Here is a 69,794-nt window from a genome sequence, read left to right as displayed (position 1 = left end):
CAGGCAGGTGCTTCGGAAGGATAACGCAGGAGCAGAGAATGTGCCCGACGTTTGGTTTTCAGGCGTGCCGGTCGGTCTGATCAGAGTTCGCGCGAAGGCACCCGCTGCGCTCAGTCCAGGAAAGGTTCCAGCCGGAGACCGGAGTCACCGGAGCCTGTTCTGCCTGTTCTGTGTCGGAGCTGGGTTTTGCCTCTTACAATCTAAAGAGTCCTTAGGTTTCTAAAGGCGGAACCTGGTGTGCAAAGGAATGCTCAGTGAGGGTCTGTCGTCCGACCGACCGAGAGCTTTCAAATGTGTGGTCTGCTGGGTCAAGGTTTCCCAGCCCTGGCGTGTTGGCTTTGGGGGCCGGGGCTTCTGGGTAGGGGCTGCTCTGTGCCCTGGAGGATATCCCTGGGCTTCACTGACCCCATGCCAGTAGCCAACGTCCCTCCCCCACAAACCTGTGGCAATCAAAAGTCCAGACGCTGCCAGGTGTCCCCCAGGGAAGCAAATCTCTGCCAACTGAGAACCACCGTGGCAGGCACACCTGGAATACCTCGTTCTGAAGAATTCTAAAAAAAGTATCCCATGGATTGGGCGAGAACACCAAACGGTAAAATAAGATTAGGTGAAATGAAACGAAAAAACACGTTACTTAAGTGTTCGAAGAGGCTCGGAGTCTCCAAATGCAGGTGCTGAAGCCCACTCAAGCCATTTACATTCCGGAAGGTTCTGGGAGATAAATCGGTGTCTCTCGCCCGAGGCAGCTTGTCACCACTGCTTACCCACTGGTCTGTTGGGGACTCATTTAATTTCTTGCTGAACACTCCCTGTCTTGCTCAAATGTACACCCTGTCTCTGTCTTTCTCTCTCTTCATAATGAAGGGGTTTCAAGTGGGTAGAAGTTTGCTTATCATCCTAATCACGATTATTTATTTACAATGTCAGATTCCCCTCGAGATGACAAATTTGCTTTCTGTCAAAGTTACACAGCTGAATGTTTATAGCGGAGCCTGTAATTAATGGGGTTCTGTCACTAGAATGCATGTTTCTTTTTCCTTTGGTTTGCAGGTGTGAAAAGTCTCCAGAATGGTCCTGTAAGGTGAGGCTTTGGCGCGCATCAGCCTGAGGGGACCGGGCCTGTGGGCAGGCCCCATGGCCTCCCAGCTGCTAACTTCGGGCGTCCTGATGATGCCGTCTTCTCCTCTGTTGCATCTGGACCGCTTTGAACTTCCATTATGCCACAGAATTGGTCCCAGCTTATTTCGGAATTATTCTTTTCCAAAGCTTATTTAGACAACCTTTGGCCTCCCGTTTGGTTTATGTAAAAGTATTTTCTCCAGAGACCCATCCATGGCCTGCTTCCCTGGGTGACTTGGGCTCCTTCTAACGGGCTCCTTCTAACCATGAAATCTCATTCACGACTCTATTGTGATGCAGAACAAAGGCCCGGAGTCTAGGAGACCTCATCAGAGGTAAGAGGCCGCCATCAGTGGACCTCTCCCTGTTTCCCAGAAAAAGTGTCAAACTTCCTAACTCTGTTGTGGAAATGCACCCACGGCAAAAACCAATTCAAGGAATCTTTTTAAAAGATTTTTTATTTATTCATTTGACAGAGATCACAAGTAGGCAGAGAGGCAGGCAGAGAGAGAGGGTCGGGGGAGGGAAGCAGGCTCCCTGCTGAGCCGAGAGCCTGATGCGGGGCTCAAGCCCAGGACCCTGAGATCATGACCTGAGCAGAAGGCAGAGGCTTAACCCACTGAGCCACCCAGGCGCCCCCAGTTCAAGGAATCTTGGAGCGGATGGCGATCTGCCTCGGTTTTGCCTGTAATTTCAGGACCCCTGCTTTGCTGATTGATTTTTTTCCCCCTTAATCCCCTGAAACAAATTTCCAGGGATCCTCCCACTGCTCTCCATCCCCAAACACACGGACTTTGGGACAGGAGGACAGCGGTGGTCGAGGTGGTCACTGTGTCAGGCAGTAAGAGGAGACAACTGTATAGCCCTCACTGACACAGAAGAAGGTTGAATTCAAATCAGTTTAATTAGCCAATGCAGGAAAACAAAAAACCAAGCAAGACCAATTGTCCAATAAAATATGCTAGGTTTTTAAACTGATTTGATCAAATCGATGGATGATTCCGAGGTCCTGCCTGGATGAAGCCGTGTAAACACGGATCTAAAGACTGATTTTTTAAAGAAAATCTAAGAGACTGATACAGAATAAATATTGAAGGCAAACAAACAAGCAAACAAACAAAAAAACCTTTGCAAGCAAATAATCTTGTTTCCTGTCACTGACAACCCTTGTAGAGCAATTTACTCTTTATTCTGTCTGAACATCACAGGAATCCTTTAATTTGAAATATTTTCCAAAATGTCATTAAATAATGCATTTCTTTCCAAACAAAGCCCAGGCTAAATGGAAGCCTTCATTTTTCTGACTATTGGGATCTGACATCAAAACTCCCTCGGCAGGGAAACTGGTCCAAAACAGCCCGATCCTCTTCAAAGACCGGGAGGATCACAATTGTAGCTCTCGTGACCCCAGACACAAAGGGGAGAGTCTCCATCCCAAACTGGCGCAGACGCTTCTCTTCTCAAGGCTGGGGGGCAACGGGAGTGCTCCCTCGTCCCACTGCGAAGAGACCCCTCCTCCCAGGGAAGCAGCCTCCGAGCTTCACCCAGCTGTGATCCAGGCTTTCCACGCTCCGCCCAGAGGAAGGAAGAGTTTACGGAAAAACTGTGTCGTTCAGACTGTCTGGGCCTCCGACCCCATTTCTGGAGCACCAGTGCTAGCTGTCTGGTCCTGGATCCGAACGCAGCCTGCGGCCTCCCTGGGGCTCATGCCTGCCCATGACATTGTCGCCTGACCGCCCTTCCCGGTTCTTTCTCCCAGGATTTGTTGTAAGGGCTTCAGAGCATCTCTTTCCTGCAAAGCCTCCATTCTCTCGAAGCCCCTAACTCTGACCTCCCTGAAGGGGCCTCGGAAGAACCTGCCGCCAGCCAGGCGCATCCGTCACACAAGGGTTACGGTCCCCTTCCAAGTGTCCCACCCTGCGCTGGGCACCTTGTGGCCAGATCACAGTGGCGGCGGGCTGTGGATCGCGTTTCGGAGCCCTCCCGGTCCCACACTGGGCTTCACTGCCCTTTCAGGGTGGGTGGGAGCAGGACTTTGAGTAGGTCACTGCAGACCAGCTAAGCTTTGTAGAAGGACTGGGAGAAGAGGAAATGATGGGCCTTAACTCCTTTGTTCAAAGACTCCCAGGAGTTCCCGCTTGGCCCTTCTGGTCTAGACTACAGGGTTCCCACACCGTACTCGGGCACTACTGACAGCAGGCACTGGTTTGGGGGAAGGAAGGGAGCTTTTTTTCCTCCTCTGTTTAAAAAACAAAACAAAACAACAAACCTATTTCTTTAAACTGGTGAACGCGGCAGAACGTAAACTCTATCATTTTTAAACATCCCGGTCGGTGGTATTAAGTACGCGGACATCGCTGCGTGAGCATCCCCACCAGCCGTCTCTGGAACTGCTTCCTCCTGCAAAACTGAAGCTCTGTCCCTTTTAAACCCTAACTCGCCTCACCCTGGCATCCCGGCCCCCAACTCCCCCCGACCAAGCACCCACCACTCCACTCTTGTCTCCAGGAGTTTGACGAATCCAAGGTATTCAGGAGAATAGAATCGTATGGTGTTTGCCCTTATGTGAGCAGCTCGTTTCCCTCAGAGCAGTGTCCTCAGAGTTCATCCTGTTGCAAAGAGCTGAGGACCCCCGCCCCCGCTTCAGGATGAGAAACCTTCCTTTGTCTGTGTAGACCACATTTCGGTTATCCGTTTATCCGTTCAGCCGTCCGTGAACGCTAGAGCTGCCTCCGTCGCTTGGCTCTCCTCTTGTGAAGAGTGTCGCGGTGAACGTGGGCGTGCAAATACCTGTGTGCTCCCGGCTTCCAGTCCTCCTCTCCTGGTTTTTCTGACCGTGACCATCCTGATGGGCATGAGTCGATACTCCGTGAGTTCGGTTTGTGTTTCCCTAATGATTCATGACGCTGAGCGTCTTGGCACGCGCCTGTGGACCGTGTGTATGTTTTCTTTGCAGAAACGTCTCTTTGAGTCCTTTGCCTCTTTTTGAATCTGTGTGCTTTTTTGTTGTCGAGTTGAGGATTCTCTGCACATTTTGGATATTTGTCTCTTATCAGAGACGCGAGACTTGTGGATCTCTCCTCCCTTTTCTCTGTGTTGTGTGTTCTGTGTGTCGCCTTTGCGCTCTGTTGGTGGTGTTCTCTGACGCACAAATGTTTTTTTATTGTGATGAAGTTCAAATTGTCTGCTTTTTCTTTGTTGCCTGAGCCTTTGGTGTCATATCCAAGAGATCATTGCCAAACCCAATGCTATGGAGCTTTTCCCTCATATTTTCTTCTAAGAATTTTACAGTTTTAGCTCTTCCCTGTTTGGGTCTTCGGGCCATCTTGAGTTCGTTTTTGTACGTGGTGTTACATAAACATTCCAACTGTATTCCCTTGCATCCAGTTTTTCCAGCATTGTTGAAAACACTCTTTTGCCCATTACATGGTCTTAGCACCCTTGCCAAAAATCATTTGAGTATATGTTGGAGGTTATTTCCCCTGGGCTTGTCGTTAGTAACTTTTACCACATTTATGTATGATTTGAATTTGCCTTGTTTTCACAGCTTCTAAGTGATTTTGGTTTTTATTTAGCTCTTCCACTAGATTAGAAACTTCTCCAGAACAGTGCCCAGATTTTCTTACTGTTTTGTGTCTTGGTGTTGCCTGGTGGCCTCTTGTTTTGTTTATTAGGATTCTCTGACCTGTGTAGTCAGGTGTGGGTATACCTGAGTGACGTGGTGGGTGGATCTACTTGATCCCTACTGAAACCGGCTGCTCTTGGTCATGTTGAAGGCCGGCTTTGCAGTACCCTAATGGCCTGGTACAGCCAGCCTCCTTCTCCAGCCTGTAGGCTCCTTGGCGGTGCCCTGCCCACCGTTTGCTTCTCAAATGTTGAGCAGACAGGTGAGCCAGGGGATAAATGGTGTTGGGAATATGGGAGTGACCACTGGTCTCTGGACCCTCTCCCCATTATCAGTGGGGCTCTGTGGCCTGGTGGGGATCACAGTTGGGCTCGGGCTCTGTTTTCAGTCCCTTCTTCTGAATCTCCTTCCTCTTTCCAGCTCTAAGCTCTGGATCACCTCACATCTCAGTCTCCAGGTGCCTTCTTGATCCACATTCATTTCCAAGGTGAACTTATCCCCAAAGCTATAAATGCAGCTCCTCTGCGGACAGCTCCCAGGTTCAAATCCCCAGAACCAACCATCCCTCTTGCAAGACCGTGGTTAAGTCTCTGAGCCTTTTTTTTTTTTTTTAAGATTTTATTTATTTATTAGAGAGAGAGGGAGCGAGAGCGAGCACAGGCAGACAGAATGGCAGGCAAAGGCAGAGGGAGAAGCAGGCTCCCTGCCAAGCAAGGAGCCCGATGTGGGACTCGATCCCAAGACTTTGGGATCATGACCTGAGCCGAAGGCAGCTGCTTAACCAACTGAGCCACCCAGGCGTCCCTCTCTGAGCCTTTTTGAGCCTCAGTTTGCTCATCTGTAAAATGGAGATAAAGCGACATTCCGTACTGCTATGAATTATAGATTCTGCATGTCAGTATTTGGCACCCAGTAGGTGTCCAAGAAGTGGGAAGTTTATCTTATGAAGGTTCTGCTTTTGGACACTCCTGAGATCACTTATACATCAGACATCCCTAATAAGGAACACTGGGGATGAACATGGGAATGAAAGTGAGAACTAAACTGTGGTAGATCCCAGCCTCTCCTGGCTGTTCTGCGTGCAGGGAAGGCAGCTCAGAGCCTCCCCTGGCCTCCTGGAAGTGTGAAGGATGGGTACTGTTTGTATTTTTTCTTGTTAATCTATTTTTCCAAAGGTTTTCATCTGTCATTTTCATTTATCTTCAACCAGTTCAGAGCTGGGATGTGTTTTTGTTTTTACAGATTTTTATTTATTTATTTGACAGAGAGAAAGAGCACAAGCAGGCAGAGAGGCAGGCAGAGAGGGAGGGGGCAGCAGGCTCTTTGCTGAGCAGAGAGCCCGATGCGGGACTCGATCCCAGGACCGTGAGATCATGACCTGAGCGGAAGGCAGAGGCTTAACCCACTGAGCCACGCAGGCCCCCCAAAGCTGGGATGTTAACAGACTCCAGGATTGTTCTGAGCTGTTAACGACCAAGGTGTTGTTGAGAGACGGTGCTGGTGAGAACGAGGGGTCATGGAGACAATGGCTGGGACCTGTGGGTGCGGGGGTTTCCGGAGGCGGCATAGCGGTCCAGCCATTGCAGTGCCTCCCCCAGAGGGTAGGAGCAGGCAGAGCTGGAGGGAGGCCCTCCCAGGACTTGGGGTTACCTCAAGCCTTCAAGAAGAACTTTTCTCTCTTTCATCCCCAGGACTCTTGTCTGGGAAACCTGAGTTTGAAGCCGAGTTGATGGGTGGAATAAGAGAGGACGTGGTTGAGCCACAAGAAAAGGCCTTCTAGTCTGAGAGTCCAGGGGCGGCCCACCCTCCAGGTCCCGCTGTGGACTGGGCGGGCGACGTCCCCTTCACTCAGACCAACCTCCCTGCGCCTCCAGCCCTCCCACCCCGTCCCCTCGGACTGAGCTTCAAGCCCAAATCCTGAAAGGTGTTTCGTGATCTCTCCACCGTGCTTCTGCCTCCCTCTCCAGTCCAGAGCAGCAGATTCCGTGTCCGAGGTCTCGCTTGTCATGGGGCCGATGAGCCGTGGGCGACCCCCTGTGTGGTGGCAGGCTTGTGCTGTGTCACAGGCTCATCATGGAGGCAGGTCCTCCTCTCACATCCTCGTAAGAAGAGGGGAAAAATGCACAGGATGATGGTGATGATGATGATGATGATGATGAGAGAGAGAGAGACGGAGGTCACACGTCCCTAACTGCCATTCCCGTGTGGTGGTGTTATTGGTCCATTTCCTTACTGACGCTGTTCGTTTGTCTCTTACCAGCCTGGTTCATAAGCTCCACTTCATCGGGGGTAGGTATGTATGGGGAAAAGCATGGGTAGGATTCGGTGGTATCTGAGGTTTCAGGCATCCAGCGGGGGTGTTGGAACATATCCTCCACAGATGGGGGAGGGTGTTCCTGTATCACAAAATCCAGTTGGCTCTGCCCCCAAAACAGTTTCTGGATCTGATCGCCATTCTTTATTCCTGCACCATGATCCCCATTAAAGATCCGCATCTAAACAAGCCCCCCAACTGATCTGCCTGCTTGATCTTGTCCCTACATTCTCCACATGCTGCTAGAGGGCCCGGGGTTGGGGGTCAGAGCCCAGATCCCCAGAGGGTAACTTTTAGGCCTTGAAATCTAATGGTGTTGGCACTGCTGGGTTTCTAACCTGCATGGAGTCAGCGACCCCGTCCTTCTCACCATCTCTCCCTTGTGAAGAGGCGATGTCCACGTCATTCCTGTCCCACCATTATATTCAGGGAGTGGGTAGCCGATTTCCTGGGGCGCCATCCACAGGTGGAAAGTAATTTTGCCCCAGGATGGATCACACCCAGTGGCTCACCCATCCCTGATTTAGATGATGTAGATCGTGAGATCGGGGACTTAATTTATGGGGTTTGAACATAGCGTTGATGCTGTCATGGGCTGAGACTTTGGGGGATTTGGGTTGGGGTGAGTGTGCTTTGCATGTAGGGTGGATGTGCATTTGGGGAGCCGGGGGTCACACTGCAGTCGGTTCCATGGTGACCTTCCTCTAAACATAGGTCCACCTCAAACCTGCGGATGTGACCTTATCTGGAAAAAGGATCTTTGCAGATACAGTTAAGAAGGGAGGAGATCATTCTAGATTAGGATGGGCCCTAAATCCCACACCACGTGTCCTCCTAAGAGGAGCAGCGGATGGGGAGAGAAGGGCAGAGCGAGGGCCCAGCCAGTGGGAGCTGCACTGCCCCTTCCTGGAGCTGCCGGAATCTGGGGGGCAGCAGAAGGAGCCTCCCTCAGAGCCTTCCAGGCTCCATGTCAGATTCCTGTGAGAGAATAGATTCCTGTTGTTTTATGCCACTAATTGTGTGGTAATTGGGTGCAGCAGCTACGGAAACCTAGTGTGCTCTCCTTCCTCCTTCTGTCCTTCCTTCTGTTAGCCAAATGCCAAGCTCAATTCCACCCCTCTGGGAGCTTTGCGCTGGCTCCTTTCTTTCCTGGATCACCCTTCCCCCAGATCTGTAAATATCTGCCTCCCCCTGGCCCCCATCTCGGGGTCCACTCCAAAATCTGCTAGCTACCAAGAGTGGCCTTTGCCAGCACCGATGTGAATGATCTCCCTAGCTACTCAGCATCGCCTTTACAGTCCCCGCCCCCCCCCGAGTTTATTCCACGGTCCAGTTATGTTCTTCCGGCTGCTTGTCTCTTTGTTCCCTGTCTTCCCCCAACAGAACTGTAAGTGCCTTGAGGGCCGGGACTTCGTACCTTAGCTCCAAAGACGGTCCCCATGTCCTGCATGGTCTGTAGTAGGTTTGTTGAATGGATGGATGGATGGATAAAAGGCAGAGAAGGCCCCTGGTCTTGTAGACCTCATATTTTCTCACCTTGTGAAAAGAGGAGAAAATGGGGGGCTCCAGGCCACCAGCAAGCCTACGATAGTGCTCATAGTGCACCCCGTGAGACTCTGGGCCCTGGCAAGACCTCTGCCCTTCACTTTTCTGTTCTTTCTTCTTCCGGCAAGAGACTCTTTTTCAGGGCTCAGGGGTTTCCGTCTTGCTTGGTCTCTGGCTGTCCTGTGCCTCCGCCACCGACTAGTGCCCGGATGCCAGTGGCTGGGCCCGGTGAGCTCATGCTTCTTCGGTCTGCTCCTTGCCCCATCCTGGCCTCTGCCCTTCCCTTTGCTGTTTTCCCTTCTTTCCAGTCCAGAGCATCTTGCTTAATAAGCCCACAGTGATCAAGGAGCATTCTCTCCCAGGCAGTGCAGCTCCAAAGTGGGTTTGCCACGGTTAGGCACCTGTGCTGAACACACACATGAGCGTTAGATGAGCCAACAGGCCCACTAACCCCAGTGGATAATAACATAGCTGTTTGCAAGGAATATGTGCATGCCTTTTCAGTTATTTGAAGTTGTGACTCACGCACCTTCTATCTCCTGGAGAGACCCCAGTCTGGGGAAGTGGTTGAGGGACCCTCGGGCTTACCTAGAGACCAGGGGCATCTCAGCTTTCCCCATTGGCTCCCAGCCTTGCAGCTGCCCCCTGGATGGCCTGCCTTGCTTCTGAGCAAATAAGGGAATTGAGGAGGACGTGGCAGGTGGAAATCCCTCAGAAGGTCTGGTGGCCTCGCCAGAGGGTCCTGTTGATCCCACCTGGCATGTTCCCAGCCTCTGCCCCCAAGACGGTGAACATGGCAAGTCAGCTCCTGACTTGCACGGGCACACAGGTCCCCAAAGCCAGGGGATTGCTGCCTTCTCCTCTAGAGAGGGGGCTGGGTCCACTTCCCTTGAACATAAGCCCTCGCTATTAGAGCGCGTTCCCAAACTAGCCACCCCTGGCCCCCATGTCAGTGGGTGTCAACTCAGTACAGCAATCTCATTTGAAGAGTTTTTGCCAGATGCCAGCACCAGCCAGGTGCTGAGAGAGACTCGGGTTATGAAGGTGATGTTGACATGGAACCCATGGTCTCATCTTCAAAGCCCCCTCCCGTCTGTCACAGAGGACACACTAGGGCAAGGACGTGCTACCACAGACAAGGAAGCATGGGAAGGATGGGGAACCTGGACGTGGTGTCAAACCTCAGTTCTGGCCCAGGACTTCCATTCGTTTTGAGCCTTAGGCCCTGAGGCCAGTTACTTTATCTCTCTGTGCCTCAGTTTCCCAGATGGTAAAAAGGGATCATAAGGATACCTACTCCATGGTTGACAGGATGATTAACGAGATGCGGGAAGAGCTTAGTGTGGTGCCTGCACACAGCAGAGACAAGAAATGATAGCTTTTAATTGTAACAAATGATCTCTATAGAACTCTGTAGACACCATGCACCTGGGTTCGTATCCGGCCTGGTGGAGGTAAACTGTATCCCCTCCCGTGTCTGCATCACAGGTACTTTTGTGGTGGAACGCTGCTCCAAATTGCATTGGGGGACCCAAAGTAGAAGTCTTGGTTTTGAGCTAGACTGTCTTCCGGAGTTGTCTCCAGACTGTCTCCTGCAGTGGCCCCAAGTGTCCTTGAAGCAGATACGATACATCAAAGTTTTTACATTTTCAGTGATTCCTATACTTGGCAAAAGGAGTGACTTGGGGAACATTTTATGGTCCGTGTCTGGGAGTGCCTGACCTCAGGTTTTGTTGCTTTGCGGCAGTGAGGAGCCCGTGTAGGGGAAGCAAGTTTTGCTGGGTGAGCGGAATGGAGGGAGCACCTCTCCCCTGCAGCGGCAGGGTGACACCCACGCAGCCCTTTGGAATGAACAGGCTGCAGACGGGTCCGCCACACCCTCACCGATGACCCGCCTGCGCTGGGAGGCCCTCCGGCCTTTGCCCAGAGGGCGGCTGGGTGGAAATCCCCAGAACTGAGGGCGGGACCTGGCTGGCAGGTGCAGGCCGCTGCTCTCGCATTGGCTGCCCGGACCTGCTCATTTGCATGCATCCCTCCTCCCTGCTCTCCCCTCCCCAGCACCAGGGACCTTCTCCGATTCCCAGGCATGGGTGGACAGCCCCGTCCCAACACCTTGAGCTCAGCCGTGCCGCCATTGTCACAGCATCACCTTACTTTCATTGGGCTCATACTGTGTCCCCTGCTAAAGGATAAGCAAGCTGGGGCCCCTTCACTCAAGGGGCTCCAAGGCCACTGTTGTCATCGGCCACACTGCAGCAAAAATACCACCAGGGTAGAGCTGTTGTTAAGATGTGCGTATCACTGCGTATGTGGCTCACTTAGAATCCTCCTAGCAGCACTGTGAGCCAGCGGGGCGTCCCTGCTGTCACCGTTTTTCCAAGGAGGACAGAGGTTTGGAGAGCTGAGTGGGTGCCCACAACCAGTGCGCGAGCGGCACCTGAACCTGAGCTGGGAGGCGGGTGGCCTTGCGCACAGCTCCCCAGGGGCACACTCCAGGGTGGCACAGGAGACCATCCAGGTGGCATAGGGCCAGGAGCTGGTGCTGGGTCACTGACACCAATCCCATCAGGATAAGGCCATGCCCCAGTCCTGCCCGGATCCCGTTTGCCTCCAGGACAGTCTCTCCGCAGACCACATACCTTGAGCACCTCCTTAATGATGACTCACTTTTTTTTTTTTCTTTCTTTTGCATAAAGAGAGGGAAAGCCAAGAGCTGTGAGAGCCTTTGGCACACAATCGTATCTGGTTAGATGTTTGATGAAGGTGTTTTGCACTTTCCTGTACTTAAATTTATAGTGACTTTCTCTTTACAGCATGTGACACTGGTTTCCATTTGTGGAACTGACAGCATCTCTTTCTAAAGTAAGAATTTTGAGAAGTGTTGTGGGGTAGAAGATACTAAGAGAGTACTGGTGGAGGAGTGCAGGGCTCCGGCTGGAGCATGCGTGTGATGCGTCTGCTGCATGGTCCGTGGGCCGCGCAGACTTGGCCTCGCCTCTTGTGAATGCCCGTCGCCCTACAGACCACAGGACAGCCCCAGCCCTTCATCGCTCCTCCCTGGCTTTGTGCTCCGGCGGTTCCCTGCCTCTTCCTTCGTCTCCTCGGCAAGTGTCAGGCTTCTAAAGGGCAAAGACTGTTGTATTTCTGCATATCTCCGGGCACCCAGCACATGGCTCCCTGGTTGCTGGTGATGGATGCTTCACTACTATAGCAGGACAGTACCTGGTTTGGCATTTGGCATGAATTGACCACTTCTCATACATTTGAGAAAAAGGCCAACAAGGCCAACACAACTCAGAATTTTCCTATTATAAGCATCTCTTGGCATCTCATTCCTTCTGGGGCTGTGGTGGCCACAGCAGGGAGTGAGTACAGCTGCTCTACCCTGGGGCACTTTGGGCTGCTAAGGTTCAGGAATATGGGACGGGATACAAGCAGTAGTGACCTTTCTAGAAAAAATGAAGCATAACTAGCTCGGGCAAAATGTGTACATATCTATGTCTTGGTTTCTTCCTCGAAACAATGACCCAGGAGTGATAGTGATGACCAATTAGAAAATGTTGATGTTGTTAGTGAAAGACACAGACTGGTGCTCTTTGGAACATAAAGACTTGGCTGTCCAGATGCAAGTCTCATTCAGGTGGGGCTTGATCCACCACCTCAGATGATGTCACTGTGGACCCGATTCTCTCAGTCTCTCTCCATTCTGTCTTTCGTGGCATTGCCTTCAACCTTAGCCTCCACAGTGGGGAACGATGGCTTTTCTTTCCAGAAGCCAAGGCAAATGTTGCCAGGCACATCACTGGCTCCTTCCTGAACAAATGAGAGTCCAACAGGCTAGAATTAAAGTTCTGAACTTCCCCATCCCAGCTTTGTGACCTTTGGCAAGTCATTTCCCCTCCCTGGGTCTCATCTGTGCGATGGAGATAATGACGTAACCCACTGGGTAGGGGTGTTGTGAGATTTAAATGACAGATGGGAGGGAAGGCTTGAGTATGCCCCTGGGGCATCTACTAGTTGTCAGGTACTGGGGCACAGCAGCAGGCAGGGAGACCTGGTCAGTGCCGTCCAGCAACGTCATGGTTGTGGGGGTTAGGCACTCACTGGATCATCCCAGATATAGGCATTTTGTCACAATTCTGAAGAACACTAAAGGATCAGCCCTCGGTCTTCCCAGTCTGAGAGGCCGGGTCTGGGGCCTAAGGGAGGTCAGAGGACTCTGGGAAGAGTAACCAATAGGCTGGCCTTGTCGCCATCCCTGGGCCGAGCCACGTTCATCCCGCTCGCGGTTCCCTCTGTCAGGGACACTCCATCATCTTTGCGGGGTTCGGCCTCCTCCAGCTCCTGGGGCCTCGGCTAGCCTCCCTCTGCACCCCCTTCAAAATGGGGCCCCTGCTCTGTCACTCTCTAGCTCTCCCTTTGTGCGCTCTTCCTCATGGCGCTTGTCCCAACCCCCAGTCACACGAGTTAATTATTTGTGTCTTTACTGCTTATTGTCTTGCCCGCCCGTGGTGTGTGGGCATCGCAGAGGCACGCCCCTTGCTCACGGTGCCAGCAGCAGCGTCTGGGGTGAGAGTCTGGTTCCTCCTGATGGGGCTCACCGGAAAGTGGTTGCGCGAATAAAGGCACAAGCCGAGAACCCTTTTAAACGTGCTCTCTCGGCGCTACCAGCCGACCTCCGAAACGAAGAGTTGAATCCCAAGGTTAAAGAAAAGTGCCCTGACTTCCTCCTTCCCGTCCACCGCGCACTGGGGCCGAGAGCGGCTGCTCTCTGGCTCCGGGAAGGTCTCGGGTCAAACCCCGCCCTCCGTGCGTTTCTGAACTTGGGTTATGAATTCCAGACCCTCACAGCATCGCTCTTTTGTCTAACTGGTGTCCTGCGGAGGGACTTCTCCCGTCTTTCAGAAAGAGATCTTGCCTCCACGGGAAAATGTGGAGCTCATTAAAAACCCGGATTATGAAACGTCTTTCACAAGGAAATGCATCAGAGTTACAACCCAGGAGGTTTTTGAGGAATCCCCTCCTTGTTCTAACTTCTGGAAAGTTCTGGAATCGGGGAATCCCAAACAGGATCCTGTCCTGCCCTTCCCTAACCCCCGACCGTCACCCCTACTTCCCACATGGGCGTTCACTTCTCTCGCGCACTTGGTGTCTGTTCTTCTCCCTCGAGACCGGATGGTCCTCAGGTGTGAGGGAGACCAAGATGGGGAGGAACGGGGAGGGCACGCCACGGAAGGTAGGCAAACCCCGCAGATATTTTTTCTCTGACCCTGGGAACGAAAACTTAAGTATTTCCATGTAAGGGAACAAAGTGAGCTGCGTGAGGGAAACCCGTGCAAACCTCAGTGAGAATGAACCGCCTACACCCTGCAAATTCCCGTTTCCGAGGGCCACCGATTCTGACATTTTGCCACTTAACTTTGGGGCCCCAGTTCCTGTTCAAGTCAGCCAAGGGTTGTAGAATCTTCGGGGTCAAGGCGCCATTTCACGCATGTTGTAGGATTTCAGCCCTGGCCTGGGGCAGGTTTTAACGGGCTCGGTTCTTTACCGCTCCCTGACATACCCTCCACGCTGTAAACTTGCTGCCCCCCCACCCCCCGCCCCACCAAGGCCCAAGAGCCTGACTGCAGGAGTTGCTTTGGCCAAGAGGGGTGTTCTCAGATGCGGTGTGGACAGAGGCCCGAGAGCGGTCTGTGTGCTGGGTGTTCTCACCCCACTGGGCTGACCTGCTGCAGGATGAGAAACGGAGCAAAGCTAGTCATTTCTTGGTCCCCAAAGTCAGCCTGGACGGCCAGCAAGCCTAGCCAGATCTCAGAGCCGCTCAGCCAGCAAATGGCCTCGTTCACTGTTGCTGTGGTTTGGGGAGCGTTTGTGCCGCGTGCTATTTTGGCAGTAGATAAAAAACACCCCTTCCTACCCCCACCCCCAAGACTTCTGATCAGGAGAGAAAAGTATGTGTACAATTATAACCACAACCGCTACTATAGCTGGGTAACATTATTCAATGTTTATTCAATTAATTCAATGCTTACTGACTGTGTCAGGCCCTACAGTCAATACTATGCCTGTGTTTTCTCATTTAATCATACAGCAACCCTACTAGGTAGTAACTCCCATTATCCCCATTTAAGATGTATTTTAATTTTAAAATTAAAATACATTTAAAAAATGTAAGGCTCAGAGAGGCTAGGTGACTTGGCCAAGGTCACACAGCTAGCAAGGGTGGGGTGGTCACACTTTCCATCCAGGTCTGTTGGACTTTCAAGTCTGTGAGTGTTACCGTTCTGCTCTACTCCAAGTCTGTAGGGGCTATAAGCGGCCATGAGAGGGCCAGAAGGTATTTCGCTTAAAAAGCAAATCAGGTAGAACTTTCTGGCAGGGGCCGCATTTGGGTTTTGAAGTGGCTTTGGATAGGATTCGTGCAGTGGGGGAGGGAATGGAGAAGTGCCTTTGTGATTATTCTGCAAACAGATCAAACTGAAATTCGGTAGCTGCTGGAACCAAGTGTCCCAAACCCAGCGACTGGTCGCATCTGGTGGACACAGGAACTCACTGTGTCAGGAGCTCTGGAAGGACACCGCTCGTGAAAAATTCCTCTGATAAGAGTCAAGGCTACTTCACGGTAGGTAAAACAGGCAGGTGTGTTGTGGCGTGTTGACTTAACTTGCTCAAAAGCATCTCTCCCAAGAATCTGCTAGGATGCCTGACATTCCCATCTCAGGGAGGCGTGGAAGGAGCCCGCTGAGCGCACACATGTTGGAGGTAAGTGGAATGGGTGTGGATGTGGGAGTGGTCTGGCCGGGGCTCCTGGGGGGCGCTGGGAAAGACTGAGCTGGAGGCATCACCGGAGAAAATCCTGAAAGCGAGGACCTGAAGCGTAGGACAGAGGTTCCCGAGCTCAGTCTGCTTCCGCCAAGGGCTGATGCTGCTGTAGACAGAGCCTCTGTGCCCTTCCCTCGGGGACCGGTCATTGCCGTGCCAGGCAGCCGCGAGGCTCCGGGCTGGTGTCCCATCTTATGGCCAACTAACATGCTTCATCGGGGCAGCCTTCGCCACCCCACCCCGTCCTGTGCCCCCACGCTGCGCCCTTTCTGCGCCACCTGAAATGGTTGTGAACGCTACTCATGTCTTGCCTGCGACAAGTGTGGAACCTCAGATTTTCTGGGCACGGATTAAACATTTACTGTGGTAGCCCTTGCCGTCCCCTGAGCGGGTCACCAGCACGCCCCTCCTGCTCCTGCTCTTGAGACAACCACCAGCAGGTTGGCTCTCTCACCTGCTGCTGCCGTGACACTGACCTCCGCACCAGTGGTTGAGCTGAAACGTCATGACCCTTTTGACCGCAGGTGGCGGGAGCGTCATCTGAACAGTCTCAGATGGGACCGTGCCTGCCGGTGGGTGCAGGCGAAAAGTCCAAGGTGAAAAGTCCAGGGGCTCAACGCTTAGTCGCAGCACCCTGCGGCTGCTTTCAACTTCTGGTCTTTCTATGTGGGACAGACTTTTCCCTCATAGTGACAAGATGGCTGCCAGCACCTTTGCGCTTCCCTCTGGTCCTCTCAGCAGCCTCATAGGAAAACATCCAGAGTCCCGGAACCGAATCTCATTGCTCTGATGGGGCCAGGCTTGGCTCTCAGCCCCGCCCTCCAACAAACCACAGTATTCAAGGTTGTGTTGATTTCCTTTAGCTGCTGTCATTAACTACCACCAACTCAAGGGCTTAAAACCTCACAGATTTATTACGGTTCTGGAGGTCTGCCTATTTTAAAGGTGATGCGATGCTCTGGCTAGTCCACAGACATAAGCCTGCCCCTGGAGCCCTACACAAGCTGTGGAGAGATGTAGTTTCTGTGGGGAGTTCTAGTCCAGACCTGGAGGAACAGGATGCTGAAGGGGGTAGCAACAGCAAACACAGGAGAAACTCTGGAGCTCTTGTCCACAGTTTTTGCTAGACTCACTGTCAGATTCTTTTTTTGGGATCAACCCAATTTCTTTTAGCCTTTCAATGTGTGTAATTGGCAGGGCTGAAGTTGGAATGCATTGTGGTAATTTTATTTCATTGGGAATTTTATATACAATTTATGTCACTCTTAAATCAAGGAATTTGAAGCCTCATACCCCCTGCCGCACATCTTACAAAGAGCCGCATGCTGACAAGGAGGTACACAGCTAGGACTTGGATCACACAGAAACGCACTTAATTATCTGGTTTTCTGAGTAAGTCCGAGTTCCGCTGGCGTAGGTAGGGTGGGAGGAAGAAACTCCAGGATAATGGAAAAGTACACAATGTATTATGTTACTCTTACTTAAATCCTCCAAATTTGAAAGAAAACAACCTTCAAAAGAGTCACAAAGCACATGAAGAGGCAACTTGAGGCAATACTTATCTAGATAAATCACAATATTCCTAACGGCTGGATTTTGAATCAAAATTTAAGTGAGAGGTACAAAGATAGAGCCGCACATCTGCCAGCTTAGAAGAAGCAACTGGAATATAAACAGAATGAGCCTGCCATGCACTTGGCCAAGGCCCCCAAGTGTCCCGATACGTGTCTCCTCAGCCAGGTGCGTTTGATGGCAGGGACAGTGAAGGGTGATCAAGGAGGAGTAGCAAGGCCACTTACTGTCCGCTGCAGAGGGGACATGGTCTTTCAAGTGACCTGGCATCACTGATTATGGGAATAGGGAAGCTAGACAGATGGAGAGGTGCGCACTCGTCGATGATACACAGAAGAAAACGAGTGTCATCACAGACCCAGGGTACGGGTTTGAGAGGCACCTGCCCAGTGGTTATGAACCCTGTCCCTGGAACTGGGTGATTCTGAATTTAAATCCTGGCTTTGTCACTTGAATGAGACCACGAACCGGTCACTGTAACCTTTTTGAGCCTTTATAACTGTTAACCTTTCTTCGTCTAGAAAATAGGGATAATGATAGCACAGATTTTTTGAGTTGTCGCAAGGGCAAAACAAAGATTAAAACTCTCGCCATCAGCTCACCATCAAATCATGTGAACTGTCACATGTGTCATGTGAACTATGCATGTTTCCTTTACACATTGCATAGACTGAAGCCCAGGAGGACTGGTAGTGTTCCAGACAGAATTTTATCCCATTGAAAGGAATAGAATTCCCAAAAAGCTTAAATCAAAAAGAAATTATGAGCTATTACAAATGAAAAGCGTAGAGATAGTATGGATTTCAGGCCCAGTTGGATCCAGGGCTCAAAACAGAACACCAACCTAGTCTTTCTAGCTCTTGACTCCACTTTCCCCCATGCTGGGTCCATCCTCAGGCAGGGTCTTTCTTCATGATGGCAAGGTGGTTACCAGTAGCTTCAGGTACATTTCCTTTCTTCTTTACAATCCCAGTGAATAGAGACTTCTTTCTCAAGTGTTTTAGCAGAAGTCCTGAGATTGACTGGTTTGTCCAACTTTGTCCAGTCCTGAACTGATCCAGGGCCAAGCAGACAGGCTCTTTGGATTGGCCAGCTCTTAATCACATGCCTACCTTGGAGTCTCAGACCCACTGACCACATAGACAAAGGAAGGGTCATTCCTCAAGGAAAAACCAAGGTGCTGTGACCAAAAGGCAGGGAGGAGATGTTGGGTGGGCAAAAATAACCAGTGCTTCCCACAGCGTCCTTCAGAAGTCATGGCTAAGGAATCAATCAGTGCATCCTAAAGTGGACAAATAATCCAACAGGAATAGGAGGAGGGCACTGAGGCCACTCCTGATTTTCTCAAGTTCTCCTTCCTCCCTCTGCACACGCAACCAGTTGGATCAAACCACGAGAGCACAGGGAGCAAGACCTGGGACTTCCCGAGGCAGCGCCGTGATGGGGAGAGGTGCACCCTCCTTGTCTGTTGGCCCTTTTCCCTGTTATAAGAAAAGTGATTTTGAGTTTCAAAGTTCCTCTGTACCTTTGAGTTGTCAAAATAGGTATCATATGTGTTTTATTTATTTCCACAGATTCTTTTAAGAGCTACTTTCAAAAATGATGAGATTTCCCCTTCCCAAAGCAAGGAACAGCTCTCTCTGCTCGTGTCCACTGTCCTCCATCTGAGCGACTTTGCTCTCAAACCACTCTGCTCTTCCTCCTCCTTCCCCTGTCCTTCCTCCTCCTTCCCCTCCCCCCTCCTTCTTGCCCCTCCTCCTTGCCCATGAGATCCTTCTAGACTTCAGTTATGGGCAAACCAGCTTTGTGATTTTTGCCAAGTCTCCAAACTACCTTTACAATGACTACTTCATATTTTAATTCAGGTTACTCTTTAAAACATTTTAATAAAAAAGTTATTAAGTTAATTTAGAGAGGAATTCTATTCACCACCGCACATGGAAAACCGGTACCATTTTCATAAATAAAAGATGAATATAAAATTAGACGCAATGAAACAATCTTACGAAATCCCAACTACAACAAGAACAACGAGATTCAATACCAGGCAAAGAACTTGAATAGACATTTCTCCAAGGAAGACATACAAAAGGCCAATAAACACATGAAAAGATGCTCAACATCATTTACTATGTGGGAAGCATAAATCAAAACTACAATGAATACCATCTCACCTCACACTCATTAGTATGACTACTATCAAAAAATTGACAAAATAAATGTTGGTGAGAATGTGGCGAAAAAGGAACCTTTGTTGGCGGGAATGGAAAATGACGGCTCTGGTGAGCAGTATGGAGTTTCCTCAAAAAAATCAAACAGAATTACCATGCCATCCAACAACTCCCCTTCTGGGTGGATGTAAACCCAAAAGGATTGAAAGAAGGCTCTGGAAGAGATAGTCACACAGCCGTGTTCACAGCCGCATTCTTCGAAACAGCTAAAACATGGAAGCAGTGCAGCGTCCGTGAATGGAGGATAAGCCAAATGTGGTCCATACCTACAAGGGAATAGTATGCGGCTCTCCAGTGGGGGACGTTGTGACACCTGCTACAACAGGAATGAACCTTGAGCACATCAGGCGAAGTGAAATAAGTCAGACACAAAAGTCTTGTCCCGCTGTGGGGAGGGGGAAACGGGGAGTCAGTGTTTAATAGGGACAGAGTTTCAATCGTATAGGATGAAAGGCTGTCTGCGGAGAGGGGTCGTAATGGTGGTTGCTGACTGGGTGGATATATTTAACATTCCTGACCTGGGCACTGACGATGGCTAAGAGGGTAAATGTGATGTTATACATATTTTACCACTATGTAAAAAAAAGGGAGAGAGAGATTGAGAGCAAGAAAGAAATCCTATTTGGATTCTGTGGCTGGCCCGAGGTCTCCAAGCCTGCGGCCTTGTCTCTCAGCGCGAGAAAGAAGATTGTATGAGAATTCTTGCAGACGTTCCCGACCCAGGAGCAATCCTGGGAGTGGTCAGGACTGCGGAAGAGCAGAAAAGGGAGAAGTTTCTCGCTGGAGAGCGGTGTTGTTGAACGTCCTGGCAACACCCGCTCCGGTCATGGGGCTCGGCTTGCTGACCTGCGTGAAGGCCAGGTAAGTCCTGCCCCCCTGACCATCCAGCGCACTGCGGCCTCTTGTCTCAGCTCTGCTGTCAGCACCCTGTCTCCTGGGTTCTCTGTCCCAGGCTTCCTGCTGTTGACTCGATTAGGAGACTCTAAGGGGAGGGCCAGAGCAGGCTAGTCTCCCGCAGTGTGGTGGGCCTCCCGATGAGCCCACCCAGGTGTGCTGCGTTTGGTCCAAGTTGTGGGGGACAAGGGACTCAGTGAGTGGTCTGAGCAGCTCTGATGCCTCCTGTGTCTGGGAGCACCCGAAAACCGCCTTCTACCCCCCCTTCTCTCATCAGCTCGCTAGCGGACTTGCTCTTTCTGCAGCCATCCCCCAGTTCCAAACATCTTATTTTGTAGGTGATGGGCATTTTAATTCTAAGGGAAGGGATAATGATAAAGTCATCCAAGTTCCAGCCCAGCAGGAGCAGAAGATAATCCTAGTCTTGGGGCTTTTTCTAATTTTCAAGGCATAGAGCACAAAAAAATGAAGCAGCGCCCCCTTACAGAGCTTACATCCGCCCTAAGGGATAATGTCTTCCACATCCTACACCTTAACCTGGACTCAAGGACTGGGCAGGGTGGAAGGGGTGGGGGCGGGCTGGAGAAACTTCCCCACAGCCCTGCTCTGGGGGCTTGCCTGCTTTTTGCCTCACATGGAGTTGGAACAAATTGCTCAGCACTGACTGGGGCAAACCTCCATCGGTGGCCCTCGTGGTTTCTGAGGGTCAGCCTAGGGGGCCACCCAGTCCTCAGTGGCAAGTCTGGGAGGCTGGGGCTCCAGTCACCCCCCGGGCCCCTGCATTTATGTGTCAGCAGTGGGCTCTGGCCGGTGCTGGGAGCTGTTGGATTCTCTCTGTGTGGGGGGCTCTGTGTGGGCTCACCCGCGCTTCCTCCCAGCGTGGCGGCTGGGCTCAGGACCAGCGTCCCCATGGATGGAGCCAGGTGGAGGTTGTGGCTCTTTTATGACTTCTGCTCTTTCTCTGGGAGAAGTCTATGGATTTGGGGACAAGTCAACCTCCAGGGCTCTGGGAGTGGAGCAGCTCCGAGTGCAGGCCTGTCTGCTGCCCCACGACCTGGCGGTGCCCGTGGTTCCCTGGGGAAGCCAGCTCCCACCCGGCACGGGCTGGGCCCTCCAACCAGCCCTGCGGGGACTGCCCAGTGCCGTCTGGGGCACCACCTCTGTGTATTTGTCTGTCCCGTTGATCTGACTCTGGTAAGCCCTCTGGGGGGCTTCCAGGGGTTCTCAGAGGTCAGCAGCTCAGGGGTCATCAATCCCCAGGTTCATTCATCCACTCAACCCATGAGTCTTTCCAGAGTGCTTCCTCGGGGCCCAGCACAGACCATCTTGCTAACAACCAAATAAGACAGTCCTTGTCTTCTATGTTGCTTGGGGCAGCAGACAAGACTCTGGTGAGCCGGGGGAGCCCTCCATCTATGGCGCCTGGACCACCTTGAAGGCCATGGAGGGGATGCCAGGAGGCCTCTCAAGGCCGCCCCCACCCTGTGCAGGGGGCTGTGAGCGAGTGCGGGGGGGCCCAGCCGCTAACCTCTTTCTGCGTTGACTTTGCTCCCCTGCCACGGGCCCACACCCACTGGCTCTGAGCTCCTGGGAGAGGCAGGGAGCCACTGCCCGTGCCCCTGAGTCACGAGTGTAAAGTACGCCCAGGGCCTTGGCAGGACCATCTGTGCAAGGGTAAGGTGTCATTAGGTGAACATTGAGAAATGTTGCTTTCCCACAGCCGCTGAGATAAAAGGTAACAGCTTCCCAGTTCAGCCTTTTGTCCCTGGCAGGGGTGGGAGCTGCAGGTCCAGGGGGCTGCAAGGCAGTGGGGTGTGTGTGAGCGCGCGTGTGCGTGTGCACATGTGTGTATGTGTGTGTGTGCGCGCGCGCGTGGCCTCCTGGCAGCTGAGCCCCCCCACCGCACCCGCCGCCTCTGGCGCGCTGCCCCCGCCCCTGCCCAGCTGAGTGCGCCCCCCAGCCTCCGAGCTGCCTCCCCGCTCCCCAGCGCAAGCGCTGGGAGGCGACCCCTGGCGCGCCCCGGGTTCAAAGGCCCCGCGCGGCGGCCCCAGCCCCTCCGGGGGGCGGGGAGGCGAGGGGGTGGTGCGGGCGCCAGAAAAGCCCGAGCCCACAGCCGGTCCTGCGCAGGGATGGGCAGCGCGCTCTCAAGTGTGTGACCGCCGCCGCCAACTCCCGGCCGGGCCGGGGACGCAGCGATCGAGCGCCGGCCTCGGACCCCGCAGCTGGAGGGCGAGACCGCTGTACCGGGCCCAGCGCCCTTTCTCGGCCGCCGGCGTCCGTGCTCCCGGCCCGGTGCCCGATCGGGGTTCATGGAGCCGGGGCTGTGGTTCCTCTTCGGGCTCACAGTGACCTCCGCCGCAGGTAAGCGGGCGGGGCGGCGCGCCACTCCCGGCGGGAGCGCACACAAAAGGACCCTGGGATGGGGGCGCGGGGAAGGGTGCATTGTGGGGAGCAACCTCTTGCCTGGGCTCACCACCCCTGGAGGCGCCTAGGGGTGGGCTGGTGGCTGGCGGAGGGTGGGGGGCGGACGGAAACGGAGCGCCAGCTACCCCGGGGGGCTCTGGGGGTTGCAGTCCACCGTCAAGCCAGAGATGGGGCTGGCCGGGTGGACTTGGTGAATTTTTCCTGAAGTTGGGAACTTTCAAAAAAGTTTGCAAACTCTTCAGATACTGTGCAAAAATGATTGCAAAGCTCTGAACGGGTGCAAATACCTTGCAGACTTTGCAGAAAGTGAAAATAGCTTGCAAGCATTTCACGAAGTATGCACACAACTTGCAGTCTTTTCTGAAACTGTGCACATAGCTTTGCAAACTTTTCAGAACACATGGCAGAGTTTGGAGACTTCACAGAAAGTGCAACTAGCTTGCAATCTTTGCAGAAAGTTTCCTTGTCCCCTTCCCCCAGGTTTTTGGGAATGGTAGGTGTATGTGTGGGGGGGATTTCTGCACACTCAGGAGCTTAGGAGTCCTTCAATCTGCCTTTTGCAGGACTGGTGCCTCGCCCCCAGCCTGGGGACGCTGGCAGGAGCGGCATGCCCGGGCCCCCCACTGCAGCCAGATCTGAGGGGGACATCGAGGAGATTGTGGCCACTACTGCAGTGCAGGGTTTGAGTCCCAGACGCCCTGGGCAGGAGCAAAAACCAGGTCGGTTTGGGGAGCAGGCATCCAAGGGGAGTCCTGTGCACCGCCGCGTGAGGCGCTGTACGTGCTTCACCTACAAGGACAAGGAGTGTGTCTACTACTGCCACCTGGACATCATCTGGATCAACACTCCTGAGTGAGTCAGCCCAGCCCTGGGTGGCGGGAAGTGATTGGGAGGGCTGGCCTGCATCTCTGCTCCCAGAGGACCTCGTCCCATCCCTGCCGGCTCAGCCTGGAGCCCACCCTCGAACAGCCTCGAGCTCTTGCTGGGGCCTCCTGCCAGCGCAGGCCTGGTCTGCCGGTCAGGGCTGTGCCTCCCTTCCCCTCTGAGGGCCTGGCCTGGGAGAAACCCAATCTCAGAGTTTCGGATCCAGTGGAAGGGGGAGCCCTCCCGCCAAGAGAAATGAGCTGGCCAGAGGGATTAGACACCTGAGAAGTCCTTCTTCGATGGAGGAAAGTTATCTCCTGCCCCAGGGGATGAGTGGGCCCCCCCCCAAAAACTCGACCCTGCCAGGCTCCAAGGAGTTTCACATTCCTTGAAAGCAGCCTGCTGTCCAGGGAGTGCAGGGGTGAGCTCGGTGGAGCCTGGTGGAACCTTCCCAGGAAGGGTGGAATTCCACGGGGCCCAGGCTCCTTTCCTCCCGGGGCTGGAGTGCCAGCTGGTCCTGCCACAGGCTGACCATCACCCACTGCCGCCCGCTGCCGCCTTCTCCCCCAGATGACCTCGCCTCCTCCCTTCTAGCCCCAAAGAGCTCTTACTCCTACTATAGGACCGAGGCCAGTGCCACCGGAGTCCTGGGGTCGGCCTTGCTGTAAAGCCAGCCTTCTTCCAAGGCCATTGGGTGGAGAGTGCTCTGCCCTGGGAGGGTGTGACAGTGTCTTCCATTCACTTCCGCCGTCTGGGACCCTCCCTCTGCGCACCCATCACCTCAGCCACCTCACTGACAGTAAAGAGGGTCTGACCTTGCTCTGGTTTCCCGCCTTCTGGGCTTTGCCATACCGAGCTCTAACCTCTGGGGCTTGAACCCAATGTCTCCGCGTTCCATTCCTCAGGGTGTTCGTGGTACCTGGCGGGACTCCTACTGGTGCCCTCCTTGGGAGTCTCATGGAGGAGCTGGTGGTGCAGGACAGCCTTTCGCTGGGAGGGGCAACTTGGCTGCTGTGTTTGGAGCCACCTTGATTCAGGTCCCCTTGTCTTCCTTCACCCCCAAACCTCTGAGCACACTGGGTGACAGCTTGGGTGGGCTCCTTACCCACCTTGTTTCAGGAGCACCTGCAGAGTGAGGGGCCGAGGAGGGTATCCCCGAGGGGTCGAGCAGCTTTCAAATCAGGTGACAGGATCTAAGCACATCTGGGGCAGGTCTGGAAAGTGACCCCGTGATGCCAGAATGGCAGGCGGCACTGGCTCCGCGAAACCACCTTGACGCTTGCTCCGGGTCCCAGGCTCGGAAGGAGCCACGCTCCGTTGAACGCTGTCTTGAAATTCTTAACACGTGTTGCACCAGATGCTGCGCGTTGGCATTTAATCGTGGGCTCCCCACATTGTGTAGCCGGTGCAGGTGGTGGGGGTCGCTCTCCAGGCTGTGTCCACTCGGGCTCCAGTCAGCACAGTCAGCCCACAGCCGGGAGGACGCAGCCTCGTCCTCGCCGGGAAGAAGAAAGTGCTGTGCGGTGGGCGAGGTGCCACTGGTCGGCTTCTCTTCTCAGACAACAATCAGGGTCACCTCTTCTCGCAGCCCGCGTCCCCCGGACACTTGTCCTTTCTGATTCCTACCCTCCTGGTGGTGTGATCTGACCAGCGTATCCAGAATTCGGGGCAGTCAGCACAGGGTTGAGTCTTGCCTTTGCTCGAGTCCCAGGCTATGGCTATAGAAGAAGAAAGGAAAGCCGACTCCATTAGGGACGGGGTCCTGGGACAGAGGAGTGACGGACCGGAGGGAGGAGAGGGTTCGGAGATTACCTCCGCTCTCTGCTTGTGGTCAGGCTTCCTCCTCGGCTGGAGGACCGAGGGCTTGAAATGCACCCAAGAGGCTCCACGTACGCCCTCTGATCTGTGTGGAGCCCCCGCTCGTAATTCCAAGTTGTCTTGTGTGAAGCCGTGGACCTCTGCCTTCTCCCGGGGCAGCCAACGTGCTGACGTCCCCCCGCCCCCACCACCCCGACAGCTTGATTGACCTCTTCCCCTCTTTCCTGACCCGGATTCATTTTAAACACTAGGAAAGAAGGATTAAAGATGGTGTTGAGAGTTCTGTGTACAACAGAAATGACAGCAGCCAGACGAGCGGTGTGAAATTAGACAAGCAGAACAGTTTTCCTAAGATAGATTTTTCCAGATGCTCTTTCTCTTTTCTTCCTCCCCTGCCCCGTCCCTCGCTTGCCTCTCTCCTTCCCTTTCTTTCCTTCCTTCCCAAACTGGATAGATTTGTAGCTGGGTCCATTTGCTGTCTTTAAACATCTTGGACAAGATTGCGATGTGAGAAAATGGGCTCTAGGAGAAGGGAACGTGGGCCTCTGGAGAAATGGAAGAATGAAACGGCCGAATTGAGCGGGCAGGACAACAGTGGGGAGTGACGAGGTCTCCTCTGGGTTCCTGTCTGTTCCCACACCCACCCCTGCTGCAGACCCTTCTGGTCTGTGGAAACTTCTCCAGTGTGTAATGTGCACTCAGGGTCTGCCGCTGGCCACGCCGGGAAGCACAGGGCTCTTGAACCTCATGCCTATGTTGAGAGGCTTAACTTTGGGTGATTTTTCAGCTCTTTGTGTCTTTCTTCCTCCTGCCCATCCTTTCATGTGACGACAGACCCCACAGCCCTACTCTACCTCGAGAGGACATTTGCAGGGTTGCGGGCAGTCCCGGGAGTGTGGTCACTCCCTCTGCGTGTAAGGACCCGAAGACTGCAGGTGGGACGCAAGGTACTGCCCAGAGCCTTCGTGCATCTTAGTGCAAAGTCACTGTCTGGCGAGGGCCCGGCAGACCAGGCGGTCCTGAAGTATCTTCTGGGTGTGGGAGCTGAGAATCTCTGGCTCCCTCATATCACAAGTCAGTGAGCCCATCTTCCAGACCTGAGGCTGCCCAGTTCTTTCTGCTGGCCCCCAGTGCGTACTGGGCGTTCAGGAATGCTGGCTGGCTCTCGCTGAGGTTGTACTGCTTGGAGGTTGTTCTTGTCTCACTGAGGTTCTGGTCTGCACAGCTTTCTCCCAGAAATGAGGCTTCTTGTTTCAGGGTGAATGGATGTTCTCCAGAGCCCCGAACAGCCCAGGAGACCCATATGGGAATGTGGGTTTCTTCAGAGAAGTTGCCCATGATTTCCACTGTGGCCTCGAGAAAGGGGAACCAAATGTATGCTGGGCCTCTGGAGGCGGCTGAGGCCACAGCTGGCCTGTGGCACTGTTTTCATGACTTTCTTTGGCCGTGTTAGGGAGCTCCCACCCCTCCTCCCCGGTAACCCCCCTCTTGCCAACAGAAACAAAAACAAAACTCCCAATCAGAGAAAAAACACATGCGATCTTAGGGTCATGGAAAGTGCGCCAAGAATAAGATGACAAGGAAGACGTCATGGACAAGTAGTTCACGTGCTTACACGCTTGTACACCTGGGACCATTCTCCATGAGTCCTTGAAAACCCGGAGTCACACAATCAGTTGGGGTCTCTGGAGAGGCGGAACTCACAGGACGTTGTGTGTGTGCAGACACGTGTGTGTGAATACACACACGTACGCATGTGCACAGCCCATGATGTTGCAGTCAACCCCACAGGCAGAAGTCCTCCCTCTTCAGGCGCCACAGGTTTTTCCCACGAGAGCCTTTGACGGATTAGACAAGGCCCACCCACATCATGGAGGGTAATCTGCTTTCCTCAAAGTCTTCTGATTTAAATCTGAATGCCATCTAAAAACATGTCTTCTCGGCAACATCTAGACTGGCACTGGACCAAATATCTGGCTGGGGTGGCCCAGCTACACTGACACATAAAATTAATCCCTCTGTTCCGGCCACCATACACCTGGTGGGAGGTTGAACCCCCCATCGAGTGAATGATGGAGCTGCAGGGCACCCAGCAAGCAGCTCCTCTGTGTTCCTCCCACTCCGCTGCCGAGACCCGAGAGAACCTGTCAGCTTCGAATCCCTCCGAGCCCAGGCACTGAGTGCTGGGATGGGGACCGTGTTTTCCACACAAAACTCAGAGCTGTGTGAGCTGACCAGGAGGAATGCATTTCTGAAAAGAGTGATGGGGATGTTTGCCGTCTCCGCTGTGGTGGAAACTCCGGGGTCTACAGCCCCCAGGGCGCCAGAGCCAGGCACTGTGCTGCGTCCTGGCTGACAGGCTGAGTGGCCCCGGTGTGCTGCCCCCGCTCTCAGCGTGCCCCGGGGAGGCGTCGATGCCAGTCTGGCTGGGATGGTGACCGCACAAGATGACCAACCTGCCCGCCACACTGGCTTCTTCAAAGTGTGCCTCTCGGACTCAGTCCAGCAAGAATGACATTTGTTTTGGGTTCTTTTCCTCCCCAAAGAAGTAGAGTTAAAAACAAAACAAAACAAAAAAACGGTAATTAAAAAAACATTGAAACTTGCATTTTAATGTATTTTGCCACAAAAAGGCAACAATACCAAAGATTCATCTTTGCCCCTGTTTGTTCAAGAAAGTAACACTCACATTTCCAAGAATGGGCATTCCAAATGTTAGAATGTTCCAGTGAAGTGGATGGATCCGGAACCCCTGCCTCCTGCTGATACACGGCCAGCTGTCCCCCTGCACCATGGGACCCCCCCGCCCATAAGTCGGCACCGGGAGCCCCGTTGCCAGAGATGCAGTTGCTCCAGCAGAGGGACCGAGTCTTTCCAGCCATCGGGAGACTCTGAGTGCCGTGAATGACAATGGTGATGGTGGGCAGTGTGGACGCCGCGTGAAGATGTGTGCTCACCTGGTGAGCACTCGGCATCGTGAAGACAGGACCATCGGGATAACTGTGCGGCCTCGGGTCGGAGTAAACCTACGGGGGCCGAGGCCCGGCCTGCTGCACCTCGTTCTGTGGTTGGAGGGCGCAGGCGAGGAGGTAGTGCTTTCCGCAGGACTGCTGAGGCCTCCTTCTGGGACCATCCACCCGGGATCGCATCTGGATCCTGGAGGGGCGCAGAGCCAGCTCAGTAGACGGTCTGTTAGATGCCATTAGCTTACGGTGCACAGAGCTGAGGTAAAGGTGTGCCCGCCACCGACCGCTGATAAGTAGCTTGATAAGGACGGGCTGGCCAAAGGTCCGTCCAGGCTTGAAGAGACTTGGTCCCACCCTTTCTGCCCCTCCTGTTTCCTATTACCTTGCTCTCCCCTTAGTAAATCATTGCAATGCTTGGGCCTCGGTGTTCTCTGTGGGACCTGGCCTGGGGCTTCCTCCTGTAGCGGGGCAGTGCGGGCAGCATCAACGTAATGGACGATCAGCATGGACCCTGTTTGTAGAGGGGTCTGTCTGCGTTCTTGTGGGGTCCCCTGCATGAACACTGAGCCTTGGGGTTTGTGGATGGAGGACCCCGTCCCGAGGCCTGGAGGAGACACTGGGCACACTGGTTCACACCCGCTTGTGAGAAGGACCCAGGAGAGAGGCAGCTGTTGGCCAGACGGGACATGGGTTTGGACATGGGGTTCTGACCAAAGGTGGTTTTGCTGGACTTGGTGTGAGTTTTTCTCCCTGCACAACCATTCTGTGTCCTTCAAAATCTGGTAAATGTTTAGATCCCGGCTTTGAGGTCAGGTACTGTGTCTCCGAAGACACTTCACGGCAAGATAGGGCTTTAAAAGTCGAGGGCCTTGAGGCTAAATTTCAGTTTGTTGGAGAGGTCGGCGCACACCAGGTGACCCCACTTTGGGGGTCACAGGGACCAAGAGTCCCCTTCTGTGTTCCGGGGTGGGTGTGAGGAGGCCAGGGGTGTGCAGGAGTAGAGACGAGGCGCGCCGAAACGCAGCCGGTCCCCACAACGAGACAGAGTGACTTGAGGCGAGGGCCGGTTTGCTTTGTAGCAAGAAGGCGTGGAACGAGGGGCTTGACCCGGTGTGACCCCAGGGGGAGAATTTGGGTTTCTGCTAGATGAAAGGGACCTCACAGCTGGGAACTTGGCCTTAAATCTGAAGGCAGGTGAAAGGCTCTGACATCTCTGGTGTGGTTTATTCCTGCAAGAATTTAAAACAAAGGAAGCTGGGAGCAAGCAGCGCTTTCCTCCAGGAGGCCCCGCGGCTGCGTTGGAGCCGGGCCCGCTCTCTGCTCCAGCGCCTCGGCCGGCGGGACCCCCACACCTCCACGCACCTTTCATCCCTCCCGCAAAAGCACGGCTCGGCCTTGGCATGGGGAGGCGACCTCTCATTCTGCGTCCTGTTTCCGATGACGAAATAGTTCCTTCAGCTGGGACACACACACACACACACACACACACACACACACACACTTCCCCTTACTTGGACAGGAGCCCGTCTGTCTTACCGTGAAGGAAGAGCGGCTTGTCTGGGGCGCGTCGGAACTCCCGCGTCACTGGCAAGTGCTGCTCTAGGGGACTGACAGACAGCAGGACGGGGTATCCGCTGCCCTCCTCAGCTGTGCCAGCTGGGAGCCTGGGGGAGCCCAGCGGCTTCGGAGAATGCGTCTGAAGGCCGGGAGGCACAGATCTTCTCTTCTCTGGTGGCCTGCTCGGGACTGACTCGAACAGGACACTTTGGAACAGGTCAGCCAGGGGGCCCCGTGCTTTGGCCCAGGAACTCAAAAAAATGAAACAGACTCATTTCGGGAATCCACGAGGGGCACGGAGGCCAACCTGACAATGGCACGAGTGGCCCCCGGGGTGGGGGGACAGCCCCACCTATGACCCGGGGAGCATAACAGCTCTGCCGAAAGTCAGAAGCAGGCCAGCGAGAAAGCAGAGAGGTGTGTGTGTCTTTCTCGGACTGTTTTCCTTGGGTTTCTTTGTAGGGTCGAGGCTGGGGTGAGGCCCGGTAAACACACTGCCCCAGGTCCGGTCTTCAGGGATTTGCCCAAGAGTCTGTAGTCAAGATAAATGAATATTAATGCAATATTTTTTTAGTGCTTCTTTTTTTTTTTAATTTAAAGCAGAAAATTCATCATCAACAAAACGTCAACATTAGTAATGAGGCAGGGTCCCACACCGTGCGTGTCTGCCCTGTCTCCCTCACCTTGCCCGGATCCCAGCATCGGGTTCTTGTGTGGGGCTAAAGCCTGTATCGACGGGAACTCAGGTATTCTTACTTTGAGGAGAGTGATCAGTACATCAGGGCTATCGCAAGGACAGGACCCAAGGACGCCAACAGCTGGATTCAGAAGAGAAGGAGTGTTTGTTCGACTCGTGCAGGTGGGCGCGTCTTTGTTCGATAGCATTTGGTGAAAGCTCTGAACAGTTAGCAGGACTATCTTCTCTTACTGCGGATTATTTCAAGGATGTAGGATGGTGTCTGTATTTTCTTTTTTTTATCCCTCTGCAAATTCCCCCCATCTTTAAAAAAAGTACCTGCTCCTTACTTATGGTCACTCTTTCCACGGCTGGGAAATATTTTGAGCCATGTCTGTCTGCAGCTTTGCATAAACTTCTAATGAGGCCAAGCCAGACAGATGTGGGATTGCCTACATTCGACCTGGAGTCCATTAGGGTCAAGGTGGGGGGACCTGGGGAGAGAAACTCCAGCCTTACTCCCTCCGGTGCACCCGCGGGGGCCGCCGCGCCAGATGGAGGGGAAACCAGCTGATCTGTGGGATTCTACGGACAGTTTCATTCCCCACGTAGTGTTGGAGCCTGTTCCCCCAACTTCTTGTTTGAGCCGTAACTCATAGCGATCGCAGACCACCCCACAAACGCGGAGCATTTTTTTCTGTTCCCCTTTCTTGGACCCCTCATGCCTCCGAATCTCCTTGAGTGAGCGTGGGCCCCTGTTCGGGAGGGATACGCCTGTGTTCTAGAGGGAGCTGGCGCGCGCGAGAAAGTCTGTGGCTAGGGGGTTATTTTTAAGCTTGTTTATATGGTGATAGGACACAGCCGTCTAGAAGTGTTATGAGTACAGGCGGTGGTCCCTGGCACCTTGGCCTGGGGGGCAGGGGTCCCGCGTTTCACTGCGGTTTTATTGCCAGAGTGAAGGGTCGCGCCTGCCCCAGCAGCCCTGCGGTTTGGAGACCTGGGGACGCAGGGCTTTGAGAATCTCTAGGTGGAATATGGAGCTGGACAGACCGTTTCCAAGACCCAGCCAGCCTTTTCCTTCCCCAGGCCCGAGGGCAGGTGCTTCCTGGGGACTCTCCCTGAGCTAGTCTTCCATTTGGACCAGAAACCTGGGTCCGTCTCATGAAGCTTGTCTCCCCTCCAAGGACTCGGCCACCTGTGCAACCTGGTTTCTCCCTCATGCCCCGGGGGTGGCCGCCAGGAGCTCCTCGACCTTCCCCCTCCGTCTCAGGACATCCTCTCTCCAGGAAAACCCCTCTGAGATGGGCCAGCTGAGAGCAACAGTAGAAGTCCAAGACATCAGTACATATGGGAGATGGGGTGTGGACCAGAAGTAATGGCTAACTCAGACCTTACTCCTTTTTTCCCTCATTCATACGACACACAGTTACTGCTGAAATTCTGAAGCTTTCCTGAGCACCCCTACGTCAGCTGCCCTTGGAGTCCTGGCTTCTGCTTGGAAAGGTCCAATGTTGCTGACCCCGGGGCATGAGAAGCAAGCCATACTCGCTGTAGAGATGCAGAACCAACCCTCATTCTTGGCTCTGCTTGGTGGGGCTCAGGGTTCAAACACACTCGCAACATGCCTTTGATTACTGTCATATTCCCAAACAGCCAAGTCCTGGATAAATCCAAACTTTTAAAAATTTTTTTCCCTTTGGTGGGGCAGTAGCCACCCCAAATTAACCACCAACACGCAGCCCATTGCTCACTTTCACGTTTCCAAATACCGTAGGCTCATTGGCTATTTTGGGGGGCTGCGGGAAGGGCACTTTTCACATGGCTGGGTGGTAGGGTGAGCAGTCTCTGCCCTGGGGTCTTCCAACTTTAAGAGGCATGGATTTTCTGCAGTGGAAGCAAAGCTGCAAATTCCCAGTTCACTTTACATTGTTTGTGAGCATAAGGTTTGCGGAGTCGGCCTTAGAACTGGAGAGCGTGTGTATATTTTCTGCTTGTATAACAAGGTCGCTGAGGAGCTGTATTTCCTGGCCTGTTTTCTTTCCTGGAGGCTGTAAGGGCCCCCTGTGGGTTGTCTGGCGCGAGGCCTGGCTCGCAGCAGACTTGCACAAGCATCTGAGGAGTGGACGAGGAATAGTTCACAGGAGGGTACGACGTCTGAGCCGGGGAGCCGGCCTGGGGCTGGGCTCCGAGCATCTTCAGACGGAGGAGAGTGCGCGGGATGCAAGTGTGCGGAATGCTCGCTTCACCTGCCCAAAGGACAGGATGATCCAAAGCAAACATTTCACAGGGGCACACTGGGGAAGGAAGGACTCCAGCCGGCTTCCTTTGCCGATTTTTGTCCTGATTCTGAACCCCCTCTTTTGTGTTTGGTTGCAATGAAGAAAATCTCCGCTCATCCCCAGCAGCTGGAGACGCTCTGGGTCTTGCTATTCAATCCGAGAGGTTATGGTCACTTTGGTCTCAGGAAAGGGAGTTCCAGAGCAGGTAGCCATCACGGCCACAAACCACAGACGACCTGATCTAGCTCACGTGGTATCGGAGGCGTTTGTGGGGAGGACGCGGACTGAGAGGGAGAAGCCGTCCCAGCAGCTGGAGAGGAGCCGAGACTGGGGCCCCGGGGCCCAGATGGACAGGGACGGGGCAGGGTGGGGCCCCGGGCAAAGAGCAGCCCCAGAGTATTTCTGGATGTTGAGTTGCCTTGCTCAGGCGTCTTGGGAGAGACGGGGTCTCACTTGCCCAACTGGGGTCACTGGTGAGTCCTCAGACAGGAGCCGGTGCGGCACATGGACGGAGGGAGGATCGTTCCCCAAGGGAAAGGCAGCGCTTAGGTTCCTGGAGACAAAAGCGACCAACGGTGGCCTCAGGCTCTAGAGAATTCTATTGGTCTTGGGCACTAGAACATTCTGGGCTTTCAAGTCCTTGGAGAGGGGTGCTCCCCTCTCTGAGCTGGTGGCTCTGGCCTCCTGGCGTTTGTGCTTAGCAGGTGCACCGGCTGCCTGTGGAAGTGAGTGGCGCGGTGACACGCGCGCCCTGTGGGGAGGGACCCCCTCCTGTCGGAGCAGGCAGAGCAGAGCTCTCGCCTCAGCTTCTTTCCCATTAAGGGGACAAAAGCTGTGAGTGGGGGTGAGCCACACTCTCTTCCTCGCCCAAGAGGCTGTTTCTCCGCTCGGGAGAGCAGGTCAGTGATGCCTGCCCCAGAAGGAATTTAATAAAGTCTGAACCGGAGCCGTCACTGGAACGTGTGCAGGGCTTGAGAGGGAGATTGTCAGGGGACTGGTCGCAGGTATCGATGGCCGCTGGTGCCTGTCTGCCTGCGGGACGGTCCTTGCCGTCCCCTTCTGCTGTAGGGTCGGTCAGCACTGAGAGGGGCAGGGGCTGGGGCTGGGCCAAGGGGAGTGTTCATGCCACATCTGTGGCTTCGGTGCTCCCTCCGGATGATCGTTGCCGTGTTGGAGACCGGGGCTGGGGTGCGCATAGCCCAGCTCACTCCGGAGGAGCTGCAAGTTGGGATGCTTGTGTGGAATTTTCAGATTAAACAACAACAACTCTGTTGATTGGGTGAAACCCATAAAATGCGAATTGGCTCACCCCTATAGTAGCTTAAAACTGTGTGTGTGGAGGCCCACTGTCTTGTTCCTGGGCGTTCCCCCAGAGTCTGGTCCGGCACCTGCGCCTCGGAAAGCACGGGGCAGAGACTGTAGCGTGCCTCTCATTAAGGGGCACGGCGGGAGGGGGGCGGTAAAAACTGGGTTTTCCATGACAGTTTGCTAAACCTTCTGGAGAAACGAGCATTTGACCAGTGAGCCTCCTTTGGCTGCGTCTGGCCGGCCTTGGTGGACGTCTGCATCTGTCCTTTAAACTTCAGGTATAGAAGCCGGTTCCCTGATCAGAAAGATGGAGGTAATTAATTCATTTATGAACAGGCAACCCTGAACTTGAAAACAAAATCTTAAAAAAAAAAAAAAAAAAGAAGCCAACTTTGCTTATTTAAAAACTTGTAGCAGCGAGAAAGCGAGTGCTGTCAGCGTGATATGCAGATGAAGAAAGAATACGGGGGATCTGGAAGTTTCGTATTTAATAACATTTATATATGACATTTGGGGAAAGCGGTAAATAAGGAACACTGTGATAAATAAGCCTGCGGCATCGCCGTCTCCGATCAATAATGAACGCACGTAGGTTGAGGGACGATTTATTACACAGACACACAACGCTAGACGCCGCATATGTAGGTATCTGGAAGGCGGTGTTGTTTTGTCTGAGAGCATTTGGACTGATCTTCTCATCTGCTTCTCTTTTCTGTGGAGCCCGTGTTGTAGCTGGAACATGAGCAGACGTGAGAGCTGCCTACTTTTTACCAAGAATGGCGTCCTCCAAGCCCTGCTGTTCAACAGTGGCTACACCGACTGGCCGGAGAGCATGCGGGTCCCAGGCTCTCCGCGGATGTGACTTCATTTTCATTGTTCCACTGCTAGGTCACTTCCAGTTCTCATTAAAACAGGAAAAAGGGCACCAAGATAAACCAAGGGCAAGTGCTTCTTAGGGGGGCCGTGCAGCTAGAGCAGCCTGGAGGAAGCACGGCGGAGAACGGAAAGGCCTTGCTCAGACTCCTTTCTTGGTCCTGCGTCTGAAATGCAGCCGCTGGCCAGTGGATGGCGCTTTCCTGCCCGATCACATCCCTTGAATTCCCAGACCAATTACACAACAGCAAGCGCTATCACTAATTTACTGCTAGCCCCTCCCTAACCGTTTACAGGCAGTCGGCCATAGATCAGGACGCTGTCCAGAGGGGGAGTGACCATCGTGTAAAGGGCTTTACAGCCCAACAGTGGGATCATCGGCTCACCTTTCTCTGTGCACCTTGCACATACCTGTGTGCACGGGCTTATAACGTTTCCTTTACCTGATTTCATAGCCCAGTATTACACGAACTCCTGAATACCTTTCTGTCTCCCCATCACACTTGGAATAGTGCTGGAGACACACACATATGCACGCACGTGTGGGATGCTGGGCAGACGTTGGGGATTCTTTATAATGCTTTTCGTGGTGCTTGAACGTCTCAGGTTGGAAAGAATCTAGTCTTACAGTCCAGATTATCTCACGATTACTACGCATTCCTCAGTCAGCAGCCTTCATTTGCTCAGTCTTGCGTGGGGTCCACGGCACTTACAAAAGATGAAGACCAGCCTTCTGCTCTTGAGGAGGGGTGACCCACAGTGACTTCCAGACAGTGGAGTCCCCTGCCCTGGGGCCCGTGTGTTCGAGGGCTGCCTCTGATCCTTCTCTGGCCATGTCTCCCACTCTGTGGGACTCAAAGTATACCCCTTCCAGACCGAGTCTCCGGTGTCCAGGATCCTAGAGTCCTTTACCCAAATGTCCCTGAGCCCACTCCCAGGGCCTGTGCAGGTAGGTGTCTTCCAGAATCTGACACCAAGGAACAGAACAGGGCTCCAGACAGATCCCAAAGACCACAGGGTGGCCAAGGGGTGGTTGAGGTCCCCTTGGTGTAGGACAGAGTCGGACGGAAGACAGGGTGCTCAGCCTCCTTGGGCAGCCACGTTCCAGCACTGAACTCCGTGGACCCCCAGGAGTCTAAATTCACACCTGGACCTCCAGGGTGTTTGGAAGCCATATTTGTTCAGGTAGGCGGCTGGACCTGTCTTCTTTAAGAGGTTATTTAAAACCTTTGAACTGTTGACCCACGGGTGGTGGACCTCTCTGGACTGGAGCCCTGTTAGAGGTAGGCTCTTCCGTAGTCTGGGCCACCTCTCAACCCTCCAGCTGCTGGCTTCCATCCTCGCCCACCCCCTCCAGAGGCCAGTCCCCTGAAAGCACGCTTGGCCCCCAGCGCTAGGAGCAGGGGTTCTCAGCCTGCCTGTGGGGAAGGGGAGCTCTCTGTAAACACTCTGAAAATTGCAAGGCCTCATTTGCATATGAGCTTTTTGCATTGGGCTGTGAGAAAGCCTTTGCATTTCTCTATTAACAAACACCTCGTTGCCTCATTTCCTCACTTAAAGCACGCCCGAGTGTTTTTGCTGGGGTGGAGCAGCTCTGCTCGCGTAAATGCACAATCGGCGGACGGTGATTTCAGAACTGTGGGTCTTGCTGTCGATGGAGAAATGGGAGCGTGGCTATTCCTGTGTGTAGTCTTCACCACGAAAACGGGGACTGGGTTTAATGTTGACCCTTGGAGATCTGATGTGGCCCTGTTACTGGAAAAACACACCTTTAGCCAAATCCTGGCTCACAGCGGGGTCTGGATTTGGGCTGCCCCTCTGCCCCCCACCTCCCAGCCCTGCTCCTGAGAAGAAATGGGGTTTTAGCACAGGTTCAGCTCAGACCGGGACGGCACCCTGCTTGGTTTCTCCATTTTGGGGGCACAGGCTGCTCAACTCTGGGTCTTCCTCGAGGCGGGAGGAACCCTCCTTCTACTGTTCAGGAAGGAACCCAGCACGAGGCAGAACACGAGAAAGGAAACGGGATGGCAGCACCCTTCACTCTGGCCTCCAACCCAGCAGGGGAAAGTTGGTTCAGAGCATGGGTCACAGTCACAGAGGGTTGCCACCGACCCCCCGAAATGCTCCATGGTGTGTGTTTCAAATTAAAGTAAATCCAATTTGATTTTATTTTGAAAACGCAGAGAAGATGTCAGAACTCCCTTTGAGGCCCATGATTGGTGATACCCCAGGGGCGTCACAGAAACCAAGGTGGTTCCTCTTGGAAAACCCGGCCCTGCTGGAACAGTAACTTGGCCACAGAAGTTTCCTCTGGTAATTAGCAATTTGTCCCCCAGTCCTGTTCAGTTGTGCTAATGAATTAAGCATATGCTTTTAACTTTTCCCACCACACTGCCTCCAGGCAGTCTTCTTCCTTCTCTGGAGTGATGTCTTGGACGAACACGAGCATAAGAAACAGACAAATGTTACTGGTCCCAGATGACCCCATTACCCGCCTCCCAGCTCCGACTGTGAATAAGACTGGCAAACAGCTCCAGACTTCAAGACTTTTTTTTTTTTTAAGATTTATTTATTCATTCATTTGACAGACCGAGACCACAAGTAGGCAGAGAGGCAGGCAGAGACAGAGGAGGAAGCAGGCTCCCCTCCAAGCAGACAGCCCGATGCGGGGCTTGATCCCAGGATCCTGAGATCATGACCCAAGCCGAAGGCAGAGGCTTTAATCCACTGAGCCACCCAGGCGCCCCCAGACTTAAAGACTTTTTAAATAAGACTTTTCCCAAGGCCAGTTCTGGCTTGGCTGTCTTCAGGGTGCCTGGGGGGCCCTCCTGATGTGTGTGTCTTGGAGGACACGGCACTGGGGCCAGGGTGAGCCTGGAATTCCATTTGCGTATTCTGGTTGGTGCGGACAGCGCAGGGACGTGTGCACAGAAGACACTGGGCATGAGGCCTGCAGAGCACGGCCGGCTGGCCTTGGGCTCGGGGCTGGGCAGGCCTCTTACTGGGAGGGAGGACGTGCTCTGGCCTGCCTGTGTTTCCGCCGCAATGTCCTTGTGCCGGGCGGGGGACAGGAAGACAACCCATAACTGCCCTTCAAGGGCTCCTGACTGGGGGCACACTGGAATTGTGAGAGGGTGGACCCTGGGGAGTGCCGACCTTTCCTCCCCCAGGGCACCCCACCTCCCTGTCCCCTGGACCCCAGGGCCCTTGTGGAGAGCTTGGGGAAAACGGAGGTAGAGATTGCCTGCAGAGTCTTCCTAATTCCCCCAGGGTTGGGAAGTCTGTGGACACCAGATCGAGGTGTGGCTGTGCCCCATCACTCTGGCCATGTCCACGGCCTCCCAGCGGCAGCCAGCCCCACGAGGATTCCCCCGAGTGGGGAGGCCTGGCGTGTGTGTCCACGCAGGGCCTTGACGCTGCTCTGTCCTTTGCAGACGGACCGTGCCCTATGGACTGTCCAACTACAGAGGAAGCTTCCGGGGAAGGAGGTCCACAGGGCCATTCCCGCAGAGCCTGCAGCCCTCTGAGTGGAGCCCGCGCTGCTCTTGTGTGCAGAGCCAGGACAGCGCCTGCTTGCACTTCTGCGCCCGCACGCTGGCTGTCAGCAGGTATGACGCCCCCGTCACACTCACCCGTAGATCTGGAGTTCTGGGCTAGTGAGAGGAGGCCGGAAGAGTCTGCTGCATGGGCGTGGGGTGTGATGGAGTGTGGGGGTGGGGCGGGGCCTGGGGCGGGGCTCAGGGCGGGGCCTGGGAGGGCGTGGCTGTGCCCTGCGCGGGGGGGGGGGGGGGGGGGGGGGGTGGTCTGGAGCATGACCTTGGCTCCAGAGGTGGGTCCAGCCCTCTTGGTGCCTTTCAGAACAGAGCCTGCAGGGCGGCTGCAGCAGTGTCTGGTCTCCAGACGCACTTCTGGACTGCCCAGCGCTTTGCCAAAGTCTGCATAAGTCGCCAACATTTAAAGATTGAAGAATTACCCAACCCTGCCAATGTGTATTTTTAGCTTCTTGCAAAACAGCAGATGGGACCATCTGGCCCCAGGGGGCCCCACCTCCCCTCCTGGCCTGTAGAGGCTGGAACCTCGTGGGAGCCACTCCCATCCGGGAGCCGTGCTTCCCGCATCCGCCTGCGTCGCCCCTCACCTTACTTAGGGAACCTCAGGAGCCCTTGAGTTTGAGACCCTGTAGCCGACTCTGGCAGCTAAGAAGTTTGTGAATCTGTGCGGACCTGAGTAGATGAGCAGACCCCGGGTTTGACCCCGGGTGGCATTCGCTCAAGTGGGCGGGTGCCATTGTGGTCAGGGACCCTGGATTCTCTGTCCGAAGCCCCAGGGCCAACCTCATTTTCTTTGGCTTCGTAACATCCGGTGAATAACTGAGGAGCGAGTCGACTGTGCTCGGGTCGGAGTCTGCCCACGTGCGCTCAACCTTGGACGCCGCGCCCGAGATGCCATCCCTGGGGAGGGCGCTGATGTCCCCGCTGCTGGGGAAGAGGAAGTCCTAATCTGGCACCGAAAAACCAGCCGCATGGAAATGCGGGCCGATTCATTAAAACCAGCTCTCTCCCCACAGGAACTCAAGAGCGGCCACAAAGCCTGACAAAGAAGAGCCAGCCAGCGGTGCCGACGGGGGCCTGCGTCCGAGGAGGTGAAACTGCTTTCTGAGGCGTCACACCCTTGGGGACAAGGAGGATGTGAGGGAGGCATGTGGTCGTGAGGACAGACGGTGGGAGCCCCAGCACGCCCAGCGGCATCCACAGGGGACGGGGCCTTCAGTACATTATCTCTGGGGGCAGAGCAGGCTGGGGCTGTGGACAATCACTGTCACTGCCCGGCCCCTGGGCAGCCACTCGCCGTCACAGAATTGATCCCTTGCATCCCTTGCAGCTTCGGAGCCGCGACAGCCGGCTCTGGACTTCACTGGGCCCGGTCCAGACACAGCTAGCTGGCCTGCTGCTCGGACACAGCCCTCCCCATCCCCAACGGCCCCGGCTCATCTACCTGGGCCCAGGTGCTGCCTTTTCCAGAGGCAACATGTGGTCGTTACCAAAAAAAAAAAAAAAAATCATTTCTTCTCTGCAGCAGCTGATTCTGGCGAGCAGTGACTTACAGCAGCTTGGCTTGGCAGTAAGGCCCCGTGTCCCCACATTGGTTTTTTGTTTTTTGTTTTTTAGCCTGCTTGTCTTTGTTATGAGAGATTCTGAGGGTTTCTTGCAGCCAGACTGGGTTTCTTTGTCATCCTATCAATCAGGAATTGTTATTAATGGCCCGCACATCTGCAATGGGACGGTAATTCATGTCCATAATAATAGCCTGGAGGTGGCTTGGGTTCCTACAGGGACTGATCAAGGGAAGATTAAACCGTGCTTGGTACACAGGAGGCTTTCCGAATTAGTGCCAGCGGCTTCTCGGCATCCAGGGAAAACGATCGGCACCGGAACACAAACGGAGGCAGGGGGGCAAGTGAGGCGGCAGAGAGAGGCCCCAGGAGAGCACGAACCAGGCCCCAGCTGGTCCCAGCCTTGCCTTTTCTCTTTTTCCTTTTTTGCTCTTCTCGCCCCACACTCATACTCCTCCCGGCGAGGACGGGATGTGATTAAAACCATCCGTCCTTCGCATCATTTATTCACCCGCTCATGCACCTGTGAATCGCGCACCTGTGACGCACTGGGCACTGTTCTAGAAGTCGGGGACAGCAGGGAGTGAGGCAAAGGGTCTGGCCCTGTGGAACTTAAATAGGGGGAAGCGGGCAGCAAACAGATACGGTCTCCCTCCTTATCCGTGGGGCTACACCTCTGGGAAAGCGTGATTTATAAATTAGGCACAGGAGAGAGTGACGACAATAACCCACCCTAGACTAGAAGCAGCAAAACAGTCTGCTGTAATAAAGGTTATGTGAATGTGTTCTCCCTGTCTCAACAGTTCGGTCTGTACTCGGCCTCCTTGCGAGGAGGGAATGACAAATGCTGTGTGGAGAGGGAGCTGGACACGCAGGCCCGTGACGCAGCGCGAGGCTACTGGGGACCCTCTGAGAGTGTCAGAAGCAGGGACGTCTGCTTCTGGGCCGTAGCTGACAGCGGGTGACTGAAACCATGGCTAAGAGGGGACCACTGTACGTGAAATAACACAGTGAGACGGATGAGGGACAATAGGAAGGCCGGGTCGGGACAGGAAGTGCTGGGGCTGGTTGTAGTTTGGGATTTGGTGGACAGCGTGGTCTCCCTGAGCAGGTGATGCTGGCTTAGAGACCCTCAGGAAGTCAAGGGGTGAGCCAGGAGGATGAGGAAGGGGAAGAGATTTCAGGCAGGGACAACAGTAAGTGCAAAGGTCCTGTGGTAGGAATGTGCCCGGTATGTTCAAGGAAGGCGAGAGAGCTATGCACAGAGAAAGTATGAGGTTGCTTTAGCTGTTGCTCTGTTACTGTTGTGTTGATGGTCCAGAAGGTGAGGAAGGTAGCACAGGTGCTACCCCCTGGGGCCAGAAAGGTGGTTCTTCCAGGTCTTTGCAATTCTTGTAAAGCTCCTGTAGGAAGATTTACTCAGGAAGAAATATCTTTTCTTATAAGCCACAGTCCCTACTTGCCTGCAAGACTCAAGTTAGTAATTTCCAGATTCACATTGTCAGAGTGGAAGCTTGCCACCGTCCCGAGCTTGTGATAATCGAAGCCGTGACCAGGCTGCGGGGCAGCTCCCGGCGGCCACGTCTGCTAGTGTGATTGATTCACACCTTCCTGGGCGGATGGCAGGCTCTGAAATTGCCAAGAAGCACTGGCGAGAAGGTTCAGCAAAGCAGGCAACGGGGCTAGAGGGCGCGCGGGGGAAGTGGCCTTGTACAGGCGGTGGGAACTCGGCGGCGTTACATGCCTTTCTGTCTTTCACCTCTTTCTCCGGGACAGGCTGAAGTCAAGGACGGACAAAGTGAGCGGGCCTTAGGCCTCCAGCATCAAATGCTTCCCCGGGCAGGGCTCCTTGTTCAGCCTGTGGCTCTGCAGTTTTAGGAGCCCCCGCCAAAGCAGGCCCGCAGCACCCCGTTTTGGGGGCCCTCAGTCCCTGCTCCTGCCCGCTTCACATTCCCACCTCTTGGAGGTCAAGGAAGGCATTTTGCCCCTGGGGAGAAAAACCCATCCAGAGGGTCCTCACTAAACAATACCGCCCTACCCCAAGAAAGCCCCTGTGCAAAGGACCCGGTTTCTCTAATGGGTAAAATGATCCCAGATGTGCCCCAGAGCCTGACGCCCGCGGCTCGGGTTTCATGCAGGAAATTGTTTTTGGAGCGGTAGGGCACGTTGGAAAGCCACTTGCTGGCTTTCGCCTTCTCCTGGAGGAGAGGTGGGCTCCGAGCTGGCTTTGCACACGTGAACACGCATCCCCTTGTACCCGACGCAGCGGGGGGCGGGAGTGTGCAACACTCACGTCCTGACATGGGGCGGCCCCGCGGCGGGAGCCGGGAGGGTGCTGGGTGTCGATTCTGGGTGCAGGCCGTAGCTCTGCGGAGTTGAGGACTGTGAAGCTTATCGGATGTAGACAGAGATTTTCAGCCGTGTGTGGTGCCCACCGGAAAGAATAGATCTTAAAAAAAAGGAAAGAAAAAAGAACGATGTTTGTGATGTTTTCGACCAGCAAAGGAGTCCATGAGTATCTGTGGGCTTTGAACCCGGGCGGTGCTGAGCGTCTGCTCTTGGTCCGGCCCTGACTTCCTGTGCCTTTTGCGGGTCCTCAGACCAGGGCACGGCGGGCCTCTTCCTGGGGCGCCACAGTAAACGCAGCTGCGGCTCAGGGCCATTTGTGAGAATATTTGCTTCCATGAATAAATGTGGATCTTTGGGGAATGGCTTCAAAATAAGTCACAAATGCAAACCCTTTGTAAATTATGTAAATTCCTATTTATCTATATAATCGGCGAGCACTGGGTCACGCCCGGCAGCTCACGATTGGCTCCGGCTGTGCTTTCGGCCAGCCCAGGATTACTGGATCTGACAGAGGGACACGGGACGATGTCACCAACAGGGACGGCCCCTCCCTCCGCCCCTCCGCCCCCAAGCCCCAGCCCCCACCAGCAGAGAGAGGAGAACCTCCATTTGAGGCACGCCCAGGTCACCCTGCAGAGAAATTCAAGGCGGTGAGGGACCGAGCCGTGGCCTTGACCACATGTTGAGTTCTCCATGAGTATTTCCTAAGTTATTGTAGGTATGAAAGTGAGTATCTGCCGTGAGGAAGCAGAAGGGACTGGTTTGCCAGCAGGGGTGTGTAGCGTAGAGAAGCAATTATTTATTTCGAGACCATTCCTTACTTCAATTCCTTTACATGGATCTGTTAAAAGTAAAACCACTATATAGAGAGAGAGATTTTAAATTGGGTTCTGAATCCAAACTCCTAGTCCTTAGAGCTTGAATCCGATTTTTAAAACGCATATGAACTATTTGGCTCTGTGGCAAGATGGTATCTTGGAGAGAAATTCATTCGTTGTGCTAACACTCAGAAAATACTAACTGTCAAATGCATAATAAAAAAATCTTGAAGTTTTCTCTGATTTGTGGGTTTTTCTCACTGGTGTTCTATGCATGGTTACACATCGACTTTTCATGGACCTCTGGAGAGCTCCGAGGGAGTTACAGTCCAGGAAGTAGAATCCATCCAAAGTCAATTATGGAGGGAGGCGAGCATGGGGCTGCTTGAATTTTAAGGAAGGAGCGGGATTTGGGGACCATCCGAGCAAGATAAACAATTCAAGGCAGTCGGGAAGAGGGAAGTTTGGGGAGAGGATTGGCTCCTTTCCCTGGCGCTGTCCTATTCACCTTGGGCTGGGGCAGGAGTCCGGGGACAGGGCAGTCACGGCCAGCAACTGGCGGCTGACCCGAGCGGTCCTTTATATGGCCGTTTCCTTTTGCTCTGCTGCGTACAGTTCTCGAGAATGAGCAGCCAGAAGTGACCACATTCTGTTTGATTTCCTCCCTCCCTTACAGTCGCTTTAAGCCTTGAGGACGGCGAAAGTGTCTCTCTGGGCTGGAAGAGTCAGAACAGGCTTAGGTTTCTTCATTTTCTTCCCCTTCCCCTTCCTCTCTCCAACCTCCTTTCTCTTTCTCTCTTTTGCCTCAAGGATTGGAGGCTACCCGGGCCGGGAAGTGGACCGAAGCTCACCAAAGAGCAAAGGGGAAACCCGGGATGCTGAGTGGGCTTGATCACATCCAGTCTGAGAAAACCCAAGAGCCTCTCATTTTAGTGAAACTCATTTAGAGAATTGTGGCCTTGATGCACTGGGAGTCCCGACAGGAATTTTCTGCTGCAGGACGTGAGGCCATGCGGCAGTGGCTGCCAGGGCCCAGGGGAGGCACAAGCGGGATCTGTGCCGGGCACCAACAGAGATGCCACAGACCCAGGGTGGCGGAGGAAGGGAAGGGGAGTCCATGGGGCAGGGAGCAGGAGCCGCTGCGGGATGGGCGGGGCCCAGGGCGGAAAGCAGATGTGGGGCTCCTGGTTCAAACGTGTCAGAATTTCGGGATGGGGACAGCAGAGCACCTGGCCAGGTGAGGGCATCCCTGCCAGTCTGGGGGCCCTGAAGTCCAGCAGGAGGGCCAGTGAGCCGGAATGCTGGCTTTGCCCCTGAATCACCAAGGGGCCTAGCCTTCAGCCGGGCTTCAGTTTCCTCGTTTATAAAACGGGCATGATAAATACCGGCCTGCCTACCTCCTTGCTTTGCCCAGAGATCCAACCGAAAGAAAAAAAATCTATGTAAAAAAATGTTTTTAATCCTGAACTCACAGCAGGCATGAGGCCTCGTCTCCACGTGTTCCAGGTTTCTCCGAACTAGTCCCTAGCTCCTGTTTTGACTCAAAGTTTCTCACGGAAGCACATCTTTGAAGTTAGAATATTTCTCAAAGTAATAGAATTTGATTTATAGACATTGTCAGGATAGTTGATTCCCCCCTACCCCAGAAGACACATATTCTCTAAATCCCCAAATTCTTTTATAGGAATTCTTAAGTCTCCCAAAGCTCGAGCAAATCAGTTACCTGTTATTCAGGCCGTTATGAACCCACTTGGGTCCTTCAGTCATCGGGTATGTGATTTCTTCTTTCTCTCCTGGCAGGAATGCTCGGAGCCGTCGCGATCTGAGCAGTATTTAGCTCGGGGGAATTTAAGAATTAGTCACCATCTGGGCCCGGAGGAATGAATGCAACCAGGCTTCCGCCAGGTGTATGTCATTGATCCTTCCAGCCTTCCAGAATGACGTACTGCGCACCTGGCAACAGGTGAAGGGAGGAATGGAAGAGGCAGAGGGGTTGGGGCCCGGCCTGCCACAGAAGGCACCCGGGGGATGTTTGTAACGCGGCCTGAAGAGGAGGGCTGTCGGCCCGGGGTTGGGGGTGGAAGGAGGACTTCCTGGAGGAGGTGAGAAGGAGGACTTCCTGGAGGAGGTGAGTGAGGGTGAGCCAAGCCAAGCCCTGGGGGGAAGGGCGCCCCAGCTGAGCAGAGGCTTAGAGAAGCCCAGGGGTCGAGTGGGGGCCTCACGGAAGGCCAAGGAGCTGTAGCTCTTGGTGGGTCAGACTCAGTGTTGGCGGGGGGGGGGCGCAGACGCGGGCGGGAAGGGAGAGCGGTGAGGGGTGACGACCACGGTCACGACGGAAGCATCGGAGCCAGCTCTGTCCCCGAAACCCCCCATCATTTCTGCGTGCCTGAAACGGGCCGGGTCCACCAGCTCCCTGTCTGCAAGCTCTGAGCGTCCGAGGGAAAGACACTTGTCCGTGGGCGAATGGGCTTTTGTCTTGGTTTTAGACACACCCCTGGCCTGTGACTTCCGACACGAGCCCCAGAAAAGAGGGGGGCTGCTCGTCCACTGGGGCAGGAAGGGGACATTTTCCGTGCGCCACGTATTGGGTCTGGCCCGCGCCCAGTGGGGTTCGTGGGGTTCGGGCCGAAGGAGCCAACGCGTGGGTCCACACGGGGCTCAGAGCGCAGGCATCTGCAGACGTGGCGTGCGTGTTTTCGGCTTTGTGGGCCACCAGCGGCGCTGCCGCGGGGACAGCAGCCACTACGGAAGGGGTGCCCGCGCGCCAGGAAAACTTGAGGGGGGCGGAAACCCGCAGTGGGCTGGATTCCCCGGAGCCTGTCCCGGGCCAGCCCCGGAACTGACGGTTCTGGAGTCGTGAATTTTCTGTGTCCTCGTCCGTCTGAAGACGGCTCCGTGAAGGTGCGCCGGGTGCTCGCTTGGGCAGGGGAGCGGTTTAGCCGGACAGCTGTGTCCCCCTCACTGTTCGGGGATGTCGTTCTCCCCTGAGGTCAGTACCACTGCCTAGACGTTTCCCTGAGACCTTGGCTGTGCTGCGGCAGCGGGTCCTCCGGTCTCTGTGGTGCCGTCAGGACTTCCTCCCTCTGCTTGGGGTCTCACGGTTCCGGTGACACGCGTCCGGGTGGGGATCTCCGTTCCTCCGGCTTAGACCCGTGGGCGCTCCGCGGCAGGACCTCCCGCCCGAGGGTCCTCACCTCCCAGACTCTCCTTTCACAGCTCTCCCCCCACCACTACCCCGCCCCGCTCTGGTTTTCGGGGGGCCCGGGAAGTGCTCATCTGGAGCTCACGTTTGCTCTGTGTCTCCCATCCCTGCAAATCCTTCCTTCCTTCCTTCCTCTCGTCCCCTCCCTCCCTCCCTCCTCCCAGATTTATTCATTTATTTGAGAAAGAGAGAGAGAGCGAGCAGGAGTGAGCCGGGAGGGGCAGAGGGAGAGAAAGAATCCCAAGCCGAACCTGCTCCCAGCCCAGAGCCCGAGGTGGGGCTCGATCCCACGACCCTTAGATCACGACCGGAGCCGAAACCAAGAGCTGGAGGGCTTCACGAACCGAGCCACCCAGGCGCCCCATTGTCTTCCCTTTCTGAGAGTCTGAGTTCAGGGTTGAAAATCCAGACCTCTCGTTAGACCGTATTAAGTCATCCAAGAAGCGAGGCTTCCGTGACGCGCACTACCAGCCGGTCCACAGGTGTTTCTAGGGTCTCCCCTTGCACACGGAGCCCAAGCGCATGCTTCGTTCTCCTGTTGGTTCAGAGTTAGGTGTCGCCTTTGTAAATCTTCAGTATAATTCCAGCCCACAGGTTCTGTCATTGCTCTCATCTTACAGATTATCCAGAAAACCGAGGCCCAGAGAGGTCACGAGCCCCGGGTCCCATAGCTGGTCGCTAGCCCTCGGCTCTCCGCGAGGTGCCTACTCATCCTCGTAGATGGTGCGTCCGTGACAGGACACAGAGGACGTGAGGCTCATGATAGCTTAATGAAGACTTTTTATTTTTATTTTTTATTTTTTTTAACATTTTTATTTATTTATTTGATAGACAGAGATCACAAGTAGGCAGAGAGGCAGGCAGAGAGAGGGGGGGAAGCAGGCTCCCCGCTGAGCAGAGAGCCCGATATGGGACTCGCTCCCAGGACTCTGAGATCATGACCTGAGCCGAAGGCAGAGGCTTAAACCACTGAGCCACCCAGGCGCCCCTTAATGAAGACTTTTTAAATTAAAGCATTTAACAAGTGATACTCTTCCGTGATTCAAAAATTAAAAATACCCCCCAAAGTTGCCCCCAGCCCCCGCGTTCCTGCCCCCCCCCCCCCCCCCCGCTGTAGGGGATCACTTCTCCGACTTTCCGGTCTACCTGCCGCTGTCTGCTTACGAGGACGGGCGCAGACGAGCACGCGTGGATCTTCTCTGCTTCCGCAGAAGTTGGTGTCCAACACTGTGTGATTTTTTTTTTCCTGATTCCACTTTTTACACCAAATGCATAGATTTTTTTCCCTGACATCAAACACGCATCGTTTTGCACCCCCGTTCTCCGACGCTGCGGCTCCAACCGGGTGTCCGGCGGTCCAGTTCCGCCCCGACGCCACCTTCCCAGAGTGAGCGTCAGATTGTCCCGGTGGCCCCTGGGGACCCAGCACCAGTGGGGGCCCCTGGGGACCCGTGCTTCTGCCCAGCTGACTACAAATTTGAAGGTTCACACAACCCTTGCCCCCATCAGGTTCGATAATTCACTAGAGTGACTCCTAGAACTCTGAAAAGCTCTTCTGTCCCTGTCGTAGCTTTATCACGAAGGACACGACTCAGGAAGAGCCAGGCAGACGGGATGTGGACAGTGGAGTGTAGGGGAAGCGGGCGGCAGAGCCACAGGGAGCGTCCGGGAGCTTTCGAAGCCCAACACGTTCCCGACACATCCAAGTATTCCCGGCCCAGGAGCTTTTAGGGTTTGTTGCTGGTTCATTACGTGGACACGATTGATTACATCAGTGGCCACAGGCGACTGAACCCCGTCTCCAGGCCCTCGCCCCTTGGAGGTCACAGGGTGCACTGAGAGTTCCGGGCCCTTCACCCTGGCTTGGGCTTTCTGGCTCTCGGGCCCCATCCTGAAGGAGTCCACCCCTCCCCGGTGAGCCACCTCACGGACATACAAAAGATTGTCAACTCTGTGCCAGAAACTGGGGACAGGGGCCCAGTATTTATTTTCTATTATACCATAAACCCGTACTTTTTTTGACCTTGCTTTTTGGCTTCATATAACTAGAAGATGACTATCCCATGGCCTGTTCAGTGGGTACCCGTTGACAGACAAAACTGTCAATATTGTATTATGACAAGTAAAGCCCCAGCGACTAAGGCCAAAGCTCTCATGCACTCCCGTGGGCGTCTGCTGGGCGGGGGGTGGGGGGGTGGGTAGACGCCTAGAAGGGAGCCCGTTCTGTGAGAGGGTAAACGCTTCTGTGGTTTTGGTGGATATTCTCGTATTTGAGGAATGTTCATTATCATCCCCACTTCCGGATGAGCCGCCGACCTGAGGCTCCAAAAGGAGAAGTCGTTTCCCCAAAGCGACACCGCGAATGAGGAGGTGGGAAGGACACCCCTTACCCAGGGGGCTGGACAAGTGGGGAAAATGCTGCTGCGGGGAAGGGAGACCGAGGTGGTTCAGCGGCCGGAGCGCTAGGAGAGCAGCAAGCGGGGTGAAGGCAGCAGGAGCCCCTGGAAGTTGTTGAGAACCGTCCCCGTCCTCCCATTCTGCTGGAGGTGATGGATTTCTTTCTGGAATTTTGGTGACATGGGGCAGCACAGTGGGAGCCCTTAACTACAGAGAATGTGTCCTCCCTGGTCCTTACTGTTGGTGATACCTCTTTCTGCATGGGCTGGCTGGCTGGTGGTCGAGCCCTTTGCAGAAATGCCGGTCACCCCCCCCCCCAAAATAGTTTTTGCATCTTTTTATCAAGTTGAGAATCTTCCCCTCGTTGAGAATGCAAAACCCAAGGTCTGTATCCATACATGCCAAGGATTTGGGGGGTGTCTGTAAAGCCCCTTCTGTAAAAACTTAACCCCACCCCGAAATTAGACCTCCGGTACCACAGCTGAGGCCACACCACCCCACTGCTCTGCCACATCCGACCGGACCAGCGCTGGGCACTGAACAGGGCCTCCAGCAGCTCAGAAGTGCGACAGTCTGAGGGAGCTGGTCAATGTCGGCAGTGAAGGACCTCAGAAAGGGGCTCCCTTTTCTGCCTTTACATAGAGTGCTGAAGAAAGCTGGGCCCTGGAGACAGACAGATGAGCAGGGAAGCCGTACTCCTGCGAGAGCGTATCAGCACGGAGCCTGGTTCTTAGTGATGGTCCTGGTCTGAACTTCATACGCGGACTTCATGCAACCAGACATTTTCCTTTCATAATCCGTCCAGTTCCTGAAGCTCAGGTAAAGGGATAAGAATTCTAATGTGGGCATCCTCTTCTAGCCTAGCAACCAGAACCCAGGACTCACCAGCTCTTGCTGCCTCAAGTCCAAGGGAAAAGGGAGAGCCCTGTCTCCGGTGGCTCCTGCCCCAAGTCCTGGCTCCATAGTGAGCACGCTGACCTGGGTCACGTGTCTACCCTCCAACCGGCCACTGAGCCAGGACGATACGGCACAAGGATGGGCCCGGGCTCTGAAACTCACAAAGCTCTTGGACCAAAGAAGTTTGGATGCTTCTCCTAGAAGGAGGGAAAATGGATGACGGGCAGCAACACATAGCCAAGCACTTAGCCTTTGCTGTAAACCCACAAGGGTGTGTTCAGGTACTTGGTTGTCCAAGGCTGTTGATGAAGACATCCTGCCTGTCTTGAACTAAGTGAATTAAGTGCATCTTCCAAGTGAAACCATGGTTTTCATCAATTTCCAGTATGAGATGATCTTGACAGGTTTGTTCAGAGACTTGTTTCTGAGAACACACGTCCCCAGCATTTGTCACTGGAGAAGACCGATGACCTCTTTATTTCTGTCCATGCCCCGTGGCCCAAGCAACAGCCTAGTGTTATAAGTAGGGGAAAGAGACCATTTGTAAGGGAAAATACACCTTCTTTTAAAAAATGGTGTTAGAAGAAGCTGCCTCCCGCGTTGTAGTGCAACTCCAAGTTTGAGGCCAGTGAGTGTGGAACTCATTAGGAGATGCCCGAGACAGTTTTGTCCACAGCCATGTCCCCATTCCAGCCACGGGCAGGGCATCCAGAATTTCCAAGTTGAACCTGCCATATCTTAAGTATTCGTGCACTTAGTTGCTTGGATCAAGAACCAGGGGAAACATTTTCCTACGAATTAATCAACTAGCCTTGGGATCAAGGAGCCGTATTTACAGGTAGAGGTTAGAGCTCAGGAAACACCACCCCAACTTAGAATTGAACTGAATCTTCCTCAGAGTTAATTCGGTAGCTAATGCTGGCTCAGGCATTTTAAATGTGACCCTTGCTTAGGAACGGGGTGGGATAAGTTCTAAGGGGGTTTTCCTTTTCTCTTGGTTTATATAAATATGAAGCCAGCATTAAAACAAACAAACCAACCAACCCCCAGTTCCTGAGAGCCAGCTGTTTACAGGCTCCTTCTCTCTCTATGCCTCCCACGAGCCGAGCCTCCTGCAAGGCCCACTTGTCCTCAGCCCCGTCCCCGCTTCTGCCTCCCAGAGGCCAGAGGGAGCTGGCCTACGTGGGTTCCTCCTCGTAGTGGGTAGAACAAGAAGCTGGAGGCGGAGGTGGAGGTCAAGGTTGGAGATCTCACAGTTAGCTCTGTTAATTCATAAATAGCTTGTCTTGCATGTAACTTTGTCATTTTTGCTTAGTGCTCGTTCCTCCCTTTGCCTCCCTCATGAGGGTGGATCTACCGCTGTATTTACCGCTGTAAACTCAGTACTTAGCCAAGCACCCAGCCCTTGCTATAAACTCAGTACTTAGCCAAGCACCCAGCCCTTGCTATAAACTCAGGACTTAGCCAAGCACCCAGCCCTTGACATAAACTCAGGACTTAGCCAAGCACTTAGCCCTTGCTATGAACTCAGCACTTAGCCAAGCACTTAGCCTTTGCTGTAAACTCAGGACTTAGCCAAGCACCCAGCCCATGCTGTAAATTCAGTACTTAACCAAGCACCAAGCCCTTGCCATAAACCCAGTACTTAGCCAGGCACTCAGCCCTTGCCATAAACTCATTACTTAGCCAAGGACTCAGCCCTTGCTATAAACTCAGTACTTAGCCAAGCACTCAGCCCTTGCTGTAAACTCAGTACTTAGCCAAGCACCCAGCCGTTGGTCAAATTCCATGAACACTCGTCCGATGAATGGAGACACGAGTATCACAGGCTTCTGACGTTGATGGTCTTGGGGGCTGCTGGAAAAGCACAGACACTTACTGCCCAGGAGTTTCACCGAGTGAACTTCACGGTGAGGCACTGTGGGAGCAAAGGGGAACAGGGTCCACTTTTCGGGGTGGGACACAGAACAGATGCCTGTCAAGAAAAGGGCCCCTCCATGGTCCAGCAAGTTCCATAGTCGCCTGTCTTGACCGCAGCCAGTGCTACCTGTCCCGTTAGGGGAGCCCCAGCCTTGCCGGTCCTCATCGTGCCCACCTGAGCAGTGGGGATGCTCTCCCTATTTGCTGACCCCCGCGGGCTGGCCACTGTGGTCTTCAGAGGTCCCGGTGACAACACATTGAGTGCAGGCCCAGCCCGGGCCAGACCACTTTGTGGGGCTGAGAGTTTCTGAGAGGCTAATTATTTTTCTTTGGAAATTTATGTGGAATTTGGCTCAAAGTGGAAGAGATAATTTGAATTTTCTTATGATTTTTTAAAAAAATGTTGGATTTTACTAAGAAAAAATCATTTATTTCCCTTGGTTGTGTTAAATTTTACTTCACTCGTGTGATTATGTATTAACAGAGTAGGGTTCTGGTTGACTAGCAGACATAAGGCCCATTTTGAAGACATTGAATGAAGTATTTGTCATTTTATTTTGCATGTTTTTGTTTGTATTTCAGAGCCAACAGACAATTTTTTTTCAACCCCTTGGAAGGTTCCCAAGCCACAGCCCTGGCTGCCATAGGGTTCCTTACTAACGTGGGTCCAATACCGCCCACGTTCTGACAATCGGTGTGGAGAGAGAAAGTGGAATGCTGGACATTTTTGTTAGTCCCTGGGTCCAAGAGTGGTTTCTTTGTAGCAGACCATCTCAGAATTTGATGGCTTAGGAAAGATAGACATTTGTTCTTTCCCACAAGCCCGCGGGTCATCTGTAAGACTTTGCTGCCCTGGACCAGGTGCGGCTGATGTCAGCGGGCTGGCGGGAATGTCTGTGGTCAGCTGGGGGTTTGCTGGGGACTGGCCAGTCTGGCGTGGCCTCGGCTGGGGGTACTGGGCTCTGCTGCATGTGATGCTTTGTCTCCCAGCAGGCCAGCCTGGGCCCGTTCTCATGGCAGAGCAAGAAATTGTGGGGTGGGGGGCTCCAAATCCTACTGTTCCAAGAGAGGCAGAGGCAGAGGTGCCCCCCAGAACCAAGGGGGAACAGCGACAAGCTTTGTGCCTTGAGCAGTGACTGCAAAGGGCATGGTTGTTGAGGAGGTGGGGACTGGGGTCGCTGGTCGATATTTATCACAGCCGAACAGTCGTTTGCGTTTCTCATTTCAAGGAAATGTTCAGTCTTAGCAAGAACCGCGGCTTCGTGAGGCCCGCCCGAATTCTGTCAGCGCTCTCCGGTGCCAGTCTACGTCCCCGCAACCTTCTGCCCAAGGCCGAAGTTGCAAAATGCAGGCTTGCTGAGATGCTACCTCCCGGCCTCAGGCTGTGCGGCGTCCACAGGCGCCCGGTGGTCCCAGGGCTTCTCGGAGGCGGCAGCTGTGCGGGCCAGAGCTCTGCTCTTGTCTGCTGGCCTTGGGCAGGTGCATTAGCCCCAGCGTCCGGCACTTCGTGGGCTGGACAGGGCAGCACGGGTTGTGCACAGGGTCCTGAGGACCCGGGAGATCGTACTTGTCAAGGGCTTGGGGAGCTGGAGACGCGTTGAACGAGCCGTGAGCATTAGTGGCCTTCGTTGTTCTTCCTTCCACAGCTCAGCTCCCAGTCCGCTCGCGGGGACGTCTGGTGACTGCACGAGTTAGCCACGGGAGCCCCGCTTTTCTGAGAGCAGAGACATGGAGAGCACGTGATCACGGGAGAGGAGACAAGGACATAGGGCCCGGCTCTAGGGGTCTTGCTAGGATCAAAACGGCTCCCTGATCCCCTGTGCCAAGTCCCAGGCTTGGGCTATTACACGACCAACAGGAGACCAGCTGGAGACGACTGAAAGATTTTTCTAAGAACTTCAAACTCTCCCTTTTCTCTAGTAGAATGGTAAAACAACAATGACCGTGAAGGGCAAAAGAATGTTATGGGGGGGGGTCCCAAGCGCCTTGAGCTGGGTGTGGAGTAGGGGCCGGAGGGAAGCCTTCTTCCGATGGACAGACTCGGCTGGAAGCCAGATGGCTGCTGGAGACGGGGGCACTGGTGGGAGAGGGTTAGAATGTTCTCAGGGAAAAGGACTGTGAATGGATCTTCTCACATTTGAAATGGGACACTTTGGCTCAGGAGGAACCTTCCGGGCATGGGAACTCCTGAGCCCAGATGGTGGGAAAATCCTCCGAAAACTTTGGGATTTGGGTCTGTGCAGCTGGGCGGCAGCTGCGGGCCTGGAACCGGAGCTGACCCCAGGTGGGACCACCTGCTTCGGTCAACACATTTTCCCACCCCGGTCAGGGAGGCCCGGCCTTTCTCACTGCGGCGCCGCAGGGAACGAGGAGAAAGCGGAGAGCGGCTGTTTGTTGAAAGGATCGAGGTGATGGGCGTGCAGCCCGGAAGGCTCACGGAGGCTCGGGGCTGATTACCAAGAAGGCCCAGAGCAGCCGAATCTGTGCGGTTTTCCCTGAGGCCGCCAGTAAGTCAGCCTCTGATGTCACATTCTCTGTACCCACAGAGCCCTGTGGTCACCACCAGGCCATGTGGACTCCATAAATTTGGAGTTTATAATTGTTCCGACAGGCTAGGGAATGGATCTTCTCTTCCAATTATCTATGAAATAGCAAATTAAGAGCATAATCCTGATTGCACGGGGCATGCCTACCCCACCAGCAGGGACAAACCCCGTGATCTTTCGGAGCAGCTGGTACTGTGTCATGAATTACTAGGGTGACGGCCAGTGGCTCTCTCAGGCCCCCTGGAATGCTGGTGGGTGACATGCTTTGGGTCTTGTTGTGCTTGAAGTCACCCACAGAAACATAGCAAGTAGCTAATTACAACTGTTTCCTTTAGGAAGTCCCCGGAATTCCCTTCTGGAAAGCTCCGAGAAGGAGCTAAGGGCCTAGGTCTGGGGTCGGGGGGCCTGGGGCCCAACCCTAGCTCTGCCGCTGCTTTCCTGGTCAGTTCCTCAATCTCTCTGAGCCTCAGTTTTCGCAGCTGCAAAATGGGGATGATAAATGGGGTCTGAGCCCACGTGCCGGGTATAGGAGCGGACCACCATGGGGGGGGGTAGGTCCTCCAGCCCCAAGGAGGGCAGCCCGGGGTCTGCACCTGGACGGGGGCTCTGATAGTGCTAGAACCACCCAGCTCTACCCGGCTGTGTTCCTGACCCACAGACGCTCTCAAGATAAATGCTTCTTGTTGTGAGTCGGACCAGCCTGGTAACTGATGGTCCTGACCTCTGCCGTTCTTCTGACGGTGGAACGAGTCCGTGTGGGAACAGGCAGAACCTCAGGGTCCAGTGGGTGCTCCCCAATGGCCAAGACGGCGACGCCCGTGCTGGGTTGCCGTATTCAGGATGTAAAAATATAGGCAACCCCGCTCTGTTTGAATTTCAGATAAACAGTAAATAAAATTTTAGCGGAACCGAGAACCCGGCAATGGCTGGGACACCCTGTGTTGAAAATGACTTGTTGTTTATGTGAAATTCAAATTGAGCTGCGTGTCCTCTAGTTTATCTGGTAATCCTAGATCGAGGGGATTTACTTCCTCAGACTCCAGCAGATGTCTGTCTCTGGTGTGGTTGATCCTTTTATTCCCCAGCTGAAAAAAAAAGTATAGCAGTTTCTGAGTACTAGAACTTATTTTGGCAATTACCAAACCTGGCAATGATACAGAAGGTTGTCATTCTCTTTGCATCCCTGGAAGAGCGTAAGCGGGAATGATGTCTTGTGTAAACAGTTTGTCAAAATGATTGAAGAACTCGCAGATGTGCCTACCCCAAACTTCGATTACAGAAGTGTTCATCACAGTCTTACCCAAAATAGCAAAATAGCTGGGGGGAAAAAAAAAACCCATTGCTCAAATAATACTAATAACATGAAAATTTCCCCTAAGTTTTCCAGCAAGAACCGAGACATTCTCTGATGCTGTCAGTAAAGGTTTCGGGGGAGTGACAAACAAATAAGGAACAGCCTTCTGGTTTGGCTACGCTCAGCCTGGGAGCAGAGGCTTCAGAAGTGACTGTTCGGGACGTGTCGGTCCCTATACGAACGCGGTGGCTCGCAGCTCAGCCCTGGATTGGCACCTCTGCTTCCTTGACCAAAGGCCCAAAGCTCAATGAAACTGGAAATCAGAGGGTTCGGTTCAAGTCTCAGGGAACACATGGAATTCAGACACAATCCTTGTCACAACGGGACGTGTTGGGAACACTTTCTTGGCCAAAGGGATGTGTTCCTGATGGTGACTGGGGTGGCGTATAAGGGTCCAAAAATGCTTGGGCTCAGCCTGGTGACCAGGCACCGGGAGGGGTCTGGTGTGCTCCTTCTGGCTCCTTCTCTGTCTGCAAAGGTCATCTCGTGGGTTGGCTGGAGCGTTGCGGGGGCGGGGGGCCCGGCAGCCTGGCCCAGCACCCGCTGGACTCCACCTCCCGGTACTGGGGAACACGTGGGTTGTTGATTTCCTGCGACATCTGGGAGCGTGAACCTGACCTTGGGCTGAGGGCTGAGTGTCCGGCGAGGCTTCCTGGAGGACACGGTGGGTTGGTGGGTTGGCGGGGTCCCCTCCCCTACCTTCCCATCGCAGTGTGGACTCCACCCCTGGGGCAAGAGGCAAGAACTGGAAGGAGCTGCCTTCGCACAAGATGGCAGAGAGTGTGCTCAAGACACATGGCCCTGGGGCCCCAGAGGTGCCTTCCCTTCCCTGTAGCGAATATCTAATAACGTCTGATAACAAGCCCAGCCTCAGCGGCATTCATCTTTGTACGAGCACTGCTGTAAAATAACCTCATAAAGCTCACGGAGGAAGGGACTGGGAAGGCAAGGGTGCCTGGGGCCCACGGCCACCTCGTCAGCTACGGCTTTCTCTGAAGACCCATTTTCTCGTGGAATTTGGGAGGACGGGGGGCCAGCCCAGAAACTCTGTGTGCGGGTGGGGGTAAGGGGGGTGAGGTGGCGCTAAGCCGCTGGCATCAGAAGCTGGGGGACGGGTGCAGCCCCAGGGGCATCTGGGAGGCCCGAGTGCGATGGGCTTGCTCCACAAGGTGACTGCGGCAAGTTCTGTGCCTCAGTATCCCCGCCTGTGAAGTAGGGCTTCTCACGGGACAGCTGGGAGTCCTGGTCAGGTGACGGCTGGAAACGCTCCGAGGGGTGCACGTTGGGCACGTGTCATCCGTAAGTCACAAGCAGGGCATCTCAGGAAGGGGGAGGAAGGGTGTCTGTCTGCTGTCTCTGTGTGTCGCTAAGAGACAAGGCCAAACGCCTTCGCCCGACAGCGGCCCCACCCCGGGCAGCAGAAGTCCCCTAGGAGCCCTTCTTGGCCTTGGCCAGGAGGTGATTCAGGTCTGGAGAAGGACACTGGGCTGTTGGAATGTGCCCTGGGCCCGCGCGGGCGTCCCGAGGGCCTCCCTTTGCAGAGAACCATGTTGAAGGTGAAAGGGCCAAGGGTGTGCTTGTGGGGGCCTGTGTCGGCAGGACATCTGCAGCCGGCCCGGCGAGGCTGGGGGTGCCTGTGGGGACGGCTGGGGAGACAGGTGCCGGGGACCTGAAAGTCTTCAGCCGGCCCGTCTTACGGCTGGGAAGGACACCCGAGCCAGGAGTGGACGTACCTGCTCAGAACCTCCCGGGGGCAGGGCTCCAGGCTCAGCTCCGGGCTGGCCCTGCCTTCTGGAATCTGGTCTTATGGGTATAGGCCTCTGGGGGGCCATCGACGGGGTGGTCAGAACTCCTGGAGACAGGGCTCAGGGGTGCCGTTCCAGAGGCTGCAGTACAGGGTGGCCGCTAAGTCTGAAGGCCCGGAACGGGACGGCTGGGCTGCCAGTCCGGGTGCCCCGCTTCCTGGCTCCGTGACGCAGGCGACCCCTCTGTGCCCTGGCTTCCTCATCTCTGGTTTTTGTGGGGGTGAAATGAGATCCTAACGTCTGAGTGTTTTGAAAACTGGCCCGAACTCCCTGTTGCTATACTGTTCCGCCCCGTGCTGGGAGAAGTCATCAGGAGAGCTTCCTGGAGAAGGCAGGCTTTAAGTGAGGCCTCAAAGAACAAAAAGGTGCGCCCAGAAGGCGTGCTCCTCTGGGGGAGGGACTTTCAGACCGAGGGAGAGGCGGGGGTGTGAGAGCAGATGGTGGGCTGTGGACCAGCGCGTAGCCCCCAGGCCGGGATGTGTCTGAGTGCAGGTGGGTGAACGTGTGTGAGTACGCGCACTTGTGCGTGGGTGAGAGTGTGTGTCTGTGCATGTGGGAGGTTCGTGGAGTGGAGTGGGGCCCTGGGCCCTGGGGAAGAGCTGGGAAGAGAAGGAGGAGGGGACTGTGGTGGTGCGGGGTCGCAGGAGGGGGCGGGGGCTTTCCCTGCAGACCCAGGGAAACGTGACCGTGACCGCATCTGAAGCTCCGGGGGAGGTGATGAGGGTCGCATTTCAGAAAGGGCACTTGGTGGTGGGGAGGGCCAGAGAGGGCCTGGAGACCATGAGCACTGGAACAGGAGCCCGAGCAAACAGACAAGAGGCAGTGGCGGCTGGAGGGAGCTGCTGGCGCCGGTGGGTCATCCCCATGCCACCGGCGTGCTCCCAGGACGAATGTCCCACATGAGATTTAAGGCAGGTGACGGTTCCCACCCCATCCTGTGCCTCGCCGAAGGAGCCTGGCCGCCCCTGAACTTGAGTCCGCGGAAGAAAGTTCTGTCCCAGAAAGCTCAGGGGCCTCCGGGCTGGGCTGAGTGGCTGGGTAGCCCTGAGTTCCCTTGTCAAAGAAAGCACCGCCCTGGGCAGCTGGGGGACAGCCCTGTGACAGGTTGGCTGTGGTCTGGGGAGGTCCCTGGAGCCCTGGCATGTGGCGTCCTCTCGTCTGGCCCAGTCGTGCCCCACAGGATGGACGCTCGGGCAGAAAGACCATGAGAACAGGGTGCCCTCGGGGAGGCAGCTGCGCGTGGCAGCGACATCTGCTCGGCTCTGGTGGGGCCGGGCTGGCGGCTTGGTGACACAGACTTGTGGATGGAGGCCGGCGTCAGCGGATGGCCCTGTTCCAGCTGCGGTCTCCCTGAATTCCCACTGCATTCCAGGGAACGTTCTTACTCCCACCTATGGGAAAGGCAGGGAAGGGGTCCAGGAGGAACTTGAACTTCGGACCTGGGAGCCCATGGTCTCAGCCTTCCCACCACTTCCAGCCCAGGGGTTCCCATCCTCAGCAGCACGGACATCTTGTGCGACATCCTTCTCCCTTGTGGGGGCTGCCCTGGGCCTTATCAGGTATTGGCCACCCCCCGTGGTGATGACTATGGATGTGTCCAGACATCCCCGCACAGGCAAAACGAATCCCCGGGGATCCAGCACCTCACTTTAGGGAGGGGGCAAAGAGAACCTCAAGATCCCTTTGGGTGTCCCTGTCCCTCCAAGTCAACCACAGGGTCGACCCTGTCTGGGGTCTGAGGCTCGCTGCTCGCTGGGCAGCCACGCAGCTTGGTCAGGGGCCAGCCAAGCTCTCCCAGAAATCACCACTTCTGCACGCCTTTCTGAGCTGTATCTTGCTTCACCGGTGTGACCCAGAACGGAGCCCGCCTTAGCCTTGGGGTTCACACCAGCCTTCGGCACTTCTGACCCACTTTATCCAGCCACAGCCACCTTCAGGTCAGACTGGCTAAGGTCAAGTCCACGGCAAAATCCCAGGGCTCCCGGGTTCCCTGCACAATGTAGGCCGGAGCGTGAGGAGGGTGGACCGGGCTCCCGGGCGGAGGTCAGAATGACAGCCGCCCTCCCGGAGGGGCACCAGAGCTGAGGCTGAGATGGGACATTCACGACCTCGTGGGTCGCGGGAAGCATCTCCTGGGAGCGCAGGTGCACCTGCTGAGGGCTGTTCCTCCCAGAGGCTGCGGAGACGGGAAACCCCAGGCCACAGTGAACGCCCTGCAGCGGCCTGCGGGACAAAACCCCAAGCCCGCCCCGGCCCCGTTAGGACCAAGATGAGCAGGGGTTTCAGGGATGTGGTTTCCTCAGGCGAATGGAGGAGGCAGGTGCACCGCGACAAGATGGGGGCAGAGACCGAGGGACGTGGCTCTGAGCCAAGGGTCACTGAAGGTCATCAGCAGCCGGGGGGTGAGGGGTGGGAGGTGGGGAGGGGCTAGAGGCCGAGGGAGAGGACCCGGAGCTCCAGGCGAGCAGGGGCTGCTGGAGGGCTGAGCGCAGGGGCCGACCTCACGGGAGCCGTTTCAGGAAGACTGTGTGGGCTGGAGGCTGGGGGCCCGAGTATGGGGCGGGGGGCGGTGAGGAGGTCCATTAAGGAATCGAGGCCCCCGGACTTGACAAGGAAGCAGGAGAGCCAGGCCTGTAATCAGCCCGGACGCAGAGGCACCCTGGAAGGGATAGAGGATGCAGGGGTGGCTCCGGGCGGGGACCGCTGGGTCAGAATCGCTGCTGGAATGAGTGAATCCAGCCGTTTCCAGCCTCTGCAACCCTCTGCTTGGGGTCCGTCTGCCAGGGAGGGAGGGTGGGTCTGCTTAGCCAGCTTGCTGGCTGACCTGCTTCTTAGCCAGGGGAACTCAGGACCCTGCATTCACAGTCCGACCTAATGGCATGCGAGGGTGGGACATGGGGACGTCCCCGACGGGAGGATGTGGGGAGCAGCTGACGGCGGCTGAGGGCAAAGATACAGAGAAGCCGAGCCAGTGGCCGCTACGCAGATGATGAAGGTCTGATTGCACAAAGCTCTGTGATTCCTAGACCTCGCTGTGTCTGTAGGGTTAGGAACACGACTGGTGGCTTGTCCTACAGAGACATTAGCTCCCCTGTCTCGTGGATATGGGCTGGCCTGTGGTTGGCTTTGGGCAGCTGAACGGGCCCAAACAGTGGGGTACCAGCCGGGAGGCCCACGTGTCCGGAGACCTCGTGTGGTTTTTGCTCCCCCTCAGAGCCCGCCCAGCTGCTGTTCGAGGATGCCTGGAGTAGCCCATGGGGGATGAGAAACTCCACATACAAGGGACCGGTTACCCAGCCAAGACCACACCAGGCCCGCTGGCAGCCTGCCAAGCCCACACACGTGAGAGAGCCCAGCAAGATCAGCAGAGCTGTGCCCTGGCCTGCAGCCGACCGTGGACGGAGAGATCCGCGGAGTCCAGAAGAGCCACTGGCTGATCCACGGGCCCCAAAACAGTGAGAAGCGTTTATTACTGTGAACCACTGGATTTTGGGCTTGCTATGCAGCGATAACCGACACACAGCAGACAGAGCAGGACAGAGGACTTGACTTGTCCCAAATCACGCGAAGGTGCGCGTCGGACCCAACGTAGACCCTGCCGCCAGGGGCACCAGTCCTCCAGGAACACGACCAGAGTCAGTGGCAGCGGGCCTTGGCTCAGTGACCTTGAAACCCTTTCCAGGAGAAATAGGCTTCATGCCACGACCGCACGGGGCCTAGGAAACCTGCAGTGGCCCTCACATGGCCGACGGAGCCACACGAGAACACTCAGGCAGATTCGTAGCTCAGACTCTGTTTCTTAGCGCCTCACGGGGCTCCTGGCTCGTGGCAAGGAACATGCCAGGCCGTACTGAGGTGAGAGGAACACAGTAGAGACCGTGATCCCCAAAACAGCCCTCACTCACTTTGTGGAACACATGGCTGGGGATCCTCGTTGTTCTGGAAAGGCACGACTTAGCGGGCCGGATACCCGCGCTCGTCCCGAACGCTGTTCTGCCACAGGAACGAGGGCTCTCCTTCGCCACGGGAGGCCAGGGAGACTGAGGGGACCCGCGTTCTCTTCAGGCCTTCCCTGACCATTAGCTTTCCCATCATGACGCAGGCTGACAACCATGAGCCCGTGAAGAGTCCGGAGATCGGGAAGATGGGAAGGCGGGCTGGGAAAGCAGGGGCAGGCGGTCAAGACCACGGACTTGAGCTCAGGCAGGGACCCACCCCACCACCCCCAGCAGCTGCCATGGGACTTTTCCAGAGCTCTTGTCCTCCTCCTCATGGAAGGAAGACAGTAGCACTGACAGGAGGATGACCGGAGGCCACACTGGGCCTTTTCAGCCCCAAACTGTCCTCCTCCCAGCATGGAGAGGACTGACTCTTCCGTGACAGGCTCTTGATGAATAGTGGCTGAACCACTAGAAACAATGAAGGAGCGATTCACTCAACATCTACTATGTGCCTTGTGCGTTGCCTGCTGTACCCACCAGGGTTCCCCAGAGAAACAGCCTGTATGTGGATCTGTGGCCTATAATTTTATCTGTGTGTGTGTTAGAGACAGAAGGAGAGAGAGATTTTAAGGAATTGGCTCACGCGGTTGTGGGGGCTGGCAAGTCAGAAACGTGGAGGGCAGGTGGGAAAATTAGGTAGGAGTTCTATGTTAGTCTTGAGGCAGAATCCCTTCCCAAAAACCCGTTTTATCCTTCAGTCCTTCAACGGATGGGGCGAGGCCCACCCACACAGTTAGGGTTATCTCCTTGACTTACAGCCAACTGATGGTTAGCTTTAATCACATCTGTAAGATGCCTTCTTGGTAACACCCAGTAGTAGCCACCTAACAGCAGGGTGGTGTGGCCTGGCCAAGGTGACCTGTAGAATGAGAGATGCGTTATCCTAGATCTACAGAGCCTGGCTGATAGGTCTGTGTTTGTGGGCCTGTGCTAGGCAGAATTCTAGCCTGGCCCCAAGGACACCCCTCTCTGTCGTGGTACCCTGGGTAGTCCCTGAGGACAGAATGGGATCTTGCCCCCCATTTGGTTTCCGTTGCCAGCACAGATGCAGTGCGGAGGGGATGAAGGCTGCCACCAGCGGGCTGGGAGCTGGTTAAAAGGGGCAGCCTCTGCTGGGCTGGCAAGTCTGTGTCCAGAGGTCCGAGACAGAAAGAAAGGGGATTCAACACCATAGAAGGTTCGGACCTGAGAGGGTGTCTGGTGCCGGCTTCAGGAGTGGAAGGGCTGTGCGGTCCCCATGGGAGGCCTCTGGAGCGGGGAGAGGCCCCGGGACGGGAGGCCACAGACAAATGGCTCAGTCAGTTAGGCGTCTGCCTTCGGCTCAGGTCGTGGTCCCAGGGTCCTGGGATGGAGCCCCACGTCGGGCTCCCTGCTTGGCTGAGAGCCTGCTTCCCCTCTCCACCCATCTCCTGTTCTCTCTCTCTGTCTCTCTCAAATAAATAAAATCTTTTAAATAATTAACTTCCAAGTAAACGATCCTGGAGGGAAATGGTGTTGCGTCCTTCCCCTTCAAGACTGATAGGGATCCCATGTGTGGGGTCAGGGCTGGAGGGCGACAGGTTCATGTGTGGTTAAAACCCCTAAAGGGGTGAGCCATGCTACTGGTGCCCAAGGTCAAAGGCAAAACCACAGCACCACAGCGAAGGCTCTGTGCCGTCGCCTCCCCCTTTAGCAAACCAAGTCCAAGGCCCTGGGGCTCAGGGAGGGGCCCCATCCTCCTGCACTCGAGGGCCAGGGAGGTGACCACTGAGGCCTGCGCTCTGACCTCGCCAGGCTTGCTTCCTGGTTCTCTGCCTCTCTCGGCCTGGCCGTCCATGTCCGAGACACCCGACCTTGGGGCTGAGCTATCACACGGGGCTGGGCTTTACTGGTAGTGACCGTCGGGGGTCGGGGCAGCCCGCGGGCCAGACCAGGCCCACCCCCCTTATTTGTAAGGCCCGTGAGCTCTAAAGGGTTCATTAACAGCAACAGTAACCAAAAGCAAATTTCATGACATGGAAAATGGCACAAAATCCATGACCCGGTGTCCAGAGGTGACGTGTCACCGGACACCGCTGCGCCCGGCTGCTTCCAGGTCGCCCCCCGGGCTTCTGCTGCGATGGCAGAGCTGAGTGGCCGCTCACGAAGGGCGGCCTTTGACAGAAAAGGGTGCGGTGTCTGCTGGAATTCTGGAATCTCTCCCTGCTGGTGGTGACGTGACTGATGCGTCCCTCTCCGGAGTCCCTGTCACCTCTCCCGCCCCGTCACCTGAGGGCTGACAGCTGAAGTCCGGAGCCTCCGAACCCGAGACAGCCTGCCCCAGTTGAAATCCCACCCCTGGCTCTCCTGGGCTCCTTCCACAGGCTGCCCTTCCTCTCGCCTCGGGGTCTTAGCTCACACTGTTCCTGCGCATGGACGCTCCTCCCCGTATTCCCACCGTTCCGCACAGTCTCGGCCAGTGCCCTCCCCTCCTCCCATGCGGGCCAGAGGGTCAGCCGAGCCTCCCGGCCCCGGTGAGGTGAGCGCCCCATGTCATGCCGCGGGGCTCCTATTCCTCTTGCCTGGGGTGGCACGTCGCGATTCTGTAAACTCTGGTTAAAGTGCTGTCCGCTCCATCTGCTGTCGCGGTCAGGGCTGAAGGGCAGGGACTGCTGCGGGCTCCTGGCAGAGCCCCAGGACAAGGTAGCCGGCTGCATCAGCGTGTGGCGGCTGCTAGATCAGAGGACTGTGAACTGGGGGGCCTAGAGCAGAAGGACGTCATTCTGTCCCCGTTCTGGAGGCTGACGTTTAACATCGAGGTGGCAGCCAGATGTGCTCCCTGCAGAGGCTCTGAGGGGGGAGGCTTCCTGCCTCGTGGGGCTTCTGGGGGGCCCTGGGAAGCCTGTAGCTCGTGTCCCTCCGGCCTCTGCCTCGGGGACCCCCAGCCCCTCTCTGTCAGGGTCTGGCGCTCACCATGGATGGAGGGTCCGTCCGGATAATCGAGGATAATGTCACCTCACGCTCCTTAATTCTGCAAAGACCTTCTATCCAAACGGGTCACATTGAGTTTCCAGGGATGAGGGTCTGATGTCTTTGGGGGCCATTACTGAGCATACTGCGGTTTCCTGGCTCAAAAGGTGTGGAGTGAGGGGTGCTTCCTACTTTAGAGCAGCTGTAGATTTACACGGTTACGGTGAAGAAAGCACAGAGCGTCCCGTGCGCCCCACGCCCCGTCTCCCCTGTTAGCATCATACCCCCCGAAGCGCTCACGTCCGCGCCTTGTTCAGATTTTCTCAGCTGTCCTCTAGTGTCCTCTTCTGCCCTGGGCTCCCACCCAGGACTCCATGGGACATAGGGTGTTCACACCTCCCTAGGCTCCTCTGGTCTGTGGCACTTTCTCGGACTCTCTTTGTCAGCTGTTTTCTGGAACGTTCTTCAACTTGGGCTGTTCTGATGTTCTTCTTGGGGCTAGACTGAGGTGATGGGGGGAGGGAAAAGGGGCCCTTCTTGTCTCATCACATCAAAGGTCCACACCTTTCAACCTGACAGACGCTGTTGATGTTGACTTTGATCCCCAGGGTGAGGCCATGTGCTTGTCAGGTTTTTCTACTGGCAAGTGTCTCCTGGTTTTTCTCTCCCATTCTCTGCTGTCCGCTCAGGAAGGAGGCCACCACTCACACCACACTTCAGGAGAGGGGACGTGCCCTGCCCCCCGGATGCTGGAGACCCATAAACCTCTCGGGATTCTTCTTCATGGGAGATCTGTCTCTTGTCCCCAGTTTATTTATTTGTTCAATCATCTCTGTAATCGTTGTGGTCTCATGGATATTTATTCCAACCGTGGGTTATAGCCCAATAATACTTTATTTGTTTAATCACTCGGATCGTTCCAGTGTGGACCATCTCCCGTGTCGCTTGGACGCGGCCCCGTCATTGTGGCTGCCCGCCATCGCTGTTGCTTTTGTCATTGCCTTGCCGTGTGGCGCTGTGAGATGCCCCGAGTTCACCTGGTGCGTTCCCGGGCAGAATAAACCACTTCTGCAAGGAGCCCTGGGCCCTTCGATGGGAGAGCGGCAATGCAGGCCGAGCTCGGGGCTGGGCACGCGTCTTGCTGCAGGGGTGGCTGCCTCGAGGCCGTGCCAGCCGACGCCCGGGATCGGTGTGTGTGGACCTGTGCGTACACACGCACGTGCGAGCCTTCTTGCAGGCCACCACCTGCGCCTGTATAAAGCTCAGCGTGCGTGCTGACGTCTCCCACGGAGTCACGTTGGCCAAGACCATTCCAGCCTCCTCCCCGTGCATCCAGCTCTCACAGCGAGAAAGCTGCTCTGGGGGCGGCGGGGCGAGGTGGGGGGCTCAGCTTCCCCGTCAGTAAAACTCGGGGCTTAGGAGAAGAGACCGTCCACCAGGGCGGATACCCGAGGACACCAAGTTCAAGCAAACATAGATAAGCGGTTGACTAAACCAGGTCTTACTATTGGTTTATTATTTTTTTTCATTGGAACGCTGCAGATTTTTCTTAGGGGTCTCCAAATGCACTCTGGGAGAATCTTTTACCTTTCCCGGGGATTATGTTGTCACGAAACAAATCTGTAAGGAGACCAAACCAGGACCGATGGCATGAAAATCCAAGGTGGCGTGCCTGGGGGCCAGGGCAGGTGGTCACTGGCTGTGTGGACAGCACAGCTCCCTCCTCGTCCCCCAAGGGTCTTTGCCCAAACAGGCCCTTTGTCAGGGGAGCCAGCAAAGCTTAGGGCCTGTGCTTCGGTGGACCACCCAGGACGCAACTCAACCCAGCAGACGTCCATGAACCTGGGGAGACTCAGACGCAGCGTCAGTGCTGTCCATGGATCTTTTCCAGAAATTCCTTGTACAGGCTGCCCTTTCAAGGGATGACCGCACTGACCAAGTCACTGGGCTCGGTCACGGTTTCGCAGCTATTGGAGTCACGCTGAGCCAGTCAAAGCAAATAGTCATCACAAGAGTGGAATCCAGAGCGGTCCAGCCCTCTCCCGCCATCCCCCCCTTTCCCCTGGCACCGCGAGCCCCCTGTTCACCCCCCCTTTCCCCTGGCACCGCGAGCCCCCTGTTCACCCTTACCTAGTGGCATTAGCGGACAGGTTCGTCACGCGCTCAGATCCTTGGGGCCCTCCTCTGTCCCTGTTGGGACCCGAGCACCCCAGGACAGAGTGTCTTTCTCGCTCACCGTGTGGGTGGCTGCGGCTGTGGGCTCTGTCACCAGGAGACTGTGGGGACTGTGGTCATGTTATTTCACTTCCCGAAGCTTCTGCTTTCCCATCTGCCCAGCGGAGCTAACAACAGGCCCAAGGGACTCCTATTCCACCTCCAAGATGAGGAACCCCACGCTCGGGTTTTGCCACGCATGGCTGCACTTGCGGGCTCGACCCCATCCTTCCTCCCGTCCATCTGTCCTACCGTCCCGGAGGACCCCTGCGGTATGGGTCTCTTCCCGAAGCCCTTCAGAATAAGACTGATGGTTCTAGAAGGGCTTAGTTAATCACGGTAGGAAAAGGTAAGGAAACGCCTGCATTTCGGTTCCGTCAGATTAAGGGTGGTGACACAGGTGACGGGGGGGCCCATCGCCCCCCAAGTAGGGGGGCGGCAGGGGCAGAAGCACGCTGGGGTGGGGCTCGTGGGCCGGCTGCGTGAGCGTGGATCTGCCTGCCCGCAGGAGACCCCCGGGCCCACCTTCGTGTGGGAAACTGAATTTTAAGAATAAAAAACAGAAACGAGAGAAAGAAGACTGTATGTCAGCCTGAGGCGCTGACAGCATTTCATGATCCCGAGGGCCTGGGAGAGTCGGAACTTGCTCCAGCAGACCACGGCAATGGCCGTGCTCGTCGGGACATCCGTCATCGGGAGAGAGGCAGGTGCCGCGTGCCTTTCTCTCCAAGGCGAGAGCTGTTGACCCACCTGCGCCCCGATGTCGGTACGCAATCGGCAAAGGAATTCGGGGCTAGAATCGCCAGAATAATCTTGGTGATCAGTCGTTCGTTCCCAGGAGAAGACGGAAGGGCCGACGGGCTCTTGCGTGTCGGCAGGACCTCTCCCTCCCCTCTCCAAGAGCACACCTCACTCGGCTCCTCCCTCTGGCCCACTGGATTCTGGACGGTTCTATCGCTCTTATCAGTGATGATTTAGAGACTCGGGGGTCTCCTTGGGTCCCCCTGCACCTTTGCTCCTTGCAGAACTGGCCTCCTCTGATCACGTGGCCAGCCACCAGAGCTCGTTTTCCTTCTGTGTAAGGTGGCTGACAGCGTAGACCACCCCCCGCACGCTCTCCTCCTGGACGCAGGTGACCGAAGCCAGGGACACGGGTGGGTGAACTGAGTGGACACAAGGCCACGGGCCCCATGCTGCAGGACCCCAGCTCAGCCACCGCCACCGGGCGTCCCCAGACAGTGGGTCCCTGGACTCTATGAGCCTCAGTTTCTCATCCCGCAACGCACATGGCCGCATAGCCTCTCTCCTCCTGGGACTGGTAGGGGCACTTGGGGTGGCAAGGATGCCCAGGGCATGACAAGAGCTCAGGAAGTGACTATTTTTGATATGCTCAGTGTTATTATTATTAATAGTGCTTGGGGGGAAGGAGGAAGGGGGCCTCGGGGGACGCCCATTGTCACGGGTTTATCACCCGGCTGCAGGGCCTCAGGGATGGCCCCGAGAGACCCACAGGGCCCTTTGCCAAGTGGCTCCTGGGAGTCAGGAAAGCAGAAGGGAAATGCTGCCTTGGCCTTTTTGGCCCCCGTTAGTCTCTCTGGCCCCACTCAGCTACCGTGGAAGTTGGGGCCAGGGATGGAGTGTCAGGGCTGGGTTTCCTCTGCTCTGCTTCCCATTGTCTTCAGGACAAGTGGAACACAGCACCCCCTGCTCCCTCCCCATCTCTCTCCCTCTCTCCCTCCCTCCCTCCGTCTGCTCTCATGGACCAAGGCCAACCCACTAAGGGACTTAGATGGTGATGGAACACTACGACTTTTCTCCAGAAGTGGAGGTGACACCTGCAAAAGCCTAATAGGGACCCCTAGCAGGCTGATGGCTGCTCTCGGGTTACAGTGTGGCCCAGCCTTTGAGCTTGGGAGGGGGTCCCCTCTGGCCACACCCCCAAGGTCACGTCCTGGATATGGCTGGAGGTGGGGCCGAGGCCATCCGTGGTATATTTCACGCTGACCAGGCACGGGCAGGCATGTCCCCTGGCCGGACCTTGCAGGGAAGGAAGGAAGCTGGAGCCGAGCCCGGCCGAGCTGAGCCCTGGCTTCATACACTCCGCAGCTCAGCACACCCTTGCCCCGTCCCAGGGGGAAGCGGGTGGTGGAGGGCATGGCTTTCGAGTCGGACGTGGCCATGTTCAAAACCTGGCTCCACCACTTAGCTGCGGTGTGGCTGTGGACCATCCTGGACCTGCACGTGGGTAGCTTGGACGAGCGACAGAGAAAAAGTGCAGGCAGGGTATAGGACACAGCTAGCGCGTGATACTCCAAAGTGGTCGCTTCCCATTGCCATTGTAGAAACAAGGCAATGGAGGCCCATGGATTAAGGGGTAAAGAGAGGCCTGTGCGGCGTATGTGGGGGGAGAAAGGGAGTGGGCAATGCTTCCCAGGTGAGGCTCACCCAGTGTTAGCAGAGAAGCGTCAGAGACAGCGACAGAAAACAACACCAATATCCAGGCAGCTCCAGATTATACGTTCCAGTCCCGAGAAGCTGGTAAAAATCCACAGGCTCCTTGGTGGTCTTCCCTTGCCTTCAAACCGGACCTGATCATCTGTGCTGGGTGGTGGTATGGTCCCGCTCCCAGCGCCCATCATACTTGGGAAGCTGCTCCTTTCCGGCTGCCCGGCTAGACGGCTGAGCTGAGGCCTGTGCGGAGAGTCCCATGCAATGGGCTCATGCCAGACCCTAAACCCAGCATGGTGCCCAGCACTCAGCAGAAGCTTCATACAAACGGGTGGCTGGATGGATGGATGGATGGGTGGGTGGATGGACGGGTGTGTAGATGGAAGGATGAATGGGCGGATGATGGGTGGGTGCCTGGATGGACGGATGGACAGGTGGATGCACGGCTGCATCAGGGCTACTCAGTCCTTCCCTCAAGGTCATGTGCTTTTTGAAGCCAAAGCCATGTTAGAGCCTCATGGAAACAGAATTTATTAGTTCATCTAGTGAACCTGTGTTGAGGGGACGAAACCCCACGTTGAAAGGGTACCCTTGTGACAATAGCAGGCTGAAGGAGGGGAGAAGGCAGCCCAGAGGCATTGGCAAGGCCTGGGGTGTTCCTGCGGGATCCACACATGTCCAGGTCCTAGGGCCAGCCAGGCTGGGAACGCTGCCTTGCCTGTCCCCCACGGCATTTGCTGACTGCTGGACTTGGGTGTGAGTGTGTGGTTTACTCAGGGCCCCAGAGGGGAGGGGGCTGTTTCAGGAACACAGGAATTCCACCTCATCTGCTGACTTCAGAGCTTGATTGTGGAAGTTTGAAATTCAAACTGTTTTTTAAAAATAAATATAAAATAACATCTGTTCACAACAGTG

General features: G+C 55.2%; 1 protein-coding gene across 3 annotated transcripts; it reads left to right on the top strand.

Annotated features, from left to right (window-relative positions):
• The first annotated feature begins 22,431 nt into the window (after positions 1 to 22,431).
• On the top strand, positions 22,432 to 42,295 carry EDN3 (endothelin 3). 3 transcript variants are annotated; one of them, XM_044262278.1, is made up of 5 exons: positions 22,432 to 22,483; positions 23,110 to 23,398; positions 38,322 to 38,495; positions 39,455 to 39,491; positions 41,768 to 42,295. In XM_044262278.1, the coding sequence occupies exons 1-5, from the start codon at positions 22,432 to 22,434 to the stop codon at positions 41,876 to 41,878; spliced, it is 663 nt and encodes a 220-aa protein (XP_044118213.1). In that variant the 3' UTR covers positions 41,879 to 42,295. The 3 variants fall into 3 exon arrangements, with proteins under 3 accessions (XP_044118213.1, XP_044118214.1, XP_044118215.1); XM_044262279.1 differs by lacking the exon at positions 39,455 to 39,491 and having other exon boundaries at positions 38,322 to 38,508; positions 41,777 to 42,295; XM_044262280.1 differs by lacking the exon at positions 41,768 to 42,295 and having other exon boundaries at positions 39,455 to 39,582.
• Positions 42,296 to 69,794: the final 27,499 nt, after the last annotated feature.

This window comes from Neovison vison, chromosome 8 (genome assembly GCF_020171115.1).
Source record: "Neovison vison isolate M4711 chromosome 8, ASM_NN_V1, whole genome shotgun sequence".
Classification (NCBI taxonomy): domain Eukaryota; kingdom Metazoa; phylum Chordata; class Mammalia; order Carnivora; family Mustelidae; genus Neogale; species Neogale vison.
This window is presented reverse-complemented; position numbering and strand designations above follow the sequence as displayed.

Bases quoted from the DNA above. Each gene is read 5' to 3' on its own strand.
- EDN3 (XM_044262278.1), top strand. From the start codon at position 22,432: ATGGAGCCGGGGCTGTGGTTCCTCTTCGGGCTCACAGTGACCTCCGCC. The intron at 22,484-23,109 runs GTAAGCGGGCGG...TGCCTTTTGCAG, and splicing joins CACAGTGACCTCCGCCGCAG to GACTGGTGCCTCGCCCCCAG. The intron at 39,492-41,767 runs CCAGCCAGCGGT...TCACCTCTTTCT, and splicing joins CAAAGCCTGACAAAGAAGAG to CCGGGACAGGCTGAAGTCAA.